Consider the following 60,948-nt stretch of genomic DNA (forward strand, 5'->3'; position numbering starts at 1 on the left):
CCAGCTATTCATTCTCTTCTGCCTATAAATCTCGTTTCTACCTATAAATCTCTTTTCTGCTTATAAATCCCTTTTTTAATCTAAAAATCTCTTTTCTATTATAAATCACTTTATTATAAATCTCTTTTCTACCTATAAATTGCTTTTCTTCCTATAAATCTCTTTTCTACCTATAAACATTTCTACTACAAATCTATCTTTTCACTTATCTATCCATCATTATCTTTTTAACTATGCATCAAGTGTATCTATTCAATCTATTTGTGTATCCTATCTATCCCATCCATCCATCACCAGTTTTCTATGTATCTAGTCTATTGGTCTATTTGTCCACTCATCCATTCTCATATTCACATACTACTCCCTTTGCTGTCAGGATCCAACTGGGTTGTTGTGGCGAGATCATCACCTTTAAGTCAGAAAAGTTTGGGTGTTCTCCGGCGCGTCACAATGAGCATCACACAATGAGGTCTCCATGGCCAAGGTAAGCAAGGAAACTGCTCATCAGATGAGGATTGTGCCAGGCTTTATGCGGAGGTTTTCTTTTAAAAATATTTTTTAGGAAACCTTTTTATTTTAGAAAACATATGAAGGGGAAAGTTTTCAACACTGAGCCTTGTGAAACCTGCTGTTCCAACATTCCCCCTCCTTCCTTCCACCTCCTAGCCTGGGTGACCTGTAATTACATGTTAAATATGTGAAAATATATGATAAATCCAATGTATATAAAAATATTTATGCAATTATCTTGCTTATGCAAAGATTTTCTTCCTACTTCTTTTTTTTGTTGAATAAGTAGTAAAAGCAATAGTAATAATACTAGGAATAGGAGTTACACTACTAGTAGTAGAAATAGTAGTAATAGTAATAGTAAAGTAATAGTAATAGTAATAGTAAAGTAATAGTAATAGTAATAGTAAAGGTAGTATTACAAATAATAGTAGTAGTGGTAGTAGAAGGAGTATTAATAGGAATAAGAGCAATGATAGTAGTAGTAGCAGGAGGAAGAGAACTAGAAGGAATGGGAGTAGTATGAATAGTAACAGTAATAAGAGTGGGAGTAATTGTAGTAGTTGGTGGAAGAGTAATAGTAGTAATCTTAAGAGTGATACTAATAGGAGTAGGAAGAGGAGTAATAGTAGAAGTAGTAGTAATAATAATAGGTGTAAGAGTACGAGTAATAATAGTAGTAGTAAGAATAGTATCTGACATTTACACAGTGCTTCACCATCTCCAAAGTAATATAGACCATGTTTTCTCTGATGCTACCCCTAAGGCTCAGACCCACCCTTATGGGAACAGCCAGACTCTCCCATCCTTGAGCCAGGGAGATGCATGTCCTGTTATTTAGGGTTCAGTACCTGTGTTCCAGGCTTCAGGGAAGAAACAAGATCTTTCACCATTTTGGCTTCCGATATCGTTACCCCACCAACCACAAAGAGGATCTGCAGTGGATGGTCACCGGGATGAGGTCGGCTCACCTGTAACATTCACCATAACAAGGATGGGGTCAGCCATCAGACAAGCATGTCAGGTTAATATATGACTCATTAATGATCAAATAAAGATCTTACGTTAGGACATAATGTTCGTAGATTTTCAGCTGTGGAATCAGAACTTTAGAACTAGAAATGTAGTCTCCTTGTGGTCGTGGAGCTCAAGTATCTCATTTAACATGTGAGGAAACTGACGCTCAGGGAGTTTAAGTGATAATAAAAAGTCATGCAGGTAAGAAATAATCAGCACAGCAAAATTCCACTTGTTTAATGTTACTTTATTACAGTGTCTTTCCCGTATCCCATCCCACCACCTTTTTTTTTTTTTTTTTTTAAGAATTAATATGTTTAGCTATAGGTTAAAAGATTGAAGTATGGAAATATACACACACATATATGCACACACATACACACATATGTAATGAACACTTAGAGTTAACATGATAGTATAAACAGGATCTGTTTGACTCTTGTCTCTGCCTTTTACAACCTGTATGCGCTGGGACAATATACTAAATATACTTAACCACCCTGAGTCTCAGTAACTTTCTCTGTAAAATATGGAAGCAGAAACCCTGAAATATTCCCGCCAGCTCAAAATCCACGATGCTGTGACTCTACTTGAAACCAAATATTTCTCAAAGGCTTATTCTCGGTGGAGCAAAAATGATTGTACCATTCCCATTTTACAGATGAGGAAATTGAGGCAAACACAGATTAAGTGACTTGCCCAGAGTCCTACAGTTGGTGTTTGAAATCAGGTGCTGATTCAAGTGTGGTCCAACAGTGCTATCCCCTGTACCAGCCAGCTGCCAATAATTTTAGAAAAGGTCTTCATCTATATGTAACTGAATTCAACAAGCATTTATGAAACCTCTAATATGAGCAAGTCATCTTATTTCTGGGAACCAGGCATAGGATGATGAAAAAGAAAATAGTTTCTGAACTCAAAGAATCTGCTTTTGATTGTTTGTTTGTTTGTAAAGGTAGGCTCTCTATTTCCCAGATTATTTGTACTTCTAGTACATATAGGGTTAGTCAGCAACCTGGCCCTACCTTCAACCCCTTATTAACACTGACTGCAGGAGGGAAACTGAAGATAGATTATCTCTATATAGCTGCTTTACCTTCATGAACATGCTAAATCCCAGTTTATGTAGATCAATGAGGTCCGAAGACATGCCTTCAATATCACCAGCATCTGGTCACAAGTGGTTCAGTATCTCCTCTGCTTTAGCAGTGGCTTATAGGATGCCTGAAAAGGTAAAATGTTACAGCATAAGTGAAAGATATGTGTCCATTTGATCTACTGGAATAACCATCCACAAACTGGAATTTTTTGCGGGTGGGGGAAGAGGGAAGGAAAGAGAAGTCAAATATTTCCCAAGCCAGATAGAAAGCAACCATTTTAGCTTCTATAATATTGAAGAATAAAATATAATAGTTTAATACTGACCTGAAGGCAGTCTCAATCTTCGACAGGAGCACTTGGTATGATGCTGATGAGGACCAGAAAGGATCTCTTTTTCCAGTAATTTATTTACTGATTTACCTAACCCTCCATTGACTCAATCATTATCTATGTATATTTAATGCAGCTATTCATTCTCTTCTGCCTATAAACCCCTTTTCTACCTATAAATCTCTTGTCTAATTAAAAATCACTTTTTTTATCTAATAATCTGTTTTCTACTTATAAATCGCTTTAATTACTATAAATCTTTTCTACTTATAAATTGCTTTTCTTCCTATAAATCTCTTTTCTACCTATGAATCGCTTTTCTTCCTATAAATCTCTTTTCTGCCTATGAATCGCTTTTCTACTTATAAATCTCTTTTCTACCTATATATCACTTTTCTTCCTATAAATCTCTATTCTACCTATAAACTTTTCTACTATAAATCTATCTTTTCACTTATCTATTCATCATTATCTTTTTAACTATGCATCAAGTGTATCTATTCAATCTATTTGTCTATACTATCTATCCCATCCATCCATCACCAGTTATCTATGTATCTAGTCTAATAGTCTATTTGTCCACTCATCCATTCTTCTATACACACATCCTACTCCCTTTGCTTTCAGGATCCAACTGGGTTGTTGTGGCGAGATCATCACCTTTAAGTCAGAAATCCTTGGGTGTTCTCAGGCATGTCACAATGAACTAGAGCATGTCACAATGGGCATCACCCAATGAGGTCTCCATGGCTAAGGTAAGCAAGGCAACTGCTCATCAGATGAGGATTTTGCTCAGGCTGTATGCAGAGGTTTTCTTTTAAAAATATTTTTTAGGAAACCTTTTTATTTAAAAAACATATGAAATGGCAAGTTTTCAACACTGAGCCTTGCTAAACCTCCTGTTCCAACATTCCCCCTCCTTCCTTCCACCTCCTAGCCTGGGTGACCTGTAATTACATGTTAAATATGTGAAAATATATGATAAATCCAATGTATATAAAAATATTTATACAATTATCTTGCTTATGCAGAGATTTTCTTCCTACTTTTTTTTGTTGACATCATTTTCCGCAATAAGATGTAAACTTTGAGGGCAAGACCATTTTTTTTAATTCATTTTTCCAAATTATCCACCCCCCCCCGATGACAGGCAATCCCATACATTTTACATGTGTTACAATATACCCTAGATACAATATATGTGTGTAAATACCATTTTCTTGTTGCACATTAAGTATTAGATTCCGAAGGTATAAGTAACCTGGGTAGATAGACAGTAGTGCTAACACTTTACATTCACTTCCCAGTGTTCCTTCTCTGGGTGTAGTTATTTCTGTCCATCATTGATCAACTGGAAGTGAGTTGGATCTTCTTGTTGAACATGTTGAACATTTCCACTTCCATCAGAATACATCCTCATACAGTATTGTTGTTGAAATGTACAGTGATCTTCTGGTTCTATTCATTTCATTCAGCAACAGTTGATTTAAGTCTCTCCAGGCCTCTCTGTATTCCTCCTGCTGGTCATTTCTTACAGAGCACTAATATTCCATAACCTTCATATACCACAATTTACCCAACCATTTTCCAATTGATGGACATCCATTCAACTTCCAGTTTCTAGCTACAACAAAAAGAGCTGCCACAAACATTTTGGCACATGCAGGTCCCTTTCCGCTCTTTAGTATTTCTTTGGGATATAATCCCAATAACAGCAATGCTGGGTCAAAGGGTATGCACAGTTTGATAACTTTTTGGGCATAGTTCCAAATTGCTCTCCAGAATGGCTGGATTCTTCCACAACTCCCCCAACAATGTATCAGTGTCCCAGTTTTCCCACAGCCCCTCCAACATTCATCATTATTTGTTCCTGTCATCTTAGCCAATCTGACAGGTGTGTAGTGGTATCTCAGAGTTGTCTTAATTTGCATTTCTCTGATCAGTAGTGATTTGGAACACTCTTTCATATGAGTGGAAATAGTTTCAATTTCATCATCTGAGAATTGTCTGTTCATATCCCTTGACCATTTATCAATTGGAGAATGGTTTGGTTTCCTATAAATCAGGGTCAGTTCTCTATATATTTTGGAAATGAGACTTTTGTCAGGACCTTTACTTTTAAAAATATTTTGCCAATTTGTTACTTCCATTCTAATCTTGTTTGCATTACTATTGTTTGTAGAGAAACTTTTTAGTTTGATGTAATCAAAATCTTCTATTTTGTGATCAATAATGATCTCTAGTTCTCCTCTGGTCATAAATTCCTTCCTCCTCCACAGGTCTGAGAGGTAGACTATTCTCTGTTCCTCTAATCTATTTATGATCTCATTCTTTATGCCTAAATCATGGACCCATTTTGATCATGGTGTTAAGTGTGGATCCATATCTAATTTCTGCCATACTAATTTCCAGTTTTCCCAACAGTTTTTTTCCGAATAATGAATTTTTGTCCCTAATGGTGGTATCTTTGGGTTTGTCAAAGATTAGATTGCTATAGATGTACCCTTTTTTGTCCTTTGTATCTAATCTGTTCCACTGATCTACCGTTCTATTTCTTAGCCAGTACCAAATGGTTTTGGTGACTGCTGCTATATAATATAGCTTTAGATCGGGTACACTTGGACCACCTTCCTCTGACTTTTTTTTCATTAGTTCCCTTGCATATTCTTCCAAAAGGATTTTGTTGTTATTTTTTCTAGATCATTAAAATAGTTTCTTGGGAGTCTGATTGGTATAGCACTAAATAAATAGATTAGTTTGGGGAGTATTGTCATCTTTATTATATTCGCTCGGCCTACCCAAGAGCACTGAATGTCTTTCCAATTATTTAAATCTGACTATTTTTGTGGCAAGTGTTTTGTAATTTTTCTCATATAATTCCTGACTATTCTTTGGTAAATGGATTCCCAAATACTTTGTACTCTCAACATTTGTTTGGAATGGAATTTCTCTTTGTATCTCTTCCTGTTGCATTTTGTTGGTGATATATAAGAATGCTGAGGATTTATGTGGATTTATTTTGTATCCTGCCACTTTGCTAAAATTCTGAATTCTCTCTAATAGCTTTTTAGCAGAGTCTTTGGGGTTCTCTAAGTATACCATCATGTCATCTGCAAAGAGTGATAGTTTGATTTCCTCATTTCCTACTCTAATTCCTTGAATCTCTCTTGGCTCTTATTGCCGAGGCTAGCGTTTCTAGTACTATATTGAATAGTAATGGTGATAGTGGGCAACCTTGTTTCACTCCTGATCTTACAGGGAAAGGTTGCAGTTTATTTCTATTGCATATTATGCTTACTGAAGGTCTTAAATATATGCTCCTGATTATTCTAAGGAAGAATCCATTTATTCCTATACTCTTAAGAGTTTTTAGTAGGAATGGATGTTGGATTTTGTCAAATGCTTTTTCTGCATCTATTGAGATGATCATATGGTTTTTATTAATTTGATTATTAATATGGTCAATTATACTAATAGTTTTCCTAATATTAAACCAGCCCTGCATTCCTGGTATGAATCCTACTTGATCATAGTATATTATCCTGGGGATGATTTTCTGAAGTCTTTTTGCTAATATCTTATTTAAGATTTTAGCATCAATATTCATTAAGGAAATTGGTCTATAATTTTCTTTCTCAGTTTTCGATCGACCTGGTTTAGGTATCAGTACCATGTCTGTGTCATAAAAGGAGTTTGGCAGGACTCCTTCATTCCCTATTTTTTCAAATAGTTTATATAGCATTGGGGCAAATTGTTCTTTAAATGTTTGGTAGAATTCACATGTAAATCCATCTGGTCCTGGGGATTTTTCCTGGGGAGTTGATTAATACCTTGGTCTATTTTTTTTTCTGAAATGGGACTATTTAAGCAATTTATTTCCTCCTCTGTTAATCTAAGAAGCCTATATTTTTGGAGGAAGTCATCCATTTCACTTAAGTTATCAAATTTATTGGCATAAAGTTGGGTAAAGTAACACATTATTTCTCTAATTTCCTCTTCATTGGTGGAAAGGTCCCCCTTTTCATTTGTAAGACTAACAATTTGATTTTCCTCTTTCTTTTTTCTGATCAGATTTACCAAAGGTTTATCTATTTTATTGGCTTTTTCATAAAACCAACTCTTGGTTTTATTTATTAATTCAATAGTTTTTTACTTTCAATATTATTGATTTCTCCTTTTAATTTTTGTATTTCAAGTTTAATTTTTGGTTGGGGGTTTTTTATTTGGTCTTTTTCTGGCCTTTTAAGTTGCAAGCCCAATTCGTTAATCTTCTCTTTCTCTATTTTCTTCATAGAAGCCTCTAAAGATATAAAATTTCCCCTTATTACTGCTTTAGCTGCATCCCACAGATTTTGGTATGATATCTCATCATTGTCATTATCTTGGGTGAAATTATTGTTTCTATAATTTGCTCTTTCACCCAGTCATTCTTTAAGATGAGATTATTCAGTTTCCAATTACTTTTTGGTCTATTTATCCCTAACTTTTTACTGAATGTAGCTTTTATTGCATTGTGATCTGAGAAGAAGGCATTTATTATTTCTGCCTTCCTACATTGAATTTTGAGATCTTTATGTCCTAATATATGGTCAATTTTTGTATAGGATCCATGAACTGCTGAGAAGTAAGTATATTCCTTTCTATTGCCATTCAGTTTTCTCCAAAGATCTATCATACCTAGTTTTTCTAATGTTCTCTTTACTTTTTTAATTTCTTTCTTGTTTGTTTTGTGGTTTGATTTGTCTAAATCTGAGAGTGCAAGGAGGAGATCTCCCACTATTATAGTTTTACTGTCTATTTCTTCTTGCAACTCTCTTAACTTTTCCTTTAGAAAGTTAGATGCTATACCACTTGGTGCATATATGTTTAGTATCGATATGGCTTCATTATTTATGCTACCTTTCAGCAGGATATAGTTTCCTTCCTTATAACTTTTAATTAGATCATCTTCGGCTTTTGCTTGATCTGAGATAAGGATATCTACCCCTGCTTTTTTGGCTTTACCTGAAGCGTAATAGATTCTGCTCCAACCTTTTACCTTTACTCTCTCTATATATATATATCTCCCTGATTTAAGTGTGTTTCCTGTAAACAACATATTGTAGGGTTCTGATTTTTGATCCAGTCTGCTATCCGTCTCCATTTGATGGGAGCATTCATCCCATTCACATTTACAGTTAAAATTACTAATTCTGTATTACCTGCCATCATATTATCCCCAGATTATGCCTTTTCCCTTGACCCCCCTGAACCCCTTCCCCGATATTTAATTTATAGACCCCCCTTGTGACACGCAGCCCTCCCTTTTTTGTGTCCCTCCCCCCTCCCTCCACATCCCTTCCCTTATTCTCCTTTTCCTTTTCCTTTTTCCTCTCCCCCCTTTTAATGAGGTGAGAGAGAATTCTCTGAAAAACAAATATGACAATTATTTACTCTTTGAGTCTCTACTGATGAGAGTAAGATTTACACAATGATTCTCCCCCTCTCTAAATTCCCTCAGATATGGTGTATTTTCTATGCCTCTTCCTGGGATGTAGTTTCCCTCTTTTTATCACACCCAACCCTTTTTCTGATAATACCCCCTTCCTTTTACTACACCCCCTCCTTTTTTTTTCTTTTATATCAGTAAAATCAAATTATCCATGTGTACTTTCTATATACCCACAACAGAGATATAGTTCTCAAGGGTTCTGTGTACCTTTTTCTGTTTCTCTTCAGTCTTGTGGATATAGATCAAATTTTTTGTTTAAGTCTGGTTTTTTTCTTAGAAACATATGGAATTCCTCTATTGCATTGAATGACCATCTTCTTCCATGGAAAAAGATGCTAAACTTAGCTGGGTAGTTTATTCATGGTTGCAATCCTTGATCTTTTGCCTTTCGGAATATCAGGTTCCAGGCCCTTCTATCTTTTAATGTGGAGGCAGCCAGATCTTGTGTGATCCTTATTGTGGCCCCTTGGTATTTAAATTGTTTTTTTCTAGCTGCTTGCAGGATTTTCTCCTTTGTGTGCTAATTCTGCAGCTTAGGCACAATATTCCGTGGTGTTCTTTTTTAGGGTCTATTTCAGAAGGAGTTCGATGAATTCTTACAACATCTACTTTCCCCTCTGTTTCTATTATCTCTGGACAGTTCTCTTTAATAATTTCCTGTAAAATAGAATCTAGGATCTTATTTTGGTCATAGTTTTTGGGAAGTCCAATGATCCGCAGATTATCTCTCCTAGATCTATTTTCCAGGTCTATAGAATTTCCCAGTAAGTATTTGACGTTATTCTCCAGCTTTTCATTTTTTTTTTTTTGTTTTGTTTGACTGATTCTTGGGTTCTCAGTGAATCATTCATTTCTATTTGTTCCATCCTGAATTTTAAGGAGTTATTTTCTTCATTCACAGTTTTTACTTCTTTTTGTAAATGCCCAATTTCGTTTTTAAATGAGTTATTTTTGCTCTATTGATTTTTTTTTTCCATTTCCCTAATTTTTTTTTTTGAGAATTATTTTCTTCTTCCAATTCAGAAATCCTATTTTCTTGGGACTCTTTTATGTTCTCCAATTCAGAAATACTATTTTCTTGAGATTTTTTTATCTTCTCCAGTTCAGAAATCCTACTTTCCTGTTTTTTTTTTTACCTTTTCTAATTCACTAATTTTGTTTCCCTGCATCTCCTGTGAATTCTTTATTTTTTCCAACCCCAATTTCACAACGTTGTTATTCTCTTTCCTTTCCCCATTTTTCTTCAAACTCTCTTAACTTTTTAATAGTCTCTTCAAGGAGAGAGTTATGTGATGGGGGGCAGGAATTATTCCCTTTAGGTTGTTATCTGCTGACTCTCTGCTGTTAACTTCCTTGGGGTAGGATACCTGCTCTTTCTCTGTGTAGAAGGAATCTATATTTTTGGGGGGCTTTTTGCTCATACTTAAAAAATCTTTTCGGGTCTGTCCCTGGGGTAGGAAATTATTTCTTTCTTTCTTTACCACTTCTTCCCAGACTTGATGGATGCAGCGGCCCCTGCGCCTGAGCTAAGAGAGAGCTCTGGGAGAGAGTTCCCCACCCCCTCCCTGGAAGTGCCTCAGAGGCGATCAGCAGTGCTGTGCTTTGAGGGCACTGTGTTCTAGTGGCTTCCCTGATGTTTGAGACTGTACAGTAAAGGCGACTCAAAGCCTAGCCTATGTGTCCGGGTGAGACGTGGATGTCTGCAGCAGGTGACCTGAAAAGCCCCTGCGCTCACACTGGAAGTGTCTGCCAGAAACCGCGGTCCCTAGTTCAAAGGTTCTGCTTCTCTGGGACTTCCATTCCACAGCCTCTAGCCAAGCCAGGCAATATGAGTTACAGCCCCGCCCACTTTTCAATCTCTTAACTACCCCCCAGGTGAAAGCCTGGATTGCCTATGTCGGCCACACCCACCAGTGCCAAGATGTGCTGAGTCACCCCCGGGATCCAGGAAGATCCAATCTGGTTTTAAATTTTAAAGTTGCTGAGATTTCTCTTCTGAACTGCTGTATTATAAGCAGAGAAGAGCTAACAGCCTGTGCCAGATTCTTCTATCTCAGTGGATTCTCTGATCCCAGAGCCCTCCCCAGCGCGATCAGCGCAGTGTGCCACCACCCCACCGTCTGCACTGGCCTCTCTTCTTCCTCCCCTGGGAGCTGACCTTTCCTGTTCAAATTCCAGATTCTCTTCAGCTGGTAAGTCGTGCTTCCAGTCCTTGTGGATTCTATCAGTCCAGCGCTATTTCTGAGGCTGAGTAAATCTAGTTGGTTGTGAGGGAAGAAAGGAGCTTACACAGTCGCGGTGTATCTTCTCCACCATCTTGGCTCCACCCATGAACCAAGACCATTTTGTTTTCATCTTTATGTCTCCAAGGTCTAGTGTAATACATGACCCCTAGTAAGTATGTAATATATGTTTGCTCCTTGTTTAGTTGTGCTTTGCTGATTGAGTAGTCTAAGGAAGATGGGTGAGGTAGGCTACCAAATGAATGATATGGTCACAAAAGACACAGGGACCAGAAACTGGGGACATGAGTAGAAGCAGCCAGCGGGAAAGGGAGCTAAGCCCCCATATTGCTCTTGGGATGGAACCTACGTTTTGGCTGAAAAGCAAGAGGAGCTAGGGCCACAGTTAAGACCCCAGACAGCTTTATCAGGTAACTTTCATCATATAGAATTTGGAAACCACCCCATTGAATGCTGCAGATCTAGAATCCCCTTGTTAATTAGGCCAGAGTTGTCTGTACAAGACAAGATCTGTTTCAATCTAGCCTCTATTTTGCTGACCTGTTGCCTCAGTTTCTTTAACTGAGAGTGTGGATAATAGCACCTACCTCCCAGTGTTGTTGAGGAGAGAATATATGTAAAGTGCTTAGCACAGTGCTTGGTACATAGGAGTTTAATAAATGCTTGTTTCCTTAAGAAATATTGGTAAATTGGAAGTGATTCGAAGTGGAAAAATGGCAGAGCTACCACGGAAAAGCTCCAACAGTTCTTGCCCTCAAGGAGGTGGTTTTCTGTAGATGAGACCCTCCAAGCCCAAGCCCAGAAGTGGAAAGCCCAAGATGGAGGATGAGAAGGTGCTGTCAGAGAGCCATCCAGACCACCTTCTCTTCCACACCCTGGGAGGATTCCCAAGGCCAAACTAAGCACTAGCTCTGGAAGCCGGCTTGACTGGCTTGTCAAAGCCTTCTGGGGCCCTTCATCCAATGAAGGCTGCATTCTGCTTGGGAGTTAGTTTGGTTTCATTTTATTGCCAGGGCCTGTACATCAATTCACAAGAGGTATTGTTCCAGCTTTATCATTCAGTGCAAACATCTTTTGTGGCTAACCTGAGGTTTGCCACTATCTATGGAATCAAATCAGAAGGGGTTTTCCCATCTCCAATCTTGCTGGCTCCAGAGCACCCATTTGTTTTTCTAGCACTCTTACTATCCCCCTTCTTCATCCAGGGGATTTAGGTTCCCAACTTCTGAAGAAAGGTTAGATTTTCAGAAACAGAAATTTTACATTTCAGTCATATAGATTATAATGAGCACAAGTCAGGCAGAAGAAACTTCAAAGGGGGAATGGGGGGCTCTAGCACAAGCCTGTGGGGACACCAATTATTTTCTGGCTCAGCCTTCGCCTGGAGCTGAGGGGAAGCACCTGGATGCAAATCTCTAAGCCAGTCCCTTGTCATTCTGAATTGCCCTCCAGGTATGGAATGGCTGCTCTGCTCCTCCAGGAAGATCCAAAAGACTTCAGCAGGGCCACTTCCTAGCTTCTCTGGGACTTCTCTGGCTAGAACACAACACACCTGCTGCTTGTTAACCCCCAATAGCTCTTTGCTCCCAGACTTTCAGACGGTCCCAAGCCTCTGATGGCAAAGGTCCTGGTTACAGTTGTTTCACAATCTCAAAGAAGAAGAAATCTGCCTCCCTCTCTTATTCCCAAACCCAGATAGGATATAGCCAGCTTTACCCATCAGCAGTATGGGCTAGCTGCAAATAAGGGAAAAATTTAATTTACCCAATAAGTTTGCCAACAAGTATTTCTTTAGATTAACGAGCTGGCAAATCTAATCACTAGATAGCACAGAAGAAACTGGGAAATATCACTAATCATGTGGAAGCTGAAAGAATGACAACTTGACACTTTTGGAAACAGAAAAAAACTTTTTTTTTTAAAAACCCCATCAAACTCTGCAACATCTGTCCCCTTCCCCCCACCAGTACAATAAACTCCAAAGTATAGATCAAAACTCCCCAACAACAATCAGCAACATCATCTGTCCCCTTCCCCCCACCAGTACAATAAACTCCAAAGTATAGATCAAAAATCCCCAACAACAATCTAAATCCCGTTTGAAGTAGATCTTCAAGGCCCGAAAACATGTGTTCAATATCGCCAGAATCTGGTCACTCTGGGTTCAGTATCTCCTTTGCTTCAGTATTGGCTTATAGGTTGCCTGAAAAGGTAAAATGTTACAGCATAAGTGAAAGATATGTGTCCTTTTAATATACTGGAAAAACCATCCATAAACTGCAATATTTTTTGGGGGGTGTTTGTATATTTTAATCCAGCTATTCATTCTCTTCTGCCTATAAATCTCGTTTCTACCTATAAATCTCTTTTCTGCTTATAAATCCCTTTTTTAATCTAAAAATCTCTTTTCTATTATAAATCACTTTATTATAAATCTCTTTTCTACCTATAAATTGCTTTTCTTCCTATAAATCTCTTTTCTACCTATAAACATTTCTACTACAAATCTATCTTTTCACTTATCTATCCATCATTATCTTTTTAACTATGCATCAAGTGTATCTATTCAATCTATTTGTGTATCCTATCTATCCCATCCATCCATCACCAGTTTTCTATGTATCTAGTCTATTGGTCTATTTGTCCACTCATCCATTCTCATATTCACATACTACTCCCTTTGCTGTCAGGATCCAACTGGGTTGTTGTGGCGAGATCATCACCTTTAAGTCAGAAAAGTTTGGGTGTTCTCCGGCGCGTCACAATGAGCATCACACAATGAGGTCTCCATGGCCAAGGTAAGCAAGGAAACTGCTCATCAGATGAGGATTGTGCCAGGCTTTATGCGGAGGTTTTCTTTTAAAAATATTTTTTAGGAAACCTTTTTATTTTAGAAAACATATGAAGGGGAAAGTTTTCAACACTGAGCCTTGTGAAACCTGCTGTTCCAACATTCCCCCTCCTTCCTTCCACCTCCTAGCCTGGGTGACCTGTAATTACATGTTAAATATGTGAAAATATATGATAAATCCAATGTATATAAAAATATTTATGCAATTATCTTGCTTATGCAAAGATTTTCTTCCTACTTCTTTTTTTTGTTGAATAAGTAGTAAAAGCAATAGTAATAATACTAGGAATAGGAGTTACACTACTAGTAGTAGAAATAGTAGTAATAGTAATAGTAAAGTAATAGTAATAGTAATAGTAAAGTAATAGTAATAGTAATAGTAAAGGTAGTATTACAAATAATAGTAGTAGTGGTAGTAGAAGGAGTATTAATAGGAATAAGAGCAATGATAGTAGTAGTAGCAGGAGGAAGAGAACTAGAAGGAATGGGAGTAGTATGAATAGTAACAGTAATAAGAGTGGGAGTAATTGTAGTAGTTGGTGGAAGAGTAATAGTAGTAATCTTAAGAGTGATACTAATAGGAGTAGGAAGAGGAGTAATAGTAGAAGTAGTAGTAATAATAATAGGTGTAAGAGTACGAGTAATAATAGTAGTAGTAAGAATAGTATCTGACATTTACACAGTGCTTCACCATCTCCAAAGTAATATAGACCATGTTTTCTCTGATGCTACCCCTAAGGCTCAGACCCACCCTTATGGGAACAGCCAGACTCTCCCATCCTTGAGCCAGGGAGATGCATGTCCTGTTATTTAGGGTTCAGTACCTGTGTTCCAGGCTTCAGGGAAGAAACAAGATCTTTCACCATTTTGGCTTCCGATATCGTTACCCCACCAACCACAAAGAGGATCTGCAGTGGATGGTCACCGGGATGAGGTCGGCTCACCTGTAACATTCACCATAACAAGGATGGGGTCAGCCATCAGACAAGCATGTCAGGTTAATATATGACTCATTAATGATCAAATAAAGATCTTACGTTAGGACATAATGTTCGTAGATTTTCAGCTGTGGAATCAGAACTTTAGAACTAGAAATGTAGTCTCCTTGTGGTCGTGGAGCTCAAGTATCTCATTTAACATGTGAGGAAACTGACGCTCAGGGAGTTTAAGTGATAATAAAAAGTCATGCAGGTAAGAAATAATCAGCACAGCAAAATTCCACTTGTTTAATGTTACTTTATTACAGTGTCTTTCCCGTATCCCATCCCACCACCTTTTTTTTTTTTTTTTTTTAAGAATTAATATGTTTAGCTATAGGTTAAAAGATTGAAGTATGGAAATATACACACACATATATGCACACACATACACACATATGTAATGAACACTTAGAGTTAACATGATAGTATAAACAGGATCTGTTTGACTCTTGTCTCTGCCTTTTACAACCTGTATGCGCTGGGACAATATACTAAATATACTTAACCACCCTGAGTCTCAGTAACTTTCTCTGTAAAATATGGAAGCAGAAACCCTGAAATATTCCCGCCAGCTCAAAATCCACGATGCTGTGACTCTACTTGAAACCAAATATTTCTCAAAGGCTTATTCTCGGTGGAGCAAAAATGATTGTACCATTCCCATTTTACAGATGAGGAAATTGAGGCAAACACAGATTAAGTGACTTGCCCAGAGTCCTACAGTTGGTGTTTGAAATCAGGTGCTGATTCAAGTGTGGTCCAACAGTGCTATCCCCTGTACCAGCCAGCTGCCAATAATTTTAGAAAAGGTCTTCATCTATATGTAACTGAATTCAACAAGCATTTATGAAACCTCTAATATGAGCAAGTCATCTTATTTCTGGGAACCAGGCATAGGATGATGAAAAAGAAAATAGTTTCTGAACTCAAAGAATCTGCTTTTGATTGTTTGTTTGTTTGTAAAGGTAGGCTCTCTATTTCCCAGATTATTTGTACTTCTAGTACATATAGGGTTAGTCAGCAACCTGGCCCTACCTTCAACCCCTTATTAACACTGACTGCAGGAGGGAAACTGAAGATAGATTATCTCTATATAGCTGCTTTACCTTCATGAACATGCTAAATCCCAGTTTATGTAGATCAATGAGGTCCGAAGACATGCCTTCAATATCACCAGCATCTGGTCACAAGTGGTTCAGTATCTCCTCTGCTTTAGCAGTGGCTTATAGGATGCCTGAAAAGGTAAAATGTTACAGCATAAGTGAAAGATATGTGTCCATTTGATCTACTGGAATAACCATCCACAAACTGGAATTTTTTGCGGGTGGGGGAAGAGGGAAGGAAAGAGAAGTCAAATATTTCCCAAGCCAGATAGAAAGCAACCATTTTAGCTTCTATAATATTGAAGAATAAAATATAATAGTTTAATACTGACCTGAAGGCAGTCTCAATCTTCGACAGGAGCACTTGGTATGATGCTGATGAGGACCAGAAAGGATCTCTTTTTCCAGTAATTTATTTACTGATTTACCTAACCCTCCATTGACTCAATCATTATCTATGTATATTTAATGCAGCTATTCATTCTCTTCTGCCTATAAACCCCTTTTCTACCTATAAATCTCTTGTCTAATTAAAAATCACTTTTTTTATCTAATAATCTGTTTTCTACTTATAAATCGCTTTAATTACTATAAATCTTTTCTACTTATAAATTGCTTTTCTTCCTATAAATCTCTTTTCTACCTATGAATCGCTTTTCTTCCTATAAATCTCTTTTCTGCCTATGAATCGCTTTTCTACTTATAAATCTCTTTTCTACCTATATATCACTTTTCTTCCTATAAATCTCTATTCTACCTATAAACTTTTCTACTATAAATCTATCTTTTCACTTATCTATTCATCATTATCTTTTTAACTATGCATCAAGTGTATCTATTCAATCTATTTGTCTATACTATCTATCCCATCCATCCATCACCAGTTATCTATGTATCTAGTCTAATAGTCTATTTGTCCACTCATCCATTCTTCTATACACACATCCTACTCCCTTTGCTTTCAGGATCCAACTGGGTTGTTGTGGCGAGATCATCACCTTTAAGTCAGAAATCCTTGGGTGTTCTCAGGCATGTCACAATGAACTAGAGCATGTCACAATGGGCATCACCCAATGAGGTCTCCATGGCTAAGGTAAGCAAGGCAACTGCTCATCAGATGAGGATTTTGCTCAGGCTGTATGCAGAGGTTTTCTTTTAAAAATATTTTTTAGGAAACCTTTTTATTTAAAAAACATATGAAATGGCAAGTTTTCAACACTGAGCCTTGCTAAACCTCCTGTTCCAACATTCCCCCTCCTTCCTTCCACCTCCTAGCCTGGGTGACCTGTAATTACATGTTAAATATGTGAAAATATATGATAAATCCAATGTATATAAAAATATTTATACAATTATCTTGCTTATGCAGAGATTTTCTTCCTACTTTTTTTTGTTGACATCATTTTCCGCAATAAGATGTAAACTTTGAGGGCAAGACCATTTTTTTTAATTCATTTTTCCAAATTATCCACCCCCCCCCGATGACAGGCAATCCCATACATTTTACATGTGTTACAATATACCCTAGATACAATATATGTGTGTAAATACCATTTTCTTGTTGCACATTAAGTATTAGATTCCGAAGGTATAAGTAACCTGGGTAGATAGACAGTAGTGCTAACACTTTACATTCACTTCCCAGTGTTCCTTCTCTGGGTGTAGTTATTTCTGTCCATCATTGATCAACTGGAAGTGAGTTGGATCTTCTTGTTGAACATGTTGAACATTTCCACTTCCATCAGAATACATCCTCATACAGTATTGTTGTTGAAATGTACAGTGATCTTCTGGTTCTATTCATTTCATTCAGCAACAGTTGATTTAAGTCTCTCCAGGCCTCTCTGTATTCCTCCTGCTGGTCATTTCTTACAGAGCACTAATATTCCATAACCTTCATATACCACAATTTACCCAACCATTTTCCAATTGATGGACATCCATTCAACTTCCAGTTTCTAGCTACAACAAAAAGAGCTGCCACAAACATTTTGGCACATGCAGGTCCCTTTCCGCTCTTTAGTATTTCTTTGGGATATAATCCCAATAACAGCAATGCTGGGTCAAAGGGTATGCACAGTTTGATAACTTTTTGGGCATAGTTCCAAATTGCTCTCCAGAATGGCTGGATTCTTCCACAACTCCCCCAACAATGTATCAGTGTCCCAGTTTTCCCACAGCCCCTCCAACATTCATCATTATTTGTTCCTGTCATCTTAGCCAATCTGACAGGTGTGTAGTGGTATCTCAGAGTTGTCTTAATTTGCATTTCTCTGATCAGTAGTGATTTGGAACACTCTTTCATATGAGTGGAAATAGTTTCAATTTCATCATCTGAGAATTGTCTGTTCATATCCCTTGACCATTTATCAATTGGAGAATGGTTTGGTTTCCTATAAATCAGGGTCAGTTCTCTATATATTTTGGAAATGAGACTTTTGTCAGGACCTTTACTTTTAAAAATATTTTGCCAATTTGTTACTTCCATTCTAATCTTGTTTGCATTACTATTGTTTGTAGAGAAACTTTTTAGTTTGATGTAATCAAAATCTTCTATTTTGTGATCAATAATGATCTCTAGTTCTCCTCTGGTCATAAATTCCTTCCTCCTCCACAGGTCTGAGAGGTAGACTATTCTCTGTTCCTCTAATCTATTTATGATCTCATTCTTTATGCCTAAATCATGGACCCATTTTGATCATGGTGTTAAGTGTGGATCCATATCTAATTTCTGCCATACTAATTTCCAGTTTTCCCAACAGTTTTTTTCCGAATAATGAATTTTTGTCCCTAATGGTGGTATCTTTGGGTTTGTCAAAGATTAGATTGCTATAGATGTACCCTTTTTTGTCCTTTGTATCTAATCTGTTCCACTGATCTACCGTTCTATTTCTTAGCCAGTACCAAATGGTTTTGGTGACTGCTGCTATATAATATAGCTTTAGATCGGGTACACTTGGACCACCTTCCTCTGACTTTTTTTTCATTAGTTCCCTTGCATATTCTTCCAAAAGGATTTTGTTGTTATTTTTTCTAGATCATTAAAATAGTTTCTTGGGAGTCTGATTGGTATAGCACTAAATAAATAGATTAGTTTGGGGAGTATTGTCATCTTTATTATATTCGCTCGGCCTACCCAAGAGCACTGAATGTCTTTCCAATTATTTAAATCTGACTATTTTTGTGGCAAGTGTTTTGTAATTTTTCTCATATAATTCCTGACTATTCTTTGGTAAATGGATTCCCAAATACTTTGTACTCTCAACATTTGTTTGGAATGGAATTTCTCTTTGTATCTCTTCCTGTTGCATTTTGTTGGTGATATATAAGAATGCTGAGGATTTATGTGGATTTATTTTGTATCCTGCCACTTTGCTAAAATTCTGAATTCTCTCTAATAGCTTTTTAGCAGAGTCTTTGGGGTTCTCTAAGTATACCATCATGTCATCTGCAAAGAGTGATAGTTTGATTTCCTCATTTCCTACTCTAATTCCTTGAATCTCTCTTGGCTCTTATTGCCGAGGCTAGCGTTTCTAGTACTATATTGAATAGTAATGGTGATAGTGGGCAACCTTGTTTCACTCCTGATCTTACAGGGAAAGGTTGCAGTTTATTTCTATTGCATATTATGCTTACTGAAGGTCTTAAATATATGCTCCTGATTATTCTAAGGAAGAATCCATTTATTCCTATACTCTTAAGAGTTTTTAGTAGGAATGGATGTTGGATTTTGTCAAATGCTTTTTCTGCATCTATTGAGATGATCATATGGTTTTTATTAATTTGATTATTAATATGGTCAATTATACTAATAGTTTTCCTAATATTAAACCAGCCCTGCATTCCTGGTATGAATCCTACTTGATCATAGTATATTATCCTGGGGATGATTTTCTGAAGTCTTTTTGCTAATATCTTATTTAAGATTTTAGCATCAATATTCATTAAGGAAATTGGTCTATAATTTTCTTTCTCAGTTTTCGATCGACCTGGTTTAGGTATCAGTACCATGTCTGTGTCATAAAAGGAGTTTGGCAGGACTCCTTCATTCCCTATTTTTTCAAATAGTTTATATAGCATTGGGGCAAATTGTTCTTTAAATGTTTGGTAGAATTCACATGTAAATCCATCTGGTCCTGGGGATTTTTCCTGGGGAGTTGATTAATACCTTGGTCTATTTTTTTTTCTGAAATGGGACTATTTAAGCAATTTATTTCCTCCTCTGTTAATCTAAGAAGCCTATATTTTTGGAGGAAGTCATCCATTTCACTTAAGTTATCAAATTTATTGGCATAAAGTTGGGTAAAGTAACACATTATTTCTCTAATTTCCTCTTCATTGGTGGAAAGGTCCCCCTTTTCATTTGTAAGACTAACAATTTGATTTTCCTCTTTCTTTTTTCTGATCAGATTTACCAAAGGTTTATCTATTTTATTGGCTTTTTCATAAAACCAACTCTTGGTTTTATTTATTAATTCAATAGTTTTTTACTTTCAATATTATTGATTTCTCCTTTTAATTTTTGTATTTCAAGTTTAATTTTTGGTTGGGGGTTTTTTATTTGGTCTTTTTCTGGCCTTTTAAGTTGCAAGCCCAATTCGTTAATCTTCTCTTTCTCTATTTTCTTCATAGAAGCCTCTAAAGATATAAAATTTCCCCTTATTACTGCTTTAGCTGCATCCCACAGATTTTGGTATGATATCTCATCATTGTCATTATCTTGGGTGAAATTATTGTTTCTATAATTTGCTCTTTCACCCAGTCATTCTTTAAGATGAGATTATTCAGTTTCCAATTACTTTTTGGTCTATTTATCCCTAACTTTTTACTGAATGTAGCTTTTATTGCATTGTGATCTGAGAAGAAGGCATTTATTATTTCTGCCTTCCTACATTGAATTTTGAGATCTTTATGTCCTAATATATGGTCAATTTTTGTATAGGATCCATGAACTGCTGAGAAGTAAGTATATTCCTTTCTATTGCCATTCAGTTTTCTCCAAAGATCTATCATACCTAGTTTTTCTAATGTTCTCTTTACTTTTTTAATTTCTTTCTTGTTTGTTTTGTGGTTTGATTTGTCTAAATCTGAGAGTGCAAGGAGGAGATCTCCCACTATTATAGTTTTACTGTCTATTTCTTCTTGCAACTCTCTTAACTTTTCCTTTAGAAAGTTAGATGCTATACCACTTGGTGCATATATGTTTAGTATCGATATGGCTTCATTATTTATGCTACCTTTCAGCAGGATATAGTTTCCTTCCTTATAACTTTTAATTAGATCATCTTCGGCTTTTGCTTGATCTGAGATAAGGATATCTACCCCTGCTTTTTTGGCTTTACCTGAAGCGTAATAGATTCTGCTCCAACCTTTTACCTTTACTCTCTCTATATATATATATCTCCCTGATTTAAGTGTGTTTCCTGTAAACAACATATTGTAGGGTTCTGATTTTTGATCCAGTCTGCTATCCGTCTCCATTTGATGGGAGCATTCATCCCATTCACATTTACAGTTAAAATTACTAATTCTGTATTACCTGCCATCATATTATCCCCAGATTATGCCTTTTCCCTTGACCCCCCTGAACCCCTTCCCCGATATTTAATTTATAGACCCCCCTTGTGACACGCAGCCCTCCCTTTTTTGTGTCCCTCCCCCCTCCCTCCACATCCCTTCCCTTATTCTCCTTTTCCTTTTCCTTTTTCCTCTCCCCCCTTTTAATGAGGTGAGAGAGAATTCTCTGAAAAACAAATATGACAATTATTTACTCTTTGAGTCTCTACTGATGAGAGTAAGATTTACACAATGATTCTCCCCCTCTCTAAATTCCCTCAGATATGGTGTATTTTCTATGCCTCTTCCTGGGATGTAGTTTCCCTCTTTTTATCACACCCAACCCTTTTTCTGATAATACCCCCTTCCTTTTACTACACCCCCTCCTTTTTTTTTCTTTTATATCAGTAAAATCAAATTATCCATGTGTACTTTCTATATACCCACAACAGAGATATAGTTCTCAAGGGTTCTGTGTACCTTTTTCTGTTTCTCTTCAGTCTTGTGGATATAGATCAAATTTTTTGTTTAAGTCTGGTTTTTTTCTTAGAAACATATGGAATTCCTCTATTGCATTGAATGACCATCTTCTTCCATGGAAAAAGATGCTAAACTTAGCTGGGTAGTTTATTCATGGTTGCAATCCTTGATCTTTTGCCTTTCGGAATATCAGGTTCCAGGCCCTTCTATCTTTTAATGTGGAGGCAGCCAGATCTTGTGTGATCCTTATTGTGGCCCCTTGGTATTTAAATTGTTTTTTTCTAGCTGCTTGCAGGATTTTCTCCTTTGTGTGCTAATTCTGCAGCTTAGGCACAATATTCCGTGGTGTTCTTTTTTAGGGTCTATTTCAGAAGGAGTTCGATGAATTCTTACAACATCTACTTTCCCCTCTGTTTCTATTATCTCTGGACAGTTCTCTTTAATAATTTCCTGTAAAATAGAATCTAGGATCTTATTTTGGTCATAGTTTTTGGGAAGTCCAATGATCCGCAGATTATCTCTCCTAGATCTATTTTCCAGGTCTATAGAATTTCCCAGTAAGTATTTGACGTTATTCTCCAGCTTTTCATTTTTTTTTTTTTGTTTTGTTTGACTGATTCTTGGGTTCTCAGTGAATCATTCATTTCTATTTGTTCCATCCTGAATTTTAAGGAGTTATTTTCTTCATTCACAGTTTTTACTTCTTTTTGTAAATGCCCAATTTCGTTTTTAAATGAGTTATTTTTGCTCTATTGATTTTTTTTTTCCATTTCCCTAATTTTTTTTTTTGAGAATTATTTTCTTCTTCCAATTCAGAAATCCTATTTTCTTGGGACTCTTTTATGTTCTCCAATTCAGAAATACTATTTTCTTGAGATTTTTTTATCTTCTCCAGTTCAGAAATCCTACTTTCCTGTTTTTTTTTTTACCTTTTCTAATTCACTAATTTTGTTTCCCTGCATCTCCTGTGAATTCTTTATTTTTTCCAACCCCAATTTCACAACGTTGTTATTCTCTTTCCTTTCCCCATTTTTCTTCAAACTCTCTTAACTTTTTAATAGTCTCTTCAAGGAGAGAGTTATGTGATGGGGGGCAGGAATTATTCCCTTTAGGTTGTTATCTGCTGACTCTCTGCTGTTAACTTCCTTGGGGTAGGATACCTGCTCTTTCTCTGTGTAGAAGGAATCTATATTTTTGGGGGGCTTTTTGCTCATACTTAAAAAATCTTTTCGGGTCTGTCCCTGGGGTAGGAAATTATTTCTTTCTTTCTTTACCACTTCTTCCCAGACTTGATGGATGCAGCGGCCCCTGCGCCTGAGCTAAGAGAGAGCTCTGGGAGAGAGTTCCCCACCCCCTCCCTGGAAGTGCCTCAGAGGCGATCAGCAGTGCTGTGCTTTGAGGGCACTGTGTTCTAGTGGCTTCCCTGATGTTTGAGACTGTACAGTAAAGGCGACTCAAAGCCTAGCCTATGTGTCCGGGTGAGACGTGGATGTCTGCAGCAGGTGACCTGAAAAGCCCCTGCGCTCACACTGGAAGTGTCTGCCAGAAACCGCGGTCCCTAGTTCAAAGGTTCTGCTTCTCTGGGACTTCCATTCCACAGCCTCTAGCCAAGCCAGGCAATATGAGTTACAGCCCCGCCCACTTTTCAATCTCTTAACTACCCCCCAGGTGAAAGCCTGGATTGCCTATGTCGGCCACACCCACCAGTGCCAAGATGTGCTGAGTCACCCCCGGGATCCAGGAAGATCCAATCTGGTTTTAAATTTTAAAGTTGCTGAGATTTCTCTTCTGAACTGCTGTATTATAAGCAGAGAAGAGCTAACAGCCTGTGCCAGATTCTTCTATCTCAGTGGATTCTCTGATCCCAGAGCCCTCCCCAGCGCGATCAGCGCAGTGTGCCACCACCCCACCGTCTGCACTGGCCTCTCTTCTTCCTCCCCTGGGAGCTGACCTTTCCTGTTCAAATTCCAGATTCTCTTCAGCTGGTAAGTCGTGCTTCCAGTCCTTGTGGATTCTATCAGTCCAGCGCTATTTCTGAGGCTGAGTAAATCTAGTTGGTTGTGAGGGAAGAAAGGAGCTTACACAGTCGCGGTGTATCTTCTCCACCATCTTGGCTCCACCCATGAACCAAGACCATTTTGTTTTCATCTTTATGTCTCCAAGGTCTAGTGTAATACATGACCCCTAGTAAGTATGTAATATATGTTTGCTCCTTGTTTAGTTGTGCTTTGCTGATTGAGTAGTCTAAGGAAGATGGGTGAGGTAGGCTACCAAATGAATGATATGGTCACAAAAGACACAGGGACCAGAAACTGGGGACATGAGTAGAAGCAGCCAGCGGGAAAGGGAGCTAAGCCCCCATATTGCTCTTGGGATGGAACCTACGTTTTGGCTGAAAAGCAAGAGGAGCTAGGGCCACAGTTAAGACCCCAGACAGCTTTATCAGGTAACTTTCATCATATAGAATTTGGAAACCACCCCATTGAATGCTGCAGATCTAGAATCCCCTTGTTAATTAGGCCAGAGTTGTCTGTACAAGACAAGATCTGTTTCAATCTAGCCTCTATTTTGCTGACCTGTTGCCTCAGTTTCTTTAACTGAGAGTGTGGATAATAGCACCTACCTCCCAGTGTTGTTGAGGAGAGAATATATGTAAAGTGCTTAGCACAGTGCTTGGTACATAGGAGTTTAATAAATGCTTGTTTCCTTAAGAAATATTGGTAAATTGGAAGTGATTCGAAGTGGAAAAATGGCAGAGCTACCACGGAAAAGCTCCAACAGTTCTTGCCCTCAAGGAGGTGGTTTTCTGTAGATGAGACCCTCCAAGCCCAAGCCCAGAAGTGGAAAGCCCAAGATGGAGGATGAGAAGGTGCTGTCAGAGAGCCATCCAGACCACCTTCTCTTCCACACCCTGGGAGGATTCCCAAGGCCAAACTAAGCACTAGCTCTGGAAGCCGGCTTGACTGGCTTGTCAAAGCCTTCTGGGGCCCTTCATCCAATGAAGGCTGCATTCTGCTTGGGAGTTAGTTTGGTTTCATTTTATTGCCAGGGCCTGTACATCAATTCACAAGAGGTATTGTTCCAGCTTTATCATTCAGTGCAAACATCTTTTGTGGCTAACCTGAGGTTTGCCACTATCTATGGAATCAAATCAGAAGGGGTTTTCCCATCTCCAATCTTGCTGGCTCCAGAGCACCCATTTGTTTTTCTAGCACTCTTACTATCCCCCTTCTTCATCCAGGGGATTTAGGTTCCCAACTTCTGAAGAAAGGTTAGATTTTCAGAAACAGAAATTTTACATTTCAGTCATATAGATTATAATGAGCACAAGTCAGGCAGAAGAAACTTCAAAGGGGGAATGGGGGGCTCTAGCACAAGCCTGTGGGGACACCAATTATTTTCTGGCTCAGCCTTCGCCTGGAGCTGAGGGGAAGCACCTGGATGCAAATCTCTAAGCCAGTCCCTTGTCATTCTGAATTGCCCTCCAGGTATGGAATGGCTGCTCTGCTCCTCCAGGAAGATCCAAAAGACTTCAGCAGGGCCACTTCCTAGCTTCTCTGGGACTTCTCTGGCTAGAACACAACACACCTGCTGCTTGTTAACCCCCAATAGCTCTTTGCTCCCAGACTTTCAGACGGTCCCAAGCCTCTGATGGCAAAGGTCCTGGTTACAGTTGTTTCACAATCTCAAAGAAGAAGAAATCTGCCTCCCTCTCTTATTCCCAAACCCAGATAGGATATAGCCAGCTTTACCCATCAGCAGTATGGGCTAGCTGCAAATAAGGGAAAAATTTAATTTACCCAATAAGTTTGCCAACAAGTATTTCTTTAGATTAACGAGCTGGCAAATCTAATCACTAGATAGCACAGAAGAAACTGGGAAATATCACTAATCATGTGGAAGCTGAAAGAATGACAACTTGACACTTTTGGAAACAGAAAAAAACTTTTTTTTTTAAAAACCCCATCAAACTCTGCAACATCTGTCCCCTTCCCCCCACCAGTACAATAAACTCCAAAGTATAGATCAAAACTCCCCAACAACAATCAGCAACATCATCTGTCCCCTTCCCCCCACCAGTACAATAAACTCCAAAGTATAGATCAAAAATCCCCAACAACAATCTAAATCCCGTTTGAAGTAGATCTTCAAGGCCCGAAAACATGTGTTCAATATCGCCAGAATCTGGTCACTCTGGGTTCAGTATCTCCTTTGCTTCAGTATTGGCTTATAGGTTGCCTGAAAAGGTAAAATGTTACAGCATAAGTGAAAGATATGTGTCCTTTTAATATACTGGAAAAACCATCCATAAACTGCAATATTTTTTGGGGGGTGTTTGTATATTTTAATCCAGCTATTCATTCTCTTCTGCCTATAAATCTCGTTTCTACCTATAAATCTCTTTTCTGCTTATAAATCCCTTTTTTAATCTAAAAATCTCTTTTCTATTATAAATCACTTTATTATAAATCTCTTTTCTACCTATAAATTGCTTTTCTTCCTATAAATCTCTTTTCTACCTATAAACATTTCTACTACAAATCTATCTTTTCACTTATCTATCCATCATTATCTTTTTAACTATGCATCAAGTGTATCTATTCAATCTATTTGTGTATCCTATCTATCCCATCCATCCATCACCAGTTTTCTATGTATCTAGTCTATTGGTCTATTTGTCCACTCATCCATTCTCATATTCACATACTACTCCCTTTGCTGTCAGGATCCAACTGGGTTGTTGTGGCGAGATCATCACCTTTAAGTCAGAAAAGTTTGGGTGTTCTCCGGCGCGTCACAATGAGCATCACACAATGAGGTCTCCATGGCCAAGGTAAGCAAGGAAACTGCTCATCAGATGAGGATTGTGCCAGGCTTTATGCGGAGGTTTTCTTTTAAAAATATTTTTTAGGAAACCTTTTTATTTTAGAAAACATATGAAGGGGAAAGTTTTCAACACTGAGCCTTGTGAAACCTGCTGTTCCAACATTCCCCCTCCTTCCTTCCACCTCCTAGCCTGGGTGACCTGTAATTACATGTTAAATATGTGAAAATATATGATAAATCCAATGTATATAAAAATATTTATGCAATTATCTTGCTTATGCAAAGATTTTCTTCCTACTTCTTTTTTTTGTTGAATAAGTAGTAAAAGCAATAGTAATAATACTAGGAATAGGAGTTACACTACTAGTAGTAGAAATAGTAGTAATAGTAATAGTAAAGTAATAGTAATAGTAATAGTAAAGTAATAGTAATAGTAATAGTAAAGGTAGTATTACAAATAATAGTAGTAGTGGTAGTAGAAGGAGTATTAATAGGAATAAGAGCAATGATAGTAGTAGTAGCAGGAGGAAGAGAACTAGAAGGAATGGGAGTAGTATGAATAGTAACAGTAATAAGAGTGGGAGTAATTGTAGTAGTTGGTGGAAGAGTAATAGTAGTAATCTTAAGAGTGATACTAATAGGAGTAGGAAGAGGAGTAATAGTAGAAGTAGTAGTAATAATAATAGGTGTAAGAGTACGAGTAATAATAGTAGTAGTAAGAATAGTATCTGACATTTACACAGTGCTTCACCATCTCCAAAGTAATATAGACCATGTTTTCTCTGATGCTACCCCTAAGGCTCAGACCCACCCTTATGGGAACAGCCAGACTCTCCCATCCTTGAGCCAGGGAGATGCATGTCCTGTTATTTAGGGTTCAGTACCTGTGTTCCAGGCTTCAGGGAAGAAACAAGATCTTTCACCATTTTGGCTTCCGATATCGTTACCCCACCAACCACAAAGAGGATCTGCAGTGGATGGTCACCGGGATGAGGTCGGCTCACCTGTAACATTCACCATAACAAGGATGGGGTCAGCCATCAGACAAGCATGTCAGGTTAATATATGACTCATTAATGATCAAATAAAGATCTTACGTTAGGACATAATGTTCGTAGATTTTCAGCTGTGGAATCAGAACTTTAGAACTAGAAATGTAGTCTCCTTGTGGTCGTGGAGCTCAAGTATCTCATTTAACATGTGAGGAAACTGACGCTCAGGGAGTTTAAGTGATAATAAAAAGTCATGCAGGTAAGAAATAATCAGCACAGCAAAATTCCACTTGTTTAATGTTACTTTATTACAGTGTCTTTCCCGTATCCCATCCCACCACCTTTTTTTTTTTTTTTTTTTAAGAATTAATATGTTTAGCTATAGGTTAAAAGATTGAAGTATGGAAATATACACACACATATATGCACACACATACACACATATGTAATGAACACTTAGAGTTAACATGATAGTATAAACAGGATCTGTTTGACTCTTGTCTCTGCCTTTTACAACCTGTATGCGCTGGGACAATATACTAAATATACTTAACCACCCTGAGTCTCAGTAACTTTCTCTGTAAAATATGGAAGCAGAAACCCTGAAATATTCCCGCCAGCTCAAAATCCACGATGCTGTGACTCTACTTGAAACCAAATATTTCTCAAAGGCTTATTCTCGGTGGAGCAAAAATGATTGTACCATTCCCATTTTACAGATGAGGAAATTGAGGCAAACACAGATTAAGTGACTTGCCCAGAGTCCTACAGTTGGTGTTTGAAATCAGGTGCTGATTCAAGTGTGGTCCAACAGTGCTATCCCCTGTACCAGCCAGCTGCCAATAATTTTAGAAAAGGTCTTCATCTATATGTAACTGAATTCAACAAGCATTTATGAAACCTCTAATATGAGCAAGTCATCTTATTTCTGGGAACCAGGCATAGGATGATGAAAAAGAAAATAGTTTCTGAACTCAAAGAATCTGCTTTTGATTGTTTGTTTGTTTGTAAAGGTAGGCTCTCTATTTCCCAGATTATTTGTACTTCTAGTACATATAGGGTTAGTCAGCAACCTGGCCCTACCTTCAACCCCTTATTAACACTGACTGCAGGAGGGAAACTGAAGATAGATTATCTCTATATAGCTGCTTTACCTTCATGAACATGCTAAATCCCAGTTTATGTAGATCAATGAGGTCCGAAGACATGCCTTCAATATCACCAGCATCTGGTCACAAGTGGTTCAGTATCTCCTCTGCTTTAGCAGTGGCTTATAGGATGCCTGAAAAGGTAAAATGTTACAGCATAAGTGAAAGATATGTGTCCATTTGATCTACTGGAATAACCATCCACAAACTGGAATTTTTTGCGGGTGGGGGAAGAGGGAAGGAAAGAGAAGTCAAATATTTCCCAAGCCAGATAGAAAGCAACCATTTTAGCTTCTATAATATTGAAGAATAAAATATAATAGTTTAATACTGACCTGAAGGCAGTCTCAATCTTCGACAGGAGCACTTGGTATGATGCTGATGAGGACCAGAAAGGATCTCTTTTTCCAGTAATTTATTTACTGATTTACCTAACCCTCCATTGACTCAATCATTATCTATGTATATTTAATGCAGCTATTCATTCTCTTCTGCCTATAAACCCCTTTTCTACCTATAAATCTCTTGTCTAATTAAAAATCACTTTTTTTATCTAATAATCTGTTTTCTACTTATAAATCGCTTTAATTACTATAAATCTTTTCTACTTATAAATTGCTTTTCTTCCTATAAATCTCTTTTCTACCTATGAATCGCTTTTCTTCCTATAAATCTCTTTTCTGCCTATGAATCGCTTTTCTACTTATAAATCTCTTTTCTACCTATATATCACTTTTCTTCCTATAAATCTCTATTCTACCTATAAACTTTTCTACTATAAATCTATCTTTTCACTTATCTATTCATCATTATCTTTTTAACTATGCATCAAGTGTATCTATTCAATCTATTTGTCTATACTATCTATCCCATCCATCCATCACCAGTTATCTATGTATCTAGTCTAATAGTCTATTTGTCCACTCATCCATTCTTCTATACACACATCCTACTCCCTTTGCTTTCAGGATCCAACTGGGTTGTTGTGGCGAGATCATCACCTTTAAGTCAGAAAACCTTGGGTGTTCTCAGGCATGTCACAATGAACTAGAGCATGTCACAATGGGCATCACCCAATGAGGTCTCCATGGCTAAGGTAAGCAAGGCAACTGCTCATCAGATGAGGATTTTGCTCAGGCTGTATGCAGAGGTTTTCTTTTAAAAATATTTTTTAGGAAACCTTTTTATTTAAAAAACATATGAAATGGCAAGTTTTCAACACTGAGCCTTGCTAAACCTCCTGTTCCAACATTCCCCCTCCTTCCTTCCACCTCCTAGCCTGGGTGACCTGTAATTACATGTTAAATATGTGAAAATATATGATAAATCCAATGTATATAAAAATATTTATACAATTATCTTGCTTATGCAGAGATTTTCTTCCTACTTTTTTTTGTTGACATCATTTTCCGCAATAAGATGTAAACTTTGAGGGCAAGACCATTTTTTTTAATTCATTTTTCCAAATTATCCACCCCCCCCCGATGACAGGCAATCCCATACATTTTACATGTGTTACAATATACCCTAGATACAATATATGTGTGTAAATACCATTTTCTTGTTGCACATTAAGTATTAGATTCCGAAGGTATAAGTAACCTGGGTAGATAGACAGTAGTGCTAACACTTTACATTCACTTCCCAGTGTTCCTTCTCTGGGTGTAGTTATTTCTGTCCATCATTGATCAACTGGAAGTGAGTTGGATCTTCTTGTTGAACATGTTGAACATTTCCACTTCCATCAGAATACATCCTCATACAGTATTGTTGTTGAAATGTACAGTGATCTTCTGGTTCTATTCATTTCATTCAGCAACAGTTGATTTAAGTCTCTCCAGGCCTCTCTGTATTCCTCCTGCTGGTCATTTCTTACAGAGCACTAATATTCCATAACCTTCATATACCACAATTTACCCAACCATTTTCCAATTGATGGACATCCATTCAACTTCCAGTTTCTAGCTACAACAAAAAGAGCTGCCACAAACATTTTGGCACATGCAGGTCCCTTTCCGCTCTTTAGTATTTCTTTGGGATATAATCCCAATAACAGCAATGCTGGGTCAAAGGGTATGCACAGTTTGATAACTTTTTGGGCATAGTTCCAAATTGCTCTCCAGAATGGCTGGATTCTTCCACAACTCCCCCAACAATGTATCAGTGTCCCAGTTTTCCCACAGCCCCTCCAACATTCATCATTATTTGTTCCTGTCATCTTAGCCAATCTGACAGGTGTGTAGTGGTATCTCAGAGTTGTCTTAATTTGCATTTCTCTGATCAGTAGTGATTTGGAACACTCTTTCATATGAGTGGAAATAGTTTCAATTTCATCATCTGAGAATTGTCTGTTCATATCCCTTGACCATTTATCAATTGGAGAATGGTTTGGTTTCCTATAAATCAGGGTCAGTTCTCTATATATTTTGGAAATGAGACTTTTGTCAGGACCTTTACTTTTAAAAATATTTTGCCAATTTGTTACTTCCATTCTAATCTTGTTTGCATTACTATTGTTTGTAGAGAAACTTTTTAGTTTGATGTAATCAAAATCTTCTATTTTGTGATCAATAATGATCTCTAGTTCTCCTCTGGTCATAAATTCCTTCCTCCTCCACAGGTCTGAGAGGTAGACTATTCTCTGTTCCTCTAATCTATTTATGATCTCATTCTTTATGCCTAAATCATGGACCCATTTTGATCATGGTGTTAAGTGTGGATCCATATCTAATTTCTGCCATACTAATTTCCAGTTTTCCCAACAGTTTTTTTCCGAATAATGAATTTTTGTCCCTAATGGTGGTATCTTTGGGTTTGTCAAAGATTAGATTGCTATAGATGTACCCTTTTTTGTCCTTTGTATCTAATCTGTTCCACTGATCTACCGTTCTATTTCTTAGCCAGTACCAAATGGTTTTGGTGACTGCTGCTATATAATATAGCTTTAGATCGGGTACACTTGGACCACCTTCCTCTGACTTTTTTTTCATTAGTTCCCTTGCATATTCTTCCAAAAGGATTTTGTTGTTATTTTTTCTAGATCATTAAAATAGTTTCTTGGGAGTCTGATTGGTATAGCACTAAATAAATAGATTAGTTTGGGGAGTATTGTCATCTTTATTATATTCGCTCGGCCTACCCAAGAGCACTGAATGTCTTTCCAATTATTTAAATCTGACTATTTTTGTGGCAAGTGTTTTGTAATTTTTCTCATATAATTCCTGACTATTCTTTGGTAAATGGATTCCCAAATACTTTGTACTCTCAACATTTGTTTGGAATGGAATTTCTCTTTGTATCTCTTCCTGTTGCATTTTGTTGGTGATATATAAGAATGCTGAGGATTTATGTGGATTTATTTTGTATCCTGCCACTTTGCTAAAATTCTGAATTCTCTCTAATAGCTTTTTAGCAGAGTCTTTGGGGTTCTCTAAGTATACCATCATGTCATCTGCAAAGAGTGATAGTTTGATTTCCTCATTTCCTACTCTAATTCCTTGAATCTCTCTTGGCTCTTATTGCCGAGGCTAGCGTTTCTAGTACTATATTGAATAGTAATGGTGATAGTGGGCAACCTTGTTTCACTCCTGATCTTACAGGGAAAGGTTGCAGTTTATTTCTATTGCATATTATGCTTACTGAAGGTCTTAAATATATGCTCCTGATTATTCTAAGGAAGAATCCATTTATTCCTATACTCTTAAGAGTTTTTAGTAGGAATGGATGTTGGATTTTGTCAAATGCTTTTTCTGCATCTATTGAGATGATCATATGGTTTTTATTAATTTGATTATTAATATGGTCAATTATACTAATAGTTTTCCTAATATTAAACCAGCCCTGCATTCCTGGTATGAATCCTACTTGATCATAGTATATTATCCTGGGGATGATTTTCTGAAGTCTTTTTGCTAATATCTTATTTAAGATTTTAGCATCAATATTCATTAAGGAAATTGGTCTATAATTTTCTTTCTCAGTTTTCGATCGACCTGGTTTAGGTATCAGTACCATGTCTGTGTCATAAAAGGAGTTTGGCAGGACTCCTTCATTCCCTATTTTTTCAAATAGTTTATATAGCATTGGGGCAAATTGTTCTTTAAATGTTTGGTAGAATTCACATGTAAATCCATCTGGTCCTGGGGATTTTTCCTGGGGAGTTGATTAATACCTTGGTCTATTTTTTTTTCTGAAATGGGACTATTTAAGCAATTTATTTCCTCCTCTGTTAATCTAAGAAGCCTATATTTTTGGAGGAAGTCATCCATTTCACTTAAGTTATCAAATTTATTGGCATAAAGTTGGGTAAAGTAACACATTATTTCTCTAATTTCCTCTTCATTGGTGGAAAGGTCCCCCTTTTCATTTGTAAGACTAACAATTTGATTTTCCTCTTTCTTTTTTCTGATCAGATTTACCAAAGGTTTATCTATTTTATTGGCTTTTTCATAAAACCAACTCTTGGTTTTATTTATTAATTCAATAGTTTTTTACTTTCAATATTATTGATTTCTCCTTTTAATTTTTGTATTTCAAGTTTAATTTTTGGTTGGGGGTTTTTTATTTGGTCTTTTTCTGGCCTTTTAAGTTGCAAGCCCAATTCGTTAATCTTCTCTTTCTCTATTTTCTTCATAGAAGCCTCTAAAGATATAAAATTTCCCCTTATTACTGCTTTAGCTGCATCCCACAGATTTTGGTATGATGTCTCATCATTGTCATTATCTTGGGTGAAATTATTGTTTCTATAATTTGCTCTTTCACCCAGTCATTCTTTAAGATGAGATTATTCAGTTTCCAATTACTTTTTGGTCTATTTATCCCTAACTTTTTACTGAATGTAGCTTTTATTGCATTGTGATCTGAGAAGAAGGCATTTATTATTTCTGCCTTCCTACATTGAATTTTGAGATCTTTATGTCCTAATATATGGTCAATTTTTGTATAGGATCCATGAACTGCTGAGAAGTAAGTATATTCCTTTCTATTGCCATTCAGTTTTCTCCAAAGATCTATCATACCTAGTTTTTCTAATGTTCTCTTTACTTTTTTAATTTCTTTCTTGTTTGTTTTGTGGTTTGATTTGTCTAAATCTGAGAGTGCAAGGAGGAGATCTCCCACTATTATAGTTTTACTGTCTATTTCTTCTTGCAACTCTCTTAACTTTTCCTTTAGAAAGTTAGATGCTATACCACTTGGTGCATATATGTTTAGTATCGATATGGCTTCATTATTTATGCTACCTTTCAGCAGGATATAGTTTCCTTCCTTATAACTTTTAATTAGATCATCTTCGGCTTTTGCTTGATCTGAGATAAGGATATCTACCCCTGCTTTTTTGGCTTTACCTGAAGCGTAATAGATTCTGCTCCAACCTTTTACCTTTACTCTCTCTCTATATATATATCTCCCTGATTTAAGTGTGTTTCCTGTAAACAACATATTGTAGGGTTCTGATTTTTGATCCAGTCTGCTATCCGTCTCCATTTGATGGGAGCATTCATCCCATTCACATTTACAGTTAAAATTACTAATTCTGTATTACCTGCCATCATATTATCCCCAGATTATGCCTTTTCCCTTGACCCCCCTGAACCCCTTCCCCGATATTTAATTTATAGACCCCCCTTGTGACACGCAGCCCTCCCTTTTTTGTGTCCCTCCCCCCTCCCTCCACATCCCTTCCCTTATTCTCCTTTTCCTTTTCCTTTTTCCTCTCCCCCCTTTTAATGAGGTGAGAGAGAATTCTCTGAAAAACAAATATGACAATTATTTACTCTTTGAGTCTCTACTGATGAGAGTAAGATTTACACAATGATTCTCCCCCTCTCTAAATTCCCTCAGATATGGTGTATTTTCTATGCCTCTTCCTGGGATGTAGTTTCCCTCTTTTTATCACACCCAACCCTTTTTCTGATAATACCCCCTTCCTTTTACTACACCCCCTCCTTTTTTTTTTCTTTTATATCAGTAAAATCAAATTATCCATGTGTACTTTCTATATACCCACAACAGAGATATAGTTCTCAAGGGTTCTGTGTACCTTTTTCTGTTTCTCTTCAGTCTTGTGGATATAGATCAAATTTTTTGTTTAAGTCTGGTTTTTTTCTTAGAAACATATGGAATTCCTCTATTGCATTGAATGACCATCTTCTTCCATGGAAAAAGATGCTAAACTTAGCTGGGTAGTTTATTCATGGTTGCAATCCTTGATCTTTTGCCTTTCGGAATATCAGGTTCCAGGCCCTTCTATCTTTTAATGTGGAGGCAGCCAGATCTTGTGTGATCCTTATTGTGGCCCCTTGGTATTTAAATTGTTTTTTTCTAGCTGCTTGCAGGATTTTCTCCTTTGTGTGCTAATTCTGCAGCTTAGGCACAATATTCCGTGGTGTTCTTTTTTAGGGTCTATTTCAGAAGGAGTTCGATGAATTCTTACAACATCTACTTTCCCCTCTGTTTCTATTATCTCTGGACAGTTCTCTTTAATAATTTCCTGTAAAATAGAATCTAGGATCTTATTTTGGTCATAGTTTTTGGGAAGTCCAATGATCCGCAGATTATCTCTCCTAGATCTATTTTCCAGGTCTATAGAATTTCCCAGTAAGTATTTGACGTTATTCTCCAGCTTTTCATTTTTTTTTTTTTGTTTTGTTTGACTGATTCTTGGGTTCTCAGTGAATCATTCATTTCTATTTGTTCCATCCTGAATTTTAAGGAGTTATTTTCTTCATTCACAGTTTTTACTTCTTTTTGTAAATGCCCAATTTCGTTTTTAAATGAGTTATTTTTGCTCTATTGATTTTTTTTTTCCATTTCCCTAATTTTTTTTTTTTGAGAATTATTTTCTTCTTCCAATTCAGAAATCCTATTTTCTTGGGACTCTTTTATGTTCTCCAATTCAGAAATACTATTTTCTTGAGATTTTTTTATCTTCTCCAGTTCAGAAATCCTACTTTCCTGTTTTTTTTTTTACCTTTTCTAATTCACTAATTTTGTTTCCCTGCATCTCCTGTGAATTCTTTATTTTTTCCAACCCCAATTTCACAACGTTGTTATTCTCTTTCCTTTCCCCATTTTTCTTCAAACTCTCTTAACTTTTTAATAGTCTCTTCAAGGAGAGAGTTATGTGATGGGGGGCAGGAATTATTCCCTTTAGGTTGTTATCTGCTGACTCTCTGCTGTTAACTTCCTTGGGGTAGGATACCTGCTCTTTCTCTGTGTAGAAGGAATCTATATTTTTGGGGGGCTTTTTGCTCATACTTAAAAAATCTTTTCGGGTCTGTCCCTGGGGTAGGAAATTATTTCTTTCTTTCTTTACCACTTCTTCCCAGACTTGATGGATGCAGCGGCCCCTGCGCCTGAGCTAAGAGAGAGCTCTGGGAGAGAGTTCCCCACCCCCTCCCTGGAAGTGCCTCAGAGGCGATCAGCAGTGCTGTGCTTTGAGGGCACTGTGTTCTAGTGGCTTCCCTGATGTTTGAGACTGTACAGTAAAGGCGACTCAAAGCCTAGCCTATGTGTCCGGGTGAGACGTGGATGTCTGCAGCAGGTGACCTGAAAAGCCCCTGCGCTCACACTGGAAGTGTCTGCCAGAAACCGCGGTCCCTAGTTCAAAGGTTCTGCTTCTCTGGGACTTCCATTCCACGCCTCTAGCCAAGCCAGGCAATATGAGTTACAGCCCCGCCCACTTTTCAATCTCTTAACTACCCCCCAGGTGAAAGCCTGGATTGCCTATGTCGGCCACACCCACCAGTGCCAAGATGTGCTGAGTCACCCCCGGGATCCAGGAAGATCCAATCTGGTTTTAAATTTTAAAGTTGCTGAGATTTCTCTTCTGAACTGCTGTATTATAAGCAGAGAAGAGCTAACAGCCTGTGCCAGATTCTTCTATCTCAGTGGATTCTCTGATCCCAGAGCCCTCCCCAGCGCGATCAGCGCAGTGTGCCACCACCCCACCGTCTGCACTGGCCTCTCTTCTTCCTCCCCTGGGAGCTGACCTTTCCTGTTCAAATTCCAGATTCTCTTCAGCTGGTAAGTCGTGCTTCCAGTCCTTGTGGATTCTATCAGTCCAGCGCTATTTCTGAGGCTGAGTAAATCTAGTTGGTTGTGAGGGAAGAAAGGAGCTTACACAGTCGCGGTGTATCTTCTCCACCATCTTGGCTCCACCCATGAACCAAGACCATTTTGTTTTCATCTTTATGTCTCCAAGGTCTAGTGTAATACATGACCCCTAGTAAGTATGTAATATATGTTTGCTCCTTGTTTAGTTGTGCTTTGCTGATTGAGTAGTCTAAGGAAGATGGGTGAGGTAGGCTACCAAATGAATGATATGGTCACAAAAGACACAGGGACCAGAAACTGGGGACATGAGTAGAAGCAGCCAGCGGGAAAGGGAGCTAAGCCCCCATATTGCTCTTGGGATGGAACCTACGTTTTGGCTGAAAAGCAAGAGGAGCTAGGGCCACAGTTAAGACCCCAGACAGCTTTATCAGGTAACTTTCATCATATAGAATTTGGAAACCACCCCATTGAACGCTGCAGATCTAGAATCCCCTTGTTAATTAGGCCAGAGTTGTCTGTACAAGACAAGATCTGTTTCAATCTAGCCTCTATTTTGCTGACCTGTTGCCTCAGTTTCTTTAACTGAGAGTGTGGATAATAGCACCTACCTCCCAGTGTTGTTGAGGAGAGAATATATGTAAAGTGCTTAGCACAGTGCTTGGTACATAGGAGTTTAATAAATGCTTGTTTCCTTAAGAAATATTGGTAAATTGGAAGTGATTCGAAGTGGAAAAATGGCAGAGCTACCACGGAAAAGCTCCAACAGTTCTTGCCCTCAAGGAGGTGGTTTTCTGTAGATGAGACCCTCCAAGCCCAAGCCCAGAAGTGGAAAGCCCAAGATGGAGGATGAGAAGGTGCTGTCAGAGAGCCATCCAGACCACCTTCTCTTCCACACCCTGGGAGGATTCCCAAGGCCAAACTAAGCACTAGCTCTGGAAGCCGGCTTGACTGGCTTGTCAAAGCCTTCTGGGGCCCTTCATCCAATGAAGGCTGCATTCTGCTTGGGAGTTAGTTTGGTTTCATTTTATTGCCAGGGCCTGTACATCAATTCACAAGAGGTATTGTTCCAGCTTTATCATTCAGTGCAAACATCTTTTGTGGCTAACCTGAGGTTTGCCACTATCTATGGAATCAAATCAGAAGGGGTTTTCCCATCTCCAATCTTGCTGGCTCCAGAGCACCCATTTGTTTTTCTAGCACTCTTACTATCCCCCTTCTTCATCCAGGGGATTTAGGTTCCCAACTTCTGAAGAAAGGTTAGATTTTCAGAAACAGAAATTTTACATTTCAGTCATATAGATTATAATGAGCACAAGTCAGGCAGAAGAAACTTCAAAGGGGGAATGGGGGGCTCTAGCACAAGCCTGTGGGGACACCAATTATTTTCTGGCTCAGCCTTCGCCTGGAGCTGAGGGGAAGCACCTGGATGCAAATCTCTAAGCCAGTCCCTTGTCATTCTGAATTGCCCTCCAGGTATGGAATGGCTGCTCTGCTCCTCCAGGAAGATCCAAAAGACTTCAGCAGGGCCACTTCCTAGCTTCTCTGGGACTTCTCTGGCTAGAACACAACAGACCTGCTGCTTGTTAACCCCCAATAGCTCTTTGCTCCCAGACTTTCAGACGGTCCCAAGCCTCTGATGGCAAAGGTCCTGGTTACAGTTGTTTCACAATCTCAAAGAAGAAGAAATCTGCCTCCCTCTCTTATTCCCAAACCCAGATAGGATATAGCCAGCTTTACCCATCAGCAGTATGGGCTAGCTGCAAATAAGGGAAAAATTTAATTTACCCAATAAGTTTGCCAACAAGTATTTCTTTAGATTAACGAGCTGGCAAATCTAATCACTAGATAGCACAGAAGAAACTGGGAAATATCACTAATCATGTGGAAGCTGAAAGAATGACAACTTGACACTTTTGGAAACAGAAAAAAACTTTTTTTTTTAAAAACCCCATCAAACTCTGCAACATCTGTCCCCTTCCCCCCACCAGTACAATAAACTCCAAAGTATAGATCAAAACTCCCCAACAACAATCAGCAACATCATCTGTCCCCTTCCCCCCACCAGTACAATAAACTCCAAAGTATAGATCAAAAATCCCCAACAACAATCTAAATCCCGTTTGAAGTAGATCTTCAAGGCCCGAAAACATGTGTTCAATATCGCCAGAATCTGGTCACTCTGGGTTCAGTATCTCCTTTGCTTCAGTATTGGCTTATAGGTTGCCTGAAAAGGTAAAATGTTACAGCATAAGTGAAAGATATGTGTCCTTTTAATATACTGGAAAAACCATCCATAAACTGCAATATTTTTTGGGGGGTGTTTGTATATTTTAATCCAGCTATTCATTCTCTTCTGCCTATAAATCTCGTTTCTACCTATAAATCTCTTTTCTGCTTATAAATCCCTTTTTTAATCTAAAAATCTCTTTTCTATTATAAATCACTTTATTATAAATCTCTTTTCTACCTATAAATTGCTTTTCTTCCTATAAATCTCTTTTCTACCTATAAACATTTCTACTACAAATCTATCTTTTCACTTATCTATCCATCATTATCTTTTTAACTATGCATCAAGTGTATCTATTCAATCTATTTGTGTATCCTATCTATCCCATCCATCCATCACCAGTTTTCTATGTATCTAGTCTATTGGTCTATTTGTCCACTCATCCATTCTCATATTCACATACTACTCCCTTTGCTGTCAGGATCCAACTGGGTTGTTGTGGCGAGATCATCACCTTTAAGTCAGAAAAGTTTGGGTGTTCTCCGGCGCGTCACAATGAGCATCACACAATGAGGTCTCCATGGCCAAGGTAAGCAAGGAAACTGCTCATCAGATGAGGATTGTGCCAGGCTTTATGCGGAGGTTTTCTTTTAAAAATATTTTTTAGGAAACCTTTTTATTTTAGAAAACATATGAAGGGGAAAGTTTTCAACACTGAGCCTTGTGAAACCTGCTGTTCCAACATTCCCCCTCCTTCCTTCCACCTCCTAGCCTGGGTGACCTGTAATTACATGTTAAATATGTGAAAATATATGATAAATCCAATGTATATAAAAATATTTATGCAATTATCTTGCTTATGCAAAGATTTTCTTCCTACTTCTTTTTTTTGTTGAATAAGTAGTAAAAGCAATAGTAATAATACTAGGAATAGGAGTTACACTACTAGTAGTAGAAATAGTAGTAATAGTAATAGTAAAGTAATAGTAATAGTAATAGTAAAGTAATAGTAATAGTAATAGTAAAGGTAGTATTACAAATAATAGTAGTAGTGGTAGTAGAAGGAGTATTAATAGGAATAAGAGCAATGATAGTAGTAGTAGCAGGAGGAAGAGAACTAGAAGGAATGGGAGTAGTATGAATAGTAACAGTAATAAGAGTGGGAGTAATTGTAGTAGTTGGTGGAAGAGTAATAGTAGTAATCTTAAGAGTGATACTAATAGGAGTAGGAAGAGGAGTAATAGTAGAAGTAGTAGTAATAATAATAGGTGTAAGAGTACGAGTAATAATAGTAGTAGTAAGAATAGTATCTGACATTTACACAGTGCTTCACCATCTCCAAAGTAATATAGACCATGTTTTCTCTGATGCTACCCCTAAGGCTCAGACCCACCCTTATGGGAACAGCCAGACTCTCCCATCCTTGAGCCAGGGAGATGCATGTCCTGTTATTTAGGGTTCAGTACCTGTGTTCCAGGCTTCAGGGAAGAAACAAGATCTTTCACCATTTTGGCTTCCGATATCGTTACCCCACCAACCACAAAGAGGATCTGCAGTGGATGGTCACCGGGATGAGGTCGGCTCACCTGTAACATTCACCATAACAAGGATGGGGTCAGCCATCAGACAAGCATGTCAGGTTAATATATGACTCATTAATGATCAAATAAAGATCTTACGTTAGGACATAATGTTCGTAGATTTTCAGCTGTGGAATCAGAACTTTAGAACTAGAAATGTAGTCTCCTTGTGGTCGTGGAGCTCAAGTATCTCATTTAACATGTGAGGAAACTGACGCTCAGGGAGTTTAAGTGATAATAAAAAGTCATGCAGGTAAGAAATAATCAGCACAGCAAAATTCCACTTGTTTAATGTTACTTTATTACAGTGTCTTTCCCGTATCCCATCCCACCACCTTTTTTTTTTTTTTTTTTTAAGAATTAATATGTTTAGCTATAGGTTAAAAGATTGAAGTATGGAAATATACACACACATATATGCACACACATACACACATATGTAATGAACACTTAGAGTTAACATGATAGTATAAACAGGATGTGTTTGACTCTTGTCTCTGCCTTTTACAACCTGTATGCGCTGGGACAATATACTAAATATACTTAACCACCCTGAGTCTCAGTAACTTTCTCTGTAAAATATGGAAGCAGAAACCCTGAAATATTCCCGCCAGCTCAAAATCCACGATGCTGTGACTCTACTTGAAACCAAATATTTCTCAAAGGCTTATTCTCGGTGGAGCAAAAATGATTGTACCATTCCCATTTTACAGATGAGGAAATTGAGGCAAACACAGATTAAGTGACTTGCCCAGAGTCCTACAGTTGGTGTTTGAAATCAGGTGCTGATTCAAGTGTGGTCCAACAGTGCTATCCCCTGTACCAGCCAGCTGCCAATAATTTTAGAAAAGGTCTTCATCTATATGTAACTGAATTCAACAAGCATTTATGAAACCTCTAATATGAGCAAGTCATCTTATTTCTGGGAACCAGGCATAGGATGATGAAAAAGAAAATAGTTTCTGAACTCAAAGAATCTGCTTTTGATTGTTTGTTTGTTTGTAAAGGTAGGCTCTCTATTTCCCAGATTATTTGTACTTCTAGTACATATAGGGTTAGTCAGCAACCTGGCCCTACCTTCAACCCCTTATTAACACTGACTGCAGGAGGGAAACTGAAGATAGATTATCTCTATATAGCTGCTTTACCTTCATGAACATGCTAAATCCCAGTTTATGTAGATCAATGAGGTCCGAAGACATGCCTTCAATATCACCAGCATCTGGTCACAAGTGGTTCAGTATCTCCTCTGCTTTAGCAGTGGCTTATAGGATGCCTGAAAAGGTAAAATGTTACAGCATAAGTGAAAGATATGTGTCCATTTGATCTACTGGAATAACCATCCACAAACTGGAATTTTTTGCGGGTGGGGGAAGAGGGAAGGAAAGAGAAGTCAAATATTTCCCAAGCCAGATAGAAAGCAACCATTTTAGCTTCTATAATATTGAAGAATAAAATATAATAGTTTAATACTGACCTGAAGGCAGTCTCAATCTTCGACAGGAGCACTTGGTATGATGCTGATGAGGACCAGAAAGGATCTCTTTTTCCAGTAATTTATTTACTGATTTACCTAACCCTCCATTGACTCAATCATTATCTATGTATATTTAATGCAGCTATTCATTCTCTTCTGCCTATAAACCCCTTTTCTACCTATAAATCTCTTGTCTAATTAAAAATCACTTTTTTTATCTAATAATCTGTTTTCTACTTATAAATCGCTTTAATTACTATAAATCTTTTCTACTTATAAATTGCTTTTCTTCCTATAAATCTCTTTTCTACCTATGAATCGCTTTTCTTCCTATAAATCTCTTTTCTGCCTATGAATCGCTTTTCTACTTATAAATCTCTTTTCTACCTATATATCACTTTTCTTCCTATAAATCTCTATTCTACCTATAAACTTTTCTACTATAAATCTATCTTTTCACTTATCTATTCATCATTATCTTTTTAACTATGCATCAAGTGTATCTATTCAATCTATTTGTCTATACTATCTATCCCATCCATCCATCACCAGTTATCTATGTATCTAGTCTAATAGTCTATTTGTCCACTCATCCATTCTTCTATACACACATCCTACTCCCTTTGCTTTCAGGATCCAACTGGGTTGTTGTGGCGAGATCATCACCTTTAAGTCAGAAAACCTTGGGTGTTCTCAGGCATGTCACAATGAACTAGAGCATGTCACAATGGGCATCACCCAATGAGGTCTCCATGGCTAAGGTAAGCAAGGCAACTGCTCATCAGATGAGGATTTTGCTCAGGCTGTATGCAGAGGTTTTCTTTTAAAAATATTTTTTAGGAAACCTTTTTATTTAAAAAACATATGAAATGGCAAGTTTTCAACACTGAGCCTTGCTAAACCTCCTGTTCCAACATTCCCCCTCCTTCCTTCCACCTCCTAGCCTGGGTGACCTGTAATTACATGTTAAATATGTGAAAATATATGATAAATCCAATGTATATAAAAATATTTATACAATTATCTTGCTTATGCAGAGATTTTCTTCCTACTTTTTTTTGTTGACATCATTTTCCGCAATAAGATGTAAACTTTGAGGGCAAGACCATTTTTTTTAATTCATTTTTCCAAATTATCCACCCCCCCCCGATGACAGGCAATCCCATACATTTTACATGTGTTACAATATACCCTAGATACAATATATGTGTGTAAATACCATTTTCTTGTTGCACATTAAGTATTAGATTCCGAAGGTATAAGTAACCTGGGTAGATAGACAGTAGTGCTAACACTTTACATTCACTTCCCAGTGTTCCTTCTCTGGGTGTAGTTATTTCTGTCCATCATTGATCAACTGGAAGTGAGTTGGATCTTCTTGTTGAACATGTTGAACATTTCCACTTCCATCAGAATACATCCTCATACAGTATTGTTGTTGAAATGTACAGTGATCTTCTGGTTCTATTCATTTCATTCAGCAACAGTTGATTTAAGTCTCTCCAGGCCTCTCTGTATTCCTCCTGCTGGTCATTTCTTACAGAGCACTAATATTCCATAACCTTCATATACCACAATTTACCCAACCATTTTCCAATTGATGGACATCCATTCAACTTCCAGTTTCTAGCTACAACAAAAAGAGCTGCCACAAACATTTTGGCACATGCAGGTCCCTTTCCGCTCTTTAGTATTTCTTTGGGATATAATCCCAATAACAGCAATGCTGGGTCAAAGGGTATGCACAGTTTGATAACTTTTTGGGCATAGTTCCAAATTGCTCTCCAGAATGGCTGGATTCTTCCACAACTCCCCCAACAATGTATCAGTGTCCCAGTTTTCCCACAGCCCCTCCAACATTCATCATTATTTGTTCCTGTCATCTTAGCCAATCTGACAGGTGTGTAGTGGTATCTCAGAGTTGTCTTAATTTGCATTTCTCTGATCAGTAGTGATTTGGAACACTCTTTCATATGAGTGGAAATAGTTTCAATTTCATCATCTGAGAATTGTCTGTTCATATCCCTTGACCATTTATCAATTGGAGAATGGTTTGGTTTCCTATAAATCAGGGTCAGTTCTCTATATATTTTGGAAATGAGACTTTTGTCAGGACCTTTACTTTTAAAAATATTTTGCCAATTTGTTACTTCCATTCTAATCTTGTTTGCATTACTATTGTTTGTAGAGAAACTTTTTAGTTTGATGTAATCAAAATCTTCTATTTTGTGATCAATAATGATCTCTAGTTCTCCTCTGGTCATAAATTCCTTCCTCCTCCACAGGTCTGAGAGGTAGACTATTCTCTGTTCCTCTAATCTATTTATGATCTCATTCTTTATGCCTAAATCATGGACCCATTTTGATCATGGTGTTAAGTGTGGATCCATATCTAATTTCTGCCATACTAATTTCCAGTTTTCCCAACAGTTTTTTTCCGAATAATGAATTTTTGTCCCTAATGGTGGTATCTTTGGGTTTGTCAAAGATTAGATTGCTATAGATGTACCCTTTTTTGTCCTTTGTATCTAATCTGTTCCACTGATCTACCGTTCTATTTCTTAGCCAGTACCAAATGGTTTTGGTGACTGCTGCTATATAATATAGCTTTAGATCGGGTACACTTGGACCACCTTCCTCTGACTTTTTTTTCATTAGTTCCCTTGCATATTCTTCCAAAAGGATTTTGTTGTTATTTTTTCTAGATCATTAAAATAGTTTCTTGGGAGTCTGATTGGTATAGCACTAAATAAATAGATTAGTTTGGGGAGTATTGTCATCTTTATTATATTCGCTCGGCCTACCCAAGAGCACTGAATGTCTTTCCAATTATTTAAATCTGACTATTTTTGTGGCAAGTGTTTTGTAATTTTTCTCATATAATTCCTGACTATTCTTTGGTAAATGGATTCCCAAATACTTTGTACTCTCAACATTTGTTTGGAATGGAATTTCTCTTTGTATCTCTTCCTGTTGCATTTTGTTGGTGATATATAAGAATGCTGAGGATTTATGTGGATTTATTTTGTATCCTGCCACTTTGCTAAAATTCTGAATTCTCTCTAATAGCTTTTTAGCAGAGTCTTTGGGGTTCTCTAAGTATACCATCATGTCATCTGCAAAGAGTGATAGTTTGATTTCCTCATTTCCTACTCTAATTCCTTGAATCTCTCTTGGCTCTTATTGCCGAGGCTAGCGTTTCTAGTACTATATTGAATAGTAATGGTGATAGTGGGCAACCTTGTTTCACTCCTGATCTTACAGGGAAAGGTTGCAGTTTATTTCTATTGCATATTATGCTTACTGAAGGTCTTAAATATATGCTCCTGATTATTCTAAGGAAGAATCCATTTATTCCTATACTCTTAAGAGTTTTTAGTAGGAATGGATGTTGGATTTTGTCAAATGCTTTTTCTGCATCTATTGAGATGATCATATGGTTTTTATTAATTTGATTATTAATATGGTCAATTATACTAATAGTTTTCCTAATATTAAACCAGCCCTGCATTCCTGGTATGAATCCTACTTGATCATAGTATATTATCCTGGGGATGATTTTCTGAAGTCTTTTTGCTAATATCTTATTTAAGATTTTAGCATCAATATTCATTAAGGAAATTGGTCTATAATTTTCTTTCTCAGTTTTCGATCGACCTGGTTTAGGTATCAGTACCATGTCTGTGTCATAAAAGGAGTTTGGCAGGACTCCTTCATTCCCTATTTTTTCAAATAGTTTATATAGCATTGGGGCAAATTGTTCTTTAAATGTTTGGTAGAATTCACATGTAAATCCATCTGGTCCTGGGGATTTTTCCTGGGGAGTTGATTAATACCTTGGTCTATTTTTTTTTCTGAAATGGGACTATTTAAGCAATTTATTTCCTCCTCTGTTAATCTAAGAAGCCTATATTTTTGGAGGAAGTCATCCATTTCACTTAAGTTATCAAATTTATTGGCATAAAGTTGGGTAAAGTAACACATTATTTCTCTAATTTCCTCTTCATTGGTGGAAAGGTCCCCCTTTTCATTTGTAAGACTAACAATTTGATTTTCCTCTTTCTTTTTTCTGATCAGATTTACCAAAGGTTTATCTATTTTATTGGCTTTTTCATAAAACCAACTCTTGGTTTTATTTATTAATTCAATAGTTTTTTACTTTCAATATTATTGATTTCTCCTTTTAATTTTTGTATTTCAAGTTTAATTTTTGGTTGGGGGTTTTTTATTTGGTCTTTTTCTGGCCTTTTAAGTTGCAAGCCCAATTCGTTAATCTTCTCTTTCTCTATTTTCTTCATAGAAGCCTCTAAAGATATAAAATTTCCCCTTATTACTGCTTTAGCTGCATCCCACAGATTTTGGTATGATGTCTCATCATTGTCATTATCTTGGGTGAAATTATTGTTTCTATAATTTGCTCTTTCACCCAGTCATTCTTTAAGATGAGATTATTCAGTTTCCAATTACTTTTTGGTCTATTTATCCCTAACTTTTTACTGAATGTAGCTTTTATTGCATTGTGATCTGAGAAGAAGGCATTTATTATTTCTGCCTTCCTACATTGAATTTTGAGATCTTTATGTCCTAATATATGGTCAATTTTTGTATAGGATCCATGAACTGCTGAGAAGTAAGTATATTCCTTTCTATTGCCATTCAGTTTTCTCCAAAGATCTATCATACCTAGTTTTTCTAATGTTCTCTTTACTTTTTTAATTTCTTTCTTGTTTGTTTTGTGGTTTGATTTGTCTAAATCTGAGAGTGCAAGGAGGAGATCTCCCACTATTATAGTTTTACTGTCTATTTCTTCTTGCAACTCTCTTAACTTTTCCTTTAGAAAGTTAGATGCTATACCACTTGGTGCATATATGTTTAGTATCGATATGGCTTCATTATTTATGCTACCTTTCAGCAGGATATAGTTTCCTTCCTTATAACTTTTAATTAGATCATCTTCGGCTTTTGCTTGATCTGAGATAAGGATATCTACCCCTGCTTTTTTGGCTTTACCTGAAGCGTAATAGATTCTGCTCCAACCTTTTACCTTTACTCTCTCTCTATATATATATCTCCCTGATTTAAGTGTGTTTCCTGTAAACAACATATTGTAGGGTTCTGATTTTTGATCCAGTCTGCTATCCGTCTCCATTTGATGGGAGCATTCATCCCATTCACATTTACAGTTAAAATTACTAATTCTGTATTACCTGCCATCATATTATCCCCAGATTATGCCTTTTCCCTTGACCCCCCTGAACCCCTTCCCCGATATTTAATTTATAGACCCCCCTTGTGACACGCAGCCCTCCCTTTTTTGTGTCCCTCCCCCCTCCCTCCACATCCCTTCCCTTATTCTCCTTTTCCTTTTCCTTTTTCCTCTCCCCCCTTTTAATGAGGTGAGAGAGAATTCTCTGAAAAACAAATATGACAATTATTTACTCTTTGAGTCTCTACTGATGAGAGTAAGATTTACACAATGATTCTCCCCCTCTCTAAATTCCCTCAGATATGGTGTATTTTCTATGCCTCTTCCTGGGATGTAGTTTCCCTCTTTTTATCACACCCAACCCTTTTTCTGATAATACCCCCTTCCTTTTACTACACCCCCTCCTTTTTTTTTTCTTTTATATCAGTAAAATCAAATTATCCATGTGTACTTTCTATATACCCACAACAGAGATATAGTTCTCAAGGGTTCTGTGTACCTTTTTCTGTTTCTCTTCAGTCTTGTGGATATAGATCAAATTTTTTGTTTAAGTCTGGTTTTTTTCTTAGAAACATATGGAATTCCTCTATTGCATTGAATGACCATCTTCTTCCATGGAAAAAGATGCTAAACTTAGCTGGGTAGTTTATTCATGGTTGCAATCCTTGATCTTTTGCCTTTCGGAATATCAGGTTCCAGGCCCTTCTATCTTTTAATGTGGAGGCAGCCAGATCTTGTGTGATCCTTATTGTGGCCCCTTGGTATTTAAATTGTTTTTTTCTAGCTGCTTGCAGGATTTTCTCCTTTGTGTGCTAATTCTGCAGCTTAGGCACAATATTCCGTGGTGTTCTTTTTTAGGGTCTATTTCAGAAGGAGTTCGATGAATTCTTACAACATCTACTTTCCCCTCTGTTTCTATTATCTCTGGACAGTTCTCTTTAATAATTTCCTGTAAAATAGAATCTAGGATCTTATTTTGGTCATAGTTTTTGGGAAGTCCAATGATCCGCAGATTATCTCTCCTAGATCTATTTTCCAGGTCTATAGAATTTCCCAGTAAGTATTTGACGTTATTCTCCAGCTTTTCATTTTTTTTTTTTTGTTTTGTTTGACTGATTCTTGGGTTCTCAGTGAATCATTCATTTCTATTTGTTCCATCCTGAATTTTAAGGAGTTATTTTCTTCATTCACAGTTTTTACTTCTTTTTGTAAATGCCCAATTTCGTTTTTAAATGAGTTATTTTTGCTCTATTGATTTTTTTTTTCCATTTCCCTAATTTTTTTTTTTGAGAATTATTTTCTTCTTCCAATTCAGAAATCCTATTTTCTTGGGACTCTTTTATGTTCTCCAATTCAGAAATACTATTTTCTTGAGATTTTTTTATCTTCTCCAGTTCAGAAATCCTACTTTCCTGTTTTTTTTTTTTACCTTTTCTAATTCACTAATTTTGTTTCCCTGCATCTCCTGTGAATTCTTTATTTTTTCCAACCCCAATTTCACAACGTTGTTATTCTCTTTCCTTTCCCCATTTTTCTTCAAACTCTCTTAACTTTTTAATAGTCTCTTCAAGGAGAGAGTTATGTGATGGGGGGCAGGAATTATTCCCCTTTAGGTTGTTATCTGCTGACTCTCTGCTGTTAACTTCCTTGGGGTTGGATACCTGCTCTTTCTCTGTGTAGAAGGAATCTATATATTTGTGGGGCTTTTTGCTCATACTTAAAAAATCTTTTCGGGTCTGTCCCTGGGGTAGGAAATTATTTCTTTCTTTCTTTACCACTTCTTCCCAGACTTGATGGATGCAGCGGCCCCTGCGCCTGAGCTAAGAGAGAGCTCTGGGAGAGAGTTCCCCACCCCCTCCCTGGAAGTGCCTCAGAGGCGATCAGCAGTGCTGTGCTTTGAGGGCACTGTGTTCTAGTGGCTTCCCTGATGTTTGAGACTGTACAGTAAAGGCGACTCAAAGCCTAGCCTATGTGTCCGGTTGAGACGTGGATGTCTGCAGCAGGTGACCTGAAAAGCCCCTGCGCTCACACTGGAAGTGTCTGCCAGAAACTGCGGTCCCTAGTTCAAAGGTTCTGCTTCTCTGGGACTTCCATTCCACAGCCTCTAGCCAAGCCAGGCAATATGAGTTACAGCCCCGCCCACTTTTCAATCTCTTAACTACCCCCCAGGTGAAAGCCTGGATTGCCTATGTCGGCCACACCCACCAGTGCCAAGATGTGCTGAGTCACCCCCGGGATCCAGGAAGATCCAATCTGGTTTTAAATTTTAAAGTTGCTGAGATTTCTCTTCTGAACTGCTGTATTATAAGCAGAGAAGAGCTAACAGCCTGTGCCAGATTCTTCTATCTCAGTGGATTCTCTGATCCCAGAGCCCTCCCCAGCGCGATCAGCGCAGTGTGCCACCACCCCACCGTCTGCACTGGCCTCTCTTCTTCCTCCCCTGGGAGCTGACCTTTCCTGTTCAAATTCCAGATTCTCTTCAGCTGGTAAGTCGTGCTTCCAGTCCTTGTGGATTCTATCAGTCCAGCGCTATTTCTGAGGCTGAGTAAATCTAGTTGGTTGTGAGGGAAGAAAGGAGCTTACACAGTCACGGTGTATCTTCTCCACCATCTTGGCTCCACCCATGAACCAAGACCATTTTGTTTTCATCTTTATGTCTCCAAGGTCTAGTGTAATACATGACCCCTAGTAAGTATGTAATATATGTTTGCTCCTTGTTTAGTTGTGCTTTGCTGATTGAGTAGTCTAAGGAAGATGGGTGAGGTAGGCTACCAAATGAATGATATGGTCACAAAAGACACAGGGACCAGAAACTGGGGACATGAGTAGAAGCAGCCAGCGGGAAAGGGAGCTAAGCCCCCATATTGCTCTTGGGATGGAACCTACGTTTTGGCTGAAAAGCAAGAGGAGCTAGGGCCACAGTTAAGACCCCAGACAGCTTTATCAGGTAACTTTCATCATATAGAATTTGGAAAACACCCCATTGAACGCTGCAGATCTAGAATCCCCTTGTTAATTAGGCCAGAGTTGTCTGTACAAGACAAGATCTGTTTCAATCTAGCCTCTATTTTGCTGACCTGTTGCCTCAGTTTCTTTAACTGAGAGTGTGGATAATAGCACCTACCTCCCAGTGTTGTTGAGGAGAGAATATATGTAAAGTGCTTAGCACAGTGCTTGGTACATAGGAGTTTAATAAATGCTTGTTTCCTTAAGAAATATTGGTAAATTGGAAGTGATTCGAAGTGGAAAAATGGCAGAGCTACCACGGAAAAGCTCCAACAGTTCTTGCCCTCAAGGAGGTGGTTTTCTGTAGATGAGACCCTCCAAGCCCAAGCCCAGAAGTGGAAAGCCCAAGATGGAGGATGAGAAGGTGCTGTCAGAGAGCCATCCAGACCACCTTCTCTTCCACACCCTGGGAGGATTCCCAAGGCCAAACTAAGCACTAGCTCTGGAAGCCGGCTTGACTGGCTTGTCAAAGCCTTCTGGGGCCCTTCATCCAATGAAGGCTGCATTCTGCTTGGGAGTTAGTTTGGTTTCATTTTATTGCCAGGGCCTGTACATCAATTCACAAGAGGTATTGTTCCAGCTTTATCATTCAGTGCAAACATCTTTTGTGGCTAACCTGAGGTTTGCCACTATCTATGGAATCAAATCAGAAGGGGTTTTCCCATCTCCAATCTTGCTGGCTCCAGAGCACCCATTTGTTTTTCTAGCACTCTTACTATCCCCCTTCTTCATCCAGGGGATTTAGGTTCCCAACTTCTGAAGAAAGGTTAGATTTTCAGAAACAGAAATTTTACATTTCAGTCATATAGATTATAATGAGCACAAGTCAGGCAGAAGAAACTTCAAAGGGGGAATGGGGGGCTCTAGCACAAGCCTGTGGGGACACCAATTATTTTCTGGCTCAGCCTTCGCCTGGAGCTGAGGGGAAGCACCTGGATGCAAATCTCTAAGCCAGTCCCTTGTCATTCTGAATTGCCCTCCAGGTATGGAATGGCTGCTCTGCTCCTCCAGGAAGATCCAAAAGACTTCAGCAGGGCCACTTCCTAGCTTCTCTGGGACTTCTCTGGCTAGAACACAACAGACCTGCTGCTTGTTAACCCCCAATAGCTCTTTGCTCCCAGACTTTCAGACGGTCCCAAGCCTCTGATGGCAAAGGTCCTGGTTACAGTTGTTTCACAATCTCAAAGAAGAAGAAATCTGCCTCCCTCTCTTATTCCCAAACCCAGATAGGATATAGCCAGCTTTACCCATCAGCAGTATGGGCTAGCTGCAAATAAGGGAAAAATTTAATTTACCCAATAAGTTTGCCAACAAGTATTTCTTTAGATTAACGAGCTGGCAAATCTAATCACTAGATAGCACAGAAGAAACTGGGAAATATCACTAATCATGTGGAAGCTGAAAGAATGACAACTTGACACTTTTGGAAACAGAAAAAAACTTTTTTTTTTAAAAACCCCATCAAACTCTGCAACATCTGTCCCCTTCCCCCCACCAGTACAATAAACTCCAAAGTATAGATCAAAACTCCCCAACAACAATCAGCAACATCATCTGTCCCCTTCCCCCCACCAGTACAATAAACTCCAAAGTATAGATCAAAAATCCCCAACAACAATCTAAATCCCGTTTGAAGTAGATCTTCAAGGCCCGAAAACATGTGTTCAATATCGCCAGAATCTGGTCACTCTGGGTTCAGTATCTCCTTTGCTTCAGTATTGGCTTATAGGTTGCCTGAAAAGGTAAAATGTTACAGCATAAGTGAAAGATATGTGTCCTTTTAATATACTGGAAAAACCATCCATAAACTGCAATATTTTTTGGGGGGTGTTTGTATATTTTAATCCAGCTATTCATTCTCTTCTGCCTATAAATCTCGTTTCTACCTATAAATCTCTTTTCTGCTTATAAATCCCTTTTTTAATCTAAAAATCTCTTTTCTATTATAAATCACTTTATTATAAATCTCTTTTCTACCTATAAATTGCTTTTCTTCCTATAAATCTCTTTTCTACCTATAAACATTTCTACTACAAATCTATCTTTTCACTTATCTATCCATCATTATCTTTTTAACTATGCATCAAGTGTATCTATTCAATCTATTTGTGTATCCTATCTATCCCATCCATCCATCACCAGTTTTCTATGTATCTAGTCTATTGGTCTATTTGTCCACTCATCCATTCTCATATTCACATACTACTCCCTTTGCTGTCAGGATCCAACTGGGTTGTTGTGGCGAGATCATCACCTTTAAGTCAGAAAAGTTTGGGTGTTCTCCGGCGCGTCACAATGAGCATCACACAATGAGGTCTCCATGGCCAAGGTAAGCAAGGAAACTGCTCATCAGATGAGGATTGTGCCAGGCTTTATGCGGAGGTTTTCTTTTAAAAATATTTTTTAGGAAACCTTTTTATTTTAGAAAACATATGAAGGGGAAAGTTTTCAACACTGAGCCTTGTGAAACCTGCTGTTCCAACATTCCCCCTCCTTCCTTCCACCTCCTAGCCTGGGTGACCTGTAATTACATGTTAAATATGTGAAAATATATGATAAATCCAATGTATATAAAAATATTTATGCAATTATCTTGCTTATGCAAAGATTTTCTTCCTACTTCTTTTTTTTGTTGAATAAGTAGTAAAAGCAATAGTAATAATACTAGGAATAGGAGTTACACTACTAGTAGTAGAAATAGTAGTAATAGTAATAGTAAAGTAATAGTAATAGTAATAGTAAAGTAATAGTAATAGTAATAGTAAAGGTAGTATTACAAATAATAGTAGTAGTGGTAGTAGAAGGAGTATTAATAGGAATAAGAGCAATGATAGTAGTAGTAGCAGGAGGAAGAGAACTAGAAGGAATGGGAGTAGTATGAATAGTAACAGTAATAAGAGTGGGAGTAATTGTAGTAGTTGGTGGAAGAGTAATAGTAGTAATCTTAAGAGTGATACTAATAGGAGTAGGAAGAGGAGTAATAGTAGAAGTAGTAGTAATAATAATAGGTGTAAGAGTACGAGTAATAATAGTAGTAGTAAGAATAGTATCTGACATTTACACAGTGCTTCACCATCTCCAAAGTAATATAGACCATGTTTTCTCTGATGCTACCCCTAAGGCTCAGACCCACCCTTATGGGAACAGCCAGACTCTCCCATCCTTGAGCCAGGGAGATGCATGTCCTGTTATTTAGGGTTCAGTACCTGTGTTCCAGGCTTCAGGGAAGAAACAAGATCTTTCACCATTTTGGCTTCCGATATCGTTACCCCACCAACCACAAAGAGGATCTGCAGTGGATGGTCACCAGGATGAGGTCGGCTCACCTGTAACATTCACCATAACAAGGATGGGGTCAGCCATCAGACAAGCATGTCAGGTTAATATATGACTCATTAATGATCAAATAAAGATCTTACGTTAGGACATAATGTTCGTAGATTTTCAGCTGTGGAATCAGAACTTTAGAACTAGAAATGTAGTCTCCTTGTGGTCGTGGAGCTCAAGTATCTCATTTAACATGTGAGGAAACTGACGCTCAGGGAGTTTAAGTGATAATAAAAAGTCATGCAGGTAAGAAATAATCAGCACAGCAAAATTCCACTTGTTTAATGTTACTTTATTACAGTGTCTTTCCCGTATCCCATCCCACCACCTTTTTTTTTTTTTTTTTTTAAGAATTAATATGTTTAGCTATAGGTTAAAAGATTGAAGTATGGAAATATACACACACATATATGCACACACATACACACATATGTAATGAACACTTAGAGTTAACATGATAGTATAAACAGGATCTGTTTGACTCTTGTCTCTGCCTTTTACAACCTGTATGCGCTGGGACAATATACTAAATATACTTAACCACCCTGAGTCTCAGTAACTTTCTCTGTAAAATATGGAAGCAGAAACCCTGAAATATTCCCGCCAGCTCAAAATCCACGATGCTGTGACTCTACTTGAAACCAAATATTTCTCAAAGGCTTATTCTCGGTGGAGCAAAAATGATTGTACCATTCCCATTTTACAGATGAGGAAATTGAGGCAAACACAGATTAAGTGACTTGCCCAGAGTCCTACAGTTGGTGTTTGAAATCAGGTGCTGATTCAAGTGTGGTCCAACAGTGCTATCCCCTGTACCAGCCAGCTGCCAATAATTTTAGAAAAGGTCTTCATCTATATGTAACTGAATTCAACAAGCATTTATGAAACCTCTAATATGAGCAAGTCATCTTATTTCTGGGAACCAGGCATAGGATGATGAAAAAGAAAATAGTTTCTGAACTCAAAGAATCTGCTTTTGATTGTTTGTTTGTTTGTAAAGGTAGGCTCTCTATTTCCCAGATTATTTGTACTTCTAGTACATATAGGGTTAGTCAGCAACCTGGCCCTACCTTCAACCCCTTATTAACACTGACTGCAGGAGGGAAACTGAAGATAGATTATCTCTATATAGCTGCTTTACCTTCATGAACATGCTAAATCCCAGTTTATGTAGATCAATGAGGTCCGAAGACATGCCTTCAATATCACCAGCATCTGGTCACAAGTGGTTCAGTATCTCCTCTGCTTTAGCAGTGGCTTATAGGATGCCTGAAAAGGTAAAATGTTACAGCATAAGTGAAAGATATGTGTCCATTTGATCTACTGGAATAACCATCCACAAACTGGAATTTTTTGCGGGTGGGGGAAGAGGGAAGGAAAGAGAAGTCAAATATTTCCCAAGCCAGATAGAAAGCAACCATTTTAGCTTCTATAATATTGAAGAATAAAATATAATAGTTTAATACTGACCTGAAGGCAGTCTCAATCTTCGACAGGAGCACTTGGTATGATGCTGATGAGGACCAGAAAGGATCTCTTTTTCCAGTAATTTATTTACTGATTTACCTAACCCTCCATTGACTCAATCATTATCTATGTATATTTAATGCAGCTATTCATTCTCTTCTGCCTATAAACCCCTTTTCTACCTATAAATCTCTTGTCTAATTAAAAATCACTTTTTTTATCTAATAATCTGTTTTCTACTTATAAATCGCTTTAATTACTATAAATCTTTTCTACTTATAAATTGCTTTTCTTCCTATAAATCTCTTTTCTACCTATGAATCGCTTTTCTTCCTATAAATCTCTTTTCTGCCTATGAATCGCTTTTCTACTTATAAATCTCTTTTCTACCTATATATCACTTTTCTTCCTATAAATCTCTATTCTACCTATAAACTTTTCTACTATAAATCTATCTTTTCACTTATCTATTCATCATTATCTTTTTAACTATGCATCAAGTGTATCTATTCAATCTATTTGTCTATACTATCTATCCCATCCATCCATCACCAGTTATCTATGTATCTAGTCTAATAGTCTATTTGTCCACTCATCCATTCTTCTATACACACATCCTACTCCCTTTGCTTTCAGGATCCAACTGGGTTGTTGTGGCGAGATCATCACCTTTAAGTCAGAAAACCTTGGGTGTTCTCAGGCATGTCACAATGAACTAGAGCATGTCACAATGGGCATCACCCAATGAGGTCTCCATGGCTAAGGTAAGCAAGGCAACTGCTCATCAGATGAGGATTTTGCTCAGGCTGTATGCAGAGGTTTTCTTTTAAAAATATTTTTTAGGAAACCTTTTTATTTAAAAAACATATGAAATGGCAAGTTTTCAACACTGAGCCTTGCTAAACCTCCTGTTCCAACATTCCCCCTCCTTCCTTCCACCTCCTAGCCTGGGTGACCTGTAATTACATGTTAAATATGTGAAAATATATGATAAATCCAATGTATATAAAAATATTTATACAATTATCTTGCTTATGCAGAGATTTTCTTCCTACTTTTTTTTGTTGACATCATTTTCCGCAATAAGATGTAAACTTTGAGGGCAAGACCATTTTTTTTAATTCATTTTTCCAAATTATCCACCCCCCCCCGATGACAGGCAATCCCATACATTTTACATGTGTTACAATATACCCTAGATACAATATATGTGTGTAAATACCATTTTCTTGTTGCACATTAAGTATTAGATTCCGAAGGTATAAGTAACCTGGGTAGATAGACAGTAGTGCTAACACTTTACATTCACTTCCCAGTGTTCCTTCTCTGGGTGTAGTTATTTCTGTCCATCATTGATCAACTGGAAGTGAGTTGGATCTTCTTGTTGAACATGTTGAACATTTCCACTTCCATCAGAATACATCCTCATACAGTATTGTTGTTGAAATGTACAGTGATCTTCTGGTTCTATTCATTTCATTCAGCAACAGTTGATTTAAGTCTCTCCAGGCCTCTCTGTATTCCTCCTGCTGGTCATTTCTTACAGAGCACTAATATTCCATAACCTTCATATACCACAATTTACCCAACCATTTTCCAATTGATGGACATCCATTCAACTTCCAGTTTCTAGCTACAACAAAAAGAGCTGCCACAAACATTTTGGCACATGCAGGTCCCTTTCCGCTCTTTAGTATTTCTTTGGGATATAATCCCAATAACAGCAATGCTGGGTCAAAGGGTATGCACAGTTTGATAACTTTTTGGGCATAGTTCCAAATTGCTCTCCAGAATGGCTGGATTCTTCCACAACTCCCCCAACAATGTATCAGTGTCCCAGTTTTCCCACAGCCCCTCCAACATTCATCATTATTTGTTCCTGTCATCTTAGCCAATCTGACAGGTGTGTAGTGGTATCTCAGAGTTGTCTTAATTTGCATTTCTCTGATCAGTAGTGATTTGGAACACTCTTTCATATGAGTGGAAATAGTTTCAATTTCATCATCTGAGAATTGTCTGTTCATATCCCTTGACCATTTATCAATTGGAGAATGGTTTGGTTTCCTATAAATCAGGGTCAGTTCTCTATATATTTTGGAAATGAGACTTTTGTCAGGACCTTTACTTTTAAAAATATTTTGCCAATTTGTTACTTCCATTCTAATCTTGTTTGCATTACTATTGTTTGTAGAGAAACTTTTTAGTTTGATGTAATCAAAATCTTCTATTTTGTGATCAATAATGATCTCTAGTTCTCCTCTGGTCATAAATTCCTTCCTCCTCCACAGGTCTGAGAGGTAGACTATTCTCTGTTCCTCTAATCTATTTATGATCTCATTCTTTATGCCTAAATCATGGACCCATTTTGATCATGGTGTTAAGTGTGGATCCATATCTAATTTCTGCCATACTAATTTCCAGTTTTCCCAACAGTTTTTTTCCGAATAATGAATTTTTGTCCCTAATGGTGGTATCTTTGGGTTTGTCAAAGATTAGATTGCTATAGATGTACCCTTTTTTGTCCTTTGTATCTAATCTGTTCCACTGATCTACCGTTCTATTTCTTAGCCAGTACCAAATGGTTTTGGTGACTGCTGCTATATAATATAGCTTTAGATCGGGTACACTTGGACCACCTTCCTCTGACTTTTTTTTCATTAGTTCCCTTGCATATTCTTCCAAAAGGATTTTGTTGTTATTTTTTCTAGATCATTAAAATAGTTTCTTGGGAGTCTGATTGGTATAGCACTAAATAAATAGATTAGTTTGGGGAGTATTGTCATCTTTATTATATTCGCTCGGCCTACCCAAGAGCACTGAATGTCTTTCCAATTATTTAAATCTGACTATTTTTGTGGCAAGTGTTTTGTAATTTTTCTCATATAATTCCTGACTATTCTTTGGTAAATGGATTCCCAAATACTTTGTACTCTCAACATTTGTTTGGAATGGAATTTCTCTTTGTATCTCTTCCTGTTGCATTTTGTTGGTGATATATAAGAATGCTGAGGATTTATGTGGATTTATTTTGTATCCTGCCACTTTGCTAAAATTCTGAATTCTCTCTAATAGCTTTTTAGCAGAGTCTTTGGGGTTCTCTAAGTATACCATCATGTCATCTGCAAAGAGTGATAGTTTGATTTCCTCATTTCCTACTCTAATTCCTTGAATCTCTCTTGGCTCTTATTGCCGAGGCTAGCGTTTCTAGTACTATATTGAATAGTAATGGTGATAGTGGGCAACCTTGTTTCACTCCTGATCTTACAGGGAAAGGTTGCAGTTTATTTCTATTGCATATTATGCTTACTGAAGGTCTTAAATATATGCTCCTGATTATTCTAAGGAAGAATCCATTTATTCCTATACTCTTAAGAGTTTTTAGTAGGAATGGATGTTGGATTTTGTCAAATGCTTTTTCTGCATCTATTGAGATGATCATATGGTTTTTATTAATTTGATTATTAATATGGTCAATTATACTAATAGTTTTCCTAATATTAAACCAGCCCTGCATTCCTGGTATGAATCCTACTTGATCATAGTATATTATCCTGGGGATGATTTTCTGAAGTCTTTTTGCTAATATCTTATTTAAGATTTTAGCATCAATATTCATTAAGGAAATTGGTCTATAATTTTCTTTCTCAGTTTTCGATCGACCTGGTTTAGGTATCAGTACCATGTCTGTGTCATAAAAGGAGTTTGGCAGGACTCCTTCATTCCCTATTTTTTCAAATAGTTTATATAGCATTGGGGCAAATTGTTCTTTAAATGTTTGGTAGAATTCACATGTAAATCCATCTGGTCCTGGGGATTTTTCCTGGGGAGTTGATTAATACCTTGGTCTATTTTTTTTTCTGAAATGGGACTATTTAAGCAATTTATTTCCTCCTCTGTTAATCTAAGAAGCCTATATTTTTGGAGGAAGTCATCCATTTCACTTAAGTTATCAAATTTATTGGCATAAAGTTGGGTAAAGTAACACATTATTTCTCTAATTTCCTCTTCATTGGTGGAAAGGTCCCCCTTTTCATTTGTAAGACTAACAATTTGATTTTCCTCTTTCTTTTTTCTGATCAGATTTACCAAAGGTTTATCTATTTTATTGGCTTTTTCATAAAACCAACTCTTGGTTTTATTTATTAATTCAATAGTTTTTTACTTTCAATATTATTGATTTCTCCTTTTAATTTTTGTATTTCAAGTTTAATTTTTGGTTGGGGGTTTTTTATTTGGTCTTTTTCTGGCCTTTTAAGTTGCAAGCCCAATTCGTTAATCTTCTCTTTCTCTATTTTCTTCATAGAAGCCTCTAAAGATATAAAATTTCCCCTTATTACTGCTTTAGCTGCATCCCACAGATTTTGGTATGATGTCTCATCATTGTCATTATCTTGGGTGAAATTATTGTTTCTATAATTTGCTCTTTCACCCAGTCATTCTTTAAGATGAGATTATTCAGTTTCCAATTACTTTTTGGTCTATTTATCCCTAACTTTTTACTGAATGTAGCTTTTATTGCATTGTGATCTGAGAAGAAGGCATTTATTATTTCTGCCTTCCTACATTGAATTTTGAGATCTTTATGTCCTAATATATGGTCAATTTTTGTATAGGATCCATGAACTGCTGAGAAGTAAGTATATTCCTTTCTATTGCCATTCAGTTTTCTCCAAAGATCTATCATACCTAGTTTTTCTAATGTTCTCTTTACTTTTTTAATTTCTTTCTTGTTTGTTTTGTGGTTTGATTTGTCTAAATCTGAGAGTGCAAGGAGGAGATCTCCCACTATTATAGTTTTACTGTCTATTTCTTCTTGCAACTCTCTTAACTTTTCCTTTAGAAAGTTAGATGCTATACCACTTGGTGCATATATGTTTAGTATCGATATGGCTTCATTATTTATGCTACCTTTCAGCAGGATATAGTTTCCTTCCTTATAACTTTTAATTAGATCATCTTCGGCTTTTGCTTGATCTGAGATAAGGATATCTACCCCTGCTTTTTTGGCTTTACCTGAAGCGTAATAGATTCTGCTCCAACCTTTTACCTTTACTCTCTCTATATATATATATCTCCCTGATTTAAGTGTGTTTCCTGTAAACAACATATTGTAGGGTTCTGATTTTTGATCCAGTCTGCTATCCGTCTCCATTTGATGGGAGCATTCATCCCATTCACATTTACAGTTAAAATTACTAATTCTGTATTACCTGCCATCATATTATCCCCAGATTATGCCTTTTCCCTTGACCCCCCTGAACCCCTTCCCCGATATTTAATTTATAGACCCCCCTTGTGACACGCAGCCCTCCCTTTTTTGTGTCCCTCCCCCCTCCCTCCACATCCCTTCCCTTATTCTCCTTTTCCTTTTCCTTTTTCCTCTCCCCCCTTTTAATGAGGTGAGAGAGAATTCTCTGAAAAACAAATATGACAATTATTTACTCTTTGAGTCTCTACTGATGAGAGTAAGATTTACACAATGATTCTCCCCCTCTCTAAATTCCCTCAGATATGGTGTATTTTCTATGCCTCTTCCTGGGATGTAGTTTCCCTCTTTTTATCACACCCAACCCTTTTTCTGATAATACCCCCTTCCTTTTACTACACCCCCTCCTTTTTTTTTTCTTTTATATCAGTAAAATCAAATTATCCATGTGTACTTTCTATATACCCACAACAGAGATATAGTTCTCAAGGGTTCTGTGTACCTTTTTCTGTTTCTCTTCAGTCTTGTGGATATAGATCAAATTTTTTGTTTAAGTCTGGTTTTTTTCTTAGAAACATATGGAATTCCTCTATTGCATTGAATGACCATCTTCTTCCATGGAAAAAGATGCTAAACTTAGCTGGGTAGTTTATTCATGGTTGCAATCCTTGATCTTTTGCCTTTCGGAATATCAGGTTCCAGGCCCTTCTATCTTTTAATGTGGAGGCAGCCAGATCTTGTGTGATCCTTATTGTGGCCCCTTGG

General features: G+C 37.4%; 3 long non-coding RNA genes across 3 annotated transcripts; all 3 read right to left on the reverse strand.

Annotated features, from left to right (window-relative positions):
• Positions 1-25,588: 25,588 nt before the first annotated feature.
• On the reverse strand, positions 25,589-29,646 carry LOC141560875 (uncharacterized). The gene is made up of 4 exons (XR_012487856.1): positions 28,965-29,646; positions 28,636-28,763; positions 27,374-27,493; positions 25,589-25,901 (listed from the first exon to the last, which is right to left on the reverse strand). It is a non-coding gene; the product is annotated as an uncharacterized LOC141560875 (long non-coding RNA).
• An 8,949-nt stretch (positions 29,647-38,595) lies between these two features.
• LOC141560876 (uncharacterized) lies at positions 38,596-42,653 on the reverse strand. Its single transcript, XR_012487857.1, has 4 exons — positions 41,972-42,653; positions 41,643-41,770; positions 40,381-40,500; positions 38,596-38,908 (listed from the first exon to the last, which is right to left on the reverse strand). It is a non-coding gene; the product is annotated as an uncharacterized LOC141560876 (long non-coding RNA).
• An 8,951-nt stretch (positions 42,654-51,604) lies between these two features.
• Positions 51,605-55,662, reverse strand: LOC141560877 (uncharacterized). The gene is made up of 4 exons (XR_012487858.1): positions 54,981-55,662; positions 54,652-54,779; positions 53,390-53,509; positions 51,605-51,917 (listed from the first exon to the last, which is right to left on the reverse strand). It is a non-coding gene; the product is annotated as an uncharacterized LOC141560877 (long non-coding RNA).
• Between the last annotated feature and the right edge of the window lie 5,286 nt (positions 55,663-60,948).

The sequence above is a fragment of the Sminthopsis crassicaudata genome, chromosome 3, assembly GCF_048593235.1.
Source record: "Sminthopsis crassicaudata isolate SCR6 chromosome 3, ASM4859323v1, whole genome shotgun sequence".
NCBI classification, from domain to species: Eukaryota; Metazoa; Chordata; class Mammalia; order Dasyuromorphia; family Dasyuridae; genus Sminthopsis; species Sminthopsis crassicaudata.